This window comes from Phoenix dactylifera, chromosome 2 (genome assembly GCF_051530095.1).
Source record: "Phoenix dactylifera cultivar Ajwa chromosome 2, Ajwa_hap1_PhDact_Kaust_v1.1, whole genome shotgun sequence".
NCBI lineage: Eukaryota > Viridiplantae > Streptophyta > Magnoliopsida > Arecales > Arecaceae > Phoenix > Phoenix dactylifera.
The window spans coordinates 22,589,053-22,659,893 of record NC_143191.1 but is presented as its reverse complement, the minus strand read 5'-3'; the positions used below and the strand labels follow the sequence as shown (position 1 = coordinate 22,659,893).

Sequence of the window (70,841 nt, the reverse complement as noted above, 5' to 3'; positions counted from 1 at the left end):
GGCGTTCAGTCCGGGTCGTCCGAGGATAGCGTTGTAGGCCGAGGGAACACGGACGACCAAGAACCCGAGCCGCACCATGGCTTCTGCGGGTGCAACGCCCGCAGTCACAGGCAGCTCAACGACACCTTCGGCCGAGATAGCATCTCCAGTGAATCCTATGAGGGGGGTGGATGTTTTGTGCAACAATTGTCGGGACAAGCTCATCTTTTGGAAGGCCTCGTAAAACAAAATGTCAGCTGAGCTTCCACTATCCACAAGAACACGCCTTACATCATAGTTCGCCATAGTGAGGGAGATCACCATGGCGTCATCATGGGGGGTCTGAACCCCCTTTACATCTTCATCACAAAAAGTGATTACATTTTCGACCCTCTGCCTCTTCGCGTCGGCCACCCCTGATGCTTCCGCCGAGCCCCCTGCGTTCCTCACGGGCCGAGAGCAGCCCCCAGTGATGGTGTGGATCACGCCCGCGACGGGTCGATTCTGCTCCCGAGGCTCCTGAGGGGCCGGGTCGGCCGGACGCGGGTCTGCGGGGGGACGTCGGTCGTTAACATATCGACCGAGACGCCCTCGGCGAATAAGAGCCTCGATCTCGTCCCGAAGCTGGAAGCAGTCTTCGGTGTCGTGGCCGTGGTCTCGGTGGTACTCACAGTACGCCCGAGAGGGCCTCCTTCCAGGGATCTTCTTCATCTGTCTCGGGACCGGGAGGTCCTCCCGCCCTTTGATCTCCATAAGGATCTGGGCCCGGGGAGTCAGGAGTGGGGTGTACCGGTTGAAGCGTCGGGGCGGAGAACGAGGGCGTGGGGCGCCGTGGTTCCTCGCCGGTGACGGGCTTCTGCGCCGACGTTGAGGCGTCGGGCTCCTCCTCTGGCGTGCCTCTTTTCGCCTTTTCTTTCCGAGCTTTAGAGGGGTCTCGGCGGCCTCCTTGCTTCGATGGGCGGCCGCCTCCTCGGCGTCCGCATACTGGTTCGCCCGAGACAACAGCTCCGGGAAGCTCCGCGGCAGGCGCTTGTCCAGGGAGAAGGTGAGTCTGCCCTTCCGGAAGCCACGCTTCAGGGCTGAAAGAGCCACCTCCTGGCTCAGGTTCCGGACCTCCAGCGTAGCCTTGTTGAAGCGGGTAAGGTAATCCCGCAGGCTTTCTCCCTCGTTTTGCCGGACATCAAAGAGGGAGTCGGAGACCAGTCGTCGCCGGCTACTGACGGCGAAATGGCTGATGAAGAGGCGAGTGAACTGGTCGAAGGACTGGATGGAGTTAGCTTCCAGGCCGGCGAACCACGCCCTTGCCGGGCCTCGGAGGGTCGCCGGGAAGGCCTTGCAGAGGAGAGGATCCGATGCTCCATGGAGGAGCATAAGAGTCCTGAAACTCTCCACGTGATCCCGCGGGTCCGCCGCCCCGTCATAGGGCTCGATCGCCGGCATTTTGAATCCCGGCGGATTTGGGGTCCGCAAGATCCTCGAGGCAAGCGCCGGCTGGGAGGAGATCTCCAAGTCGGCGAAGGGATCTTTGGAGTGGCCCTTTAGGACCTGGAGTTGTCTGTGGAGATCGTCCACCCGCCGGTCCAGGGAGCGCGACCGGTGGGTGGGAGACAAGGAGCGGCGCGAGGGGGACCGACTGGAGTGCGGGCTCCTCGAGGACTGGGGGGTCTGGAAAAGCGCCCGGGTCCGCCTCTCGTACCCCGCGCAGCTCCGATGAGAAGGTCCCGGCAAAACGGACCGTGCTCGAGAATCTTCCTCGCGCCGGCGCTCCTCCCCATGGGAGAGGAAGGAGCGCGGGTTGATGAGGACAGGTGAGCGCTCAGGGAGCGGCGGCTCCTGGGCCCGCTGCGGCGCTCGAGACATCACGCCCTGCAGATTCTGCACTGCCTCCGCGAGGGTGCGAACCTGCTGGGCTAACTGGTCGAACTGAGCGGCTTCGACCATCTGAATGGGAGGTGGGGCGGTGGAATGTTGCTGAGAGTGTGTTGGAGATGCGGTTGCCTCCCGGCCGGAGGCGCGAGAGGCCCCGCGACCGGAAGCATTGGAAGCTCCACGACCACCTCGCCGTGCCATTACGATCGTTCTGAGATTCGGTGCCCTTCCTCTAGCGCCAACTGTTGCTGGTGGTCCAAACCGAGAACGATTGACACGACGGTGTGAACGGGGTTCCGTCTGAGTTGTCTTGGTTGGTGTTGGTTGCGCTCCACCTTCCACCGGGAGACCTGCAAACAAGCCTCGCACCACCACTGGGGTAGTGGGGGCCCTCCGACGATCAAGTCAGAGGAGATTGGAGGAGGAGGAGAGATGATAATCGCAAGTAAGAGAATGCTCTGGGAGATATTGCTTACCCCTCCCCCTTCTCCCCCCAGCCGCATATATACCTGGCTGGGGGGTCTCTCAGGGGGGTTTGCCATCGTGGGGCACGATGGAGTGGCCACTGACATGGCCGTTACAGGGCGTCGTGGAGCAGCGCTGGGTACGGCCATGACAGGGCGTAGTGGAGTTCCGCTTTGTACGGCTGATACAGGAGATCGTGGAGCAGCATCGGATACAGCCGTTGCAGGGAGTAGTGGAGCAGGAGGCCGCGGCGTGCCTCTGGGGAATAGCCTGTCGTTATCAAGAGATCTCCGACTCGGGGTCGGAGTGCTGGATCAAGGGGCGGCCGACTCGGGGTCGGGCTGCGGTGCCGAGGATATCCGACTCGGGGTCGGATTGCTGGATCAAAGGGTAGCCGACTCGGGGTCGGGCTGCAGAGCCGAGGATGTCCGACTCGGGGTTGGATTGCTGGATCAAAGGGCAGCCGACTCGGGGTCGGGCTGCGGAGCCGAGGATGTCCGACTCGGGGTCGGATTGCTGGATCGAAGGGCAGCCGACTCGGGGTCGGGCTGCGGAGCCGAGGATGTCCGACTCGGGGTCGGATTGCTGGATCAAAGGACCGCCGTAGTCTTCCTGGGCGCGCGTGCCGGTCACGTGGGGCATGGCGGCTTAGTTCCCCCGTAACAGTAGCCCCCCACTTCCGAGCCTGGAACCAGAAGGGGAACAGGTGAAGGGAGTGATGTTTCGAGATTGCCGCCATTCCTCGGAGAGGCGCGCGCGCTTCGAGCTCCCCGCCTTCTTTATGGCGTATGGCGGTTGTTGCTGACCTGGCAGTCTGAGGATTTCGGCGGACATCCTTCCTTAATGGTGTCGATTCGCCTTTGGGGCGCGAGCGACCCTTTGGCCGCCAGGCGTCCTCTGGCGTCATCGAGGCGTCACCCGCCTTTCCACCTATTTAACCGGGGGCCCTCCCCCGTCCGTCTTCCTCTTTACAGACATTTTCGAGTTTCTCCTTTGTGCTGCTGTTGTTGCCGTCGGACTGTTCGCTTGCTTCTCCTTTGACGCTCTCGGAGCCGTTCTTCCTTCTTTTCCGGTGAGTTTCCCCATTCTTCTACTTAGGGCTCTCCATGCTTTCTCCTTTTATACTAGTGTACTCCAGTCGTTCCGGTCTTGCCCCCCTTCTTGTCCCCGTCCTGACCGTAGGTTTATTGGCCATTAGGAATGGGCGAAGTGAGAGCAGACCACATTAAGTCGGAGCTGGTCGCCGAAGACTTAGACAAACTCGTGGCTCGGTACCACCTTCCCGAGGCCTGCAACGTCACGCTCCCGGGGCCTGAGGAGAGGATGTCCCATCCTCCTCCAGGGAAGATCGCCATCAATGAGGGCATTCTCCAGGCCGGGTTCCGCTTTCCCCCTTCGGACTTGGTCGTGCAGGTGCTCCGGGGTTTAAGAGTGGCGCCGACGCAACTGGTGCCGAACTCGTGGCGGGCCCTGACGGTCTTCCAGGTTCTCTGCCGCATGCACGAGATTCCCGCCACCCTGAATGTTTTTTGGGAGTTCTACAGCCTGAGCGGTCACCCCCAGGACAAAGGGTGGTGGTGCTTCGCGGCGCGGCGAGGGTGCGGCCTCGTCAAAGAGGCTCCTTCCTCCATTCATGGCTGGAAGGAGCGTTTCTTCTTCATCGATGTAGATCCCTCTTGGGAAATCAGGGCGACCTGGGAGACGCCAATGAAGTCTCCGATCGGCCTATCGAGACTGTCGAGGGAGGAATCCGATGGCTTGGCCGCCTTGAAGGGGTTGGTTGCCGAGGGCCAGCTCCCCCCGGTGGCCCGCCTTATTTCCGAGGATACCTTGGTGAATGTCGGTCTGAGCTCGGTCCCCACCGACCGTGAGCCCGCCACCGTTTCTTTTTTGACTTTTTTCCCTTCTTTCGTCTCGTTCTTTCCTTTGGTTTCTCCGCCTCCGACCATCTCGTTCTTGTTGCAGAGATTGACGACGTCATGCGGTCGGACAAGGGACCGGCTGTTGGTAGGTCGTCCCTACTGGAAGCGGTCCGAAGGAGGAAACGAGCTCTTCCGAGCGGGGCCCCACCGGCGAAGAAGTCCCGCAAGGAGGTGCCTCCGACGCCGACCGACGAGTCCGGGCCCACCGATCAGGGAGACGCCGTGGGCACGGACCGGCAGCTGACGCTGTATCAGCCCTCCGGTGGTGAGATTGCCGCTATTCCGGAGGTATCATCCGAGCCTGCTCGAGACGGACGGGTCGGACGTGATCGGTCCCCGGCCCGGCCTTCGACTCAGTCGGCTCCTGATGACTCGAGGAGGGACGCGCCGAGGCCCCGGCCGAGCGGGACCCTATCAATTCCTGGGGTGACCCCCGCCCCGAGCACAATCAGCAGGACTCTTCCCCAGGCGATGGATAAGGGTAAGGCTGCAGAACCACCATCTGGCTCCGGGGAGAAATCGGGGTCGGCCTTCACTACTGATGGCGCCCGAAATCTCATCGAAACAGTGCTGCTGGAGAAGGACCGTCGGCGGGTCCGGGAGTTGGGGGTCTCTGACGTCGGGGCTGCCAGCTGCGTCTGTCTCATGTCGGTGAGTGTTCTTCCGGCCGCTTTTCACCATTTATTGGCTCTGTTGTTCTCCGCCTGACGTCCTCATTTTTCCTATCTCTTAGCTCGCCCAGTACATGATCCGTCTGGAGGAGTGCTACAAGGAACAGGCAGGGCTTCTGGCGAAGGCCGAGGACCGACTGAAAGCAGTGGAAGAGGGAGGCCCGGCTGTGGCAGGCAGGACGACCGGGGACCTCGAGGCGAGGCTCCGGGAGGCCGAAGAGCGGGCACTCGGCTTCGCTGCCCTCGAGAAGCAACTGTTGGAAGCTCGGGAGCAACTCAAAGTCGCCTCGGGCCTCGAAAGCAGGGTTAAGAAGGCGGAGGAACGAGCTGAAAAGCAGTCCCGGAAGGTCGCAGACTATCGAGAGAGGTGGGAGAAGGCCCAGCGGTCTGCCGACAACGCCCGCAACCGGACCCGGTCTCTTGAAGCCAAACTGGGCGGATTGGAGTCGGCCTTGGAGAAGTCCCGCGCGAACGACCAAGAGCTCCGTTCGCGCCTGGAGGAAGCTGAGGCCGCTCGCACTGCTGCCGAGGCGAAGCATAAGGAGGCTCAGGCTAATCTGCTGAGGGTCTCCTCCGAGGCTGAAGACCGGATTGTGGCGAAGGTCTTGGAGGCTAAGGCTCAGATTATGGAGCGAGCAGAGGCGGCGCAGGCCGAGAAGAGTGCGGAGATCGGGCGTCAGGCGGTGCAGGCTTATCGTCAGTCCGCCGAGTTCGCCCGTGACATGTCGGAGGCGGTACGGGCCTATCGTCAGTCTGACGAGTTCGTCCGCGACGCGTCGGACGCGGGGTCCGAGTCCTTCATCTTAGGCTTCGAGGAAGGCTTGGCAAGGGTGTCGGCTATGTACCCCGAAGTTGACCTGAGTGGGATCTCCCTTCTCGACTCCTCTCCGGCGCCATTACCTGCTGATTCTCCAACCGCCTCCCTACCCCCTGCGGACGAGCCCGACGTTCCCGACCCGGGGGTTCCTCCAAGCTGACCTTCTGTACTTTTCGTTGTCCTTTTCTTTGTATGTCGGCGTTTTGCCAAGTTGTATGGGTTTCGGCCCTGAAACAATGAAAGTTAATGCAGGTTGAATGTTTCTTCATCTCGCTTTTGTCCTTTTTCTTTTTAACTCTTGGTAGCGTCTCGCCAACTCCTAACTCTTGAAGTTCTTCCGGCGCTAGGCCAGGCATCCGAGGGTTAGGCCTCAGGAAATTCTTCCGGCGCTAAGCCAGGCATCCGAGGGTTAGGCCTCAGGAAATTCTTCCGGCGCTAAGCCGGGCATCCGAGGGTTAGGCCTCAGGAAATTCTTGCGGCGCTAAGCCAGGCATCCGAGGATTAGGCCTCAGGAAATTCTTCCGGCGCTAAGCCAGGCATCCGAGGGTTAGGCCTCAGAAAATTCTTCCGGCGCTAGGCCAGGCATCCGAGGGTTAGGCCTCAGAAAATTCTTCCGGCGCTAGGCCAGGCATCCGAGGGTTAGGCCTCAGGAAATTCTTCCGGCGCTAAGCCAGGCATCCGAGGGCTATGCCTCAGGAGACTTTTCCGCTCGTTGGTCGGCCAAGGCTGGCGCAAGCCGAGGCGACCGGTCGGGGCTTCAGGCTAGTCTGCTCCCGGGATGATCATCGGGTTAGCCTGGCATCCGAGGGCCGAGCCTCGGAAAATTCCGCTCGTTGGTCGGCCAAGGCTGGCGCAAGCCGAGGCGACCGGTCGGGGCTTCAGGCTAGTCTGCTCCCGGGATGATCATCGGGTTAGCCTGGCATCTGAGGGTTGTCAAGCCTCAGGAAATTTCGCTCGTTGGTCGGCCAAGGCTGGCGCAAGCCGAGGCGACCGGTCGGAGCTTCAGGCTAGTCTGCTCCCGGGATGATCATCGGGTTAGTCTGGCATCCGAGGGCCGAGCCTCGGGAAATTCCGCTCGTTGGTCGACCAAGGCTGGCGCAAGCCGAGGTGACCGGTCGGGGCTTCAGGCTAGTCTGCTCCCGGGATGATCATCGGGTTAGCCTGGCATCCGAGGGCCGAGCCTCGGAAAATTCCGCTCGTTGGTCGGCCAAGGCTGGCGCAAGCCGAGGCGACCGGTCGGGGCTTCAGGCTAGTCTGCTCCCGGGATGATCATCGGGTTAGCCTGGCATCTGAGGGTTGTCAAGCCTCAGGAAATTCCGCTCGTTGGTCGGCCAAGGCTGGCGCAAGCCGAGGCGACCGGTCGGGGCTTCAGGCTAGTCTGCTCCCGGGATGATCATCGGGTTAGCCTGGCATCCGAGGGCCGAGCCTCGGAAAATTCCGCTCGTTGGTCGACCAAGGCTGGCGCAAGCCGAGGTGACCGGTCGGGGCTTCAGGCTAGTCTGCTCCCGGGATGATCATCGGGTTAGCCTGGCATCCGAGGGCCGAGCCTCGGGAAATTCCGCTCGTTGGTCGACCAAGGCTGGCGCAAGCCGAGGTGACCGGTCGGGGCTTCAGGCTAGTCTGCTCCCGGGATGATCATCGGGTTAGCCTGGCATCCGAGGGCCGAGCCTCGAGAAATTCCGCTCGCTGGTCGCGCGCCTGTCGCTTGCCGTCCGACGGGGTTTCCCCGTGGCCAGCTGCGATCGCGTTTCTCCTCTTCTCCGAGCGTCGCCTGGGGAACACCAGAAGGGCATTAAACGCTAATTAATGCGTTACCTGGAAAATCGGGTTACCAGTTGCTGCTTGCGAGGAGTGTCAGTTAAGCGGCCGCGATACGCGCGTTCTTCGAGGCGGATGCGGCCTGGGCGCGAGCGGAGATACGTGGACCTAGGGGTACCTGCCACCCGGAGTGTCCTGCACAAAGAATGCAATTAAGGAGAATGACGCTTAGGAAATCGCGGGAAGATACGCCTCGAGAGCCGGATCGGCTCCGGATTCAATGCGCCCGTATTTATTGGAGCCACCCGCATCGGAACGATCGGGGGGCCGCAGTTCGGCTATAAATATAGGTGCAGGTGCGATGGAGCCTGCCAAGCCGGAGCTGTTCAGGTTGCCATGGATCGTGGACCTCCTTTCCGGCGCATGGCAGAGAGGCCCCTACTGGAGGAACGGGAGGCGCGCCCCTCGCGACTTCAGCCAACTAGCCGTTTCATCTGGGATCAACAAGGAGGTTCTCTCCGGCGGAACTCCGCTCTAGGCGTTTCATCCGGGATCACATCTCCCCTCCTTGAAGTTCAGCCTCCCGACTGAGCTCTGCGCCAGACGCTTGATCCGGGACCGCGCCTCCATATGCTCTTCTCCCTTGTATTCCTTCTTTCCCCTAACACTGGGGAGGACCGGAATATCCCTTGGAGGTGGCGTTCCCCTGGGGGCAGCGGGAGCTTCTTCTGCGGCGGCTCCTCGTCTTTTTCGTGAGGCGTGGACGGCGCCTCTGGTTAGAAGCAGTGTGGACTTCTCCTTCGTCCACTTCTTCTTCATCCGCGCCGGCTCTTCGTCTTTTTCGTGAGACGTCGATGGCGCCTCCGGTTGGAAGCACCCACTTCCGGCGGAATTGCAGCTGCTTCGGATGGAGGTTTCGGGATCCCAGATCTTCAGTTCCTCGGAGTCTCCACCTCTTCTTTACTTTCTTTACTCCCTAATTCCCCTCTGGGAATTCCTTGTAATCACACGAGCACGCCATTGTAACCAGAAATTATTGAAATGAAAAGTGTTGTACATTTTTCGAACTGTCTTCCTGGTTTGTCGTTCTATTGGTAATACATCCGCAGGTTAGCGGAGTTCCAACTCCTTGGGATTTCTCGACCATCTAGGGCTTCCAACTGGTAGGAGCCAGGTCGGTTTACTCAGCGAACCCTATACGGGCCTTCCCAATTTGGCGCTAGCTTCCCGCCTTCCGCAGGTTGAGATGCTTTGGCTCGCCTTAGCACCAGATCTCCAATTCTGAAAAGCTTCGGTCGGACCTTGGAGTTGTAATATCGGGCCACCCTCCGCTGATACATCGCCATCCGAACCTGCACCGTTTCCCTCGCTTCTTCCAAGAGATCCAGGTTCCCTCGGAGTTGCTCCGAATTGGCCTCGGGTCGGTGCGCGGCCACCCGAGGTGAGGGGAGTCCGAGCTCCACGGGAATAACGGCTTCCGTGCCATAGGTTAGGCTGAAAGGCGTCTCCCCGGTAGGGGTCCGATGCGTGGTCCGATACGCCCAAAGGACATTCTCGAGTTCTTCGACCCAAGCTTGCCCCGTCCGACCGATTCGCGCTTTGATACCTTGGAGGATTGTCCGATTTGTGACCTCGGCCTCGCCGTTGGTTTGGGGATGCGACACGGATGTGAACCGATGCTCGATCCCGAACTCCTCGCAGAAGTCACGGAAATGCTTGTTGTCGAACTGTCGACCATTATCCGAGATGAGGACCCGAGGTACCCCAAATCGGACAATGATGTTCTTCTTCACGAACTTCCGAACTTGTGCCTCCGTGATAGTGGCCAGTGGCTCTGCCTCCACCCACTTGGTGAAGTAGTCGATGGCGACAATCAAAAATTTCCGCTGGGCCGAAGTGACGGAGAATGGTCCGAGGATATCCATTCCCCACTGTGCGAAGGGCCAGGGTGCGGTGATTGGTGCCAAGGGGACAGAGGGGACTCTCTGGACGTTGGCGTGGCGCTGGCAGGCATCGCATTTCCGTACGTGATCCTTTGAGTCCTCCAACAAGGTCGGCCAATAGTAGCCTTGCCTCATGATCTTATGCGCCAAGGACCTAGCCCCCAAGTGCGATCCGCAGATGCCTTCGTGGACTTCGCTGAAGGCGTAGGCCGCTTCTGAGGGGCGGAGGCACCTTAAGAGGGGGGCGGTAAACGAGGTCCGATACAGCCTCCCTTCATAGAGTACGTAGTGGGCGGACTTCATGACAAGTCGCCGAGCTTGATCTTCGTCCTCCGGGAGGATCCCTTCGGCGAGGTAGGCGACGAGCGGGTCCATCCAAGATGGCTCCGGATCAATCGCCATCACCGCTCCGGCCTCGCCGATGCTCGGGGCATCCAGGGTCTCCAGGTAGATCGCCCTCGACAAGTTGTGCGCGTCTGCGCCCACCAAGCGGGACAACCTGTCGGCCCTGGCATTTTCACTTCTTGGGACCTGCTGAATGTTGACACTGCCGAGGTCGGGAATGAGTGCTTGCACCTTCCGGACGTAATTCTGCATGGTCGGGCTCCGAGCCTCAAACTCCCCACGGACCTGCCCGACCACCAGCTGGGAGTCGGTGAAGACCTTCAGGCGCCGGATGCCGAGCTCCTTGGTGAGTTTGAGTCTCGTGACTAGGGCCTCGTACTCCGCTTCGTTGTTGGTCACTGGAAATCCGAACCTCAAGGCATACTCGGCTATCACTCCCTCGGGACTGGTAAGGACCAGCCCGGCCCCTCCACCTTCGGGGTTCGACGACCCGTCGATGTGAAGCGTCCAGATCGGGAGGTCGAGGCTGGGTGTTTCCGGCGGCCTAGGTTCCGCCTCCTACACCGTGCACTCAGCGAGGAAGTCCGCGAGCACCTGGGCCTTGATGGCAGGTCGGGGCTGGTAGCGGATGTCGAACTCACCAAGTTCTACTGCCCACTTCACCAGCCGTCCCGCATTCTCAGGATTGCTGAGGATCTGCCGCAGTGGTTGATCGGTCAAGAGGGTGACAGAATGAGCCTGGAAATAGGGGCGAAGCCTCCTAGTCGCGGTCAGCAGCGCGAAGGCGATCTTTTCAGCCTTCGTATACCGCGTCTCGGCATCCCGCAGGACTCGGCTGATGTAGTACACAGGCTTCTGAAGTTTTGCCTCTTCCCGAACCAGTACCGCACTGACAGCGGTTGAGGAGACCGCCAGATAAAGATAGAGCATCTCCCCTTCTTGCGGCTTGGACAGCAGGGGAGGAGACGCCAAATATTCCTTGAGCTGGTCGAATGCTGCTTGACATTCGGCCGTCCAGAGGAAGTCTTTTGGGCGTTTCAGCACCTTGAAGAACGGTTGGCGATTCTGCTCCCAGTGATGGTGTGGATCACGCCCGCGACGGGTCGATTCTGCTCTCGAGGCTCCTGAGGGGCCGGGTCGGCCGGACGCGGGTCTGCGGGGGGACGTCGGTCGTTAACATATCGACCGAGACGCCCTCGGCGAATAAGAGCCTCGATCTCGTCCCGAAGCTGGAAGCAGTCTTCGGTGTCGTGGCCGTGGTCTCGGTGGTACTCACAGTACGCCCGAGAGGGCCTCCTCCCAGGGATCTTCTTCATCTATCTCGGGACCGGGAGGTCCTCCCGCCCTTTGATCTCCATAAGGATCTGGGCCCGAGGAGTCAGGAGTGGGGTGTACCGGTTGAAGCGTCGGGGCGGAGAACGAGGGCGTGGGGCGCCGTGGTTCCTCGCCGGTGACGGGCTTCTGCGCCGACGTTGAGGCGTCGGGCTCCTCCTCTGGCGTGCCTCTTTTCGCCTTTTCTTTCCGAGCTTTAGAGGGGTCTCGGCGGCCTCCTTGCTTCGATGGGCGGCCGCCTCCTCGGCGTCCGCATACTGGTTCGCCCGAGACAACAGCTCCGGGAAGCTCCGCGGCAGGCGCTTGTCCAGGGAGAAGGTGAGTCTGCCCTTCCGGAAGCCACGCTTCAGGGCTGAAAGAGCCACCTCCTGGCTCAGGTTCCGGACCTCCAGCGTAGCCTTGTTGAAGCGGGTAAGGTAATCCCGCAGGCTTTCTCCCTCGTTTTGCCGGACATCAAAGAGGGAGTCGGAGACCAGTCGTCGCCGGCTACTGACGGCGAAATGGCTGATGAAGAGGCGAGTGAACTGGTCGAAGGACTGGATGGAGTTAGCTTCCAGGCCGGCGAACCACGCCCTTGCCGGGCCTCGGAGGGTCGCCGGGAAGGCCTTGCAGAGGAGAGGATCCGATGCTCCATGGAGGAGCATAAGAGTCCTGAAACTCTCCACGTGATCCCGCAGGTCCGCCGCCCTGTCATAGGGCTCGATCGCCGGCATTTTGAATCCCGGCGGATTTGGGGTCCGCAAGATCCTCGAGGCAAGCGCCGGCTGGGAGGAGATCTCCAAGTCGGCGAAGGGATCTTTGGAGTGGCCCTTTAGGACCTGGAGTTGTCTGTGGAGATCGTCCACCCGCCGGTCCAGGGAGCGCGACCGGTGGGTGGGAGACAAGGAGCGGCGCGAGGGGGACCGACTGGAGTGCGGGCTCCTCGAGGACTGGGGGGTCTGGGAACGCGCCCGGGTCCGCCTCTCGTACCCCGCGCAGCTCCGATGAGAAGGTCCCGGCAAAACGGACCGTGCTCGAGAATCTTCCTCGCGCCGGCGCTCCTCCCCATGGGAGAGGAAGGAGCGCGGGTTGATGAGGACAGGTGAGCGCTCAGGGAGCGGCGGCTCCTGGGCCCGCTGCGGCGCTCGAGACATCACGCCCTGCAGATTCTGCACTGCCTCTGCGAGGGTGCGAACCTGCTGGGCTAACTGGTCGAACTGAGCGGCTTCGACCATCTGAATGGGAGGTGGGGCGGTGGAATGTTGCTGAGAGTGTGTTGGAGATGCGGCTGCCTCCCGGCCGGAGGCGCGAGAGGCCCCGCGACCGGAAGCATTGGAAGCTCCACGACCACCTCGCCGTGCCATTACGATCGTTCTGAGATTCGGTGCCCTTCCTCTAGCGCCAACTGTTGCTGGTGGTCCAAACCGAGAACGATTGACACGACGATGTGAACGGGGTTCCGTCTGAGTTGTCTTGGTTGGTGTTGGTTGCGCTCCACCTTCCACCGGGAGACCTGCAAACAAGCCTCGCACCACCACTGGGGTAGTGGGGGCCCTCCGACGATCAAGTCAGAGGAGATTGGAGGAGGAGGAGAGATGATAATCGCAAGTAAGAGAATGCTCTGGGAGATATTGCTTACCCCTCCCCCTTCTCCCCCCAGCCGCATATATACCTGGCTGGGGGGTCTCTCAGGGGGGTTTGCCATCGTGGGGCACGATGGAGTGGCCACTGACATGGCCGTTACAGGGCGTCGTGGAGCAGCGCTGGGTACGGCCATGACAGGGCGTAGTGGAGTTCCGCTTTGTACGGCTGATACAGGAGATCGTGGAGCAGCATCGGATACAGCCGTTGCAGGGAGTAGTGGAGCAGGAGGCCGCGGCGTGCCTCTGGGGAATAGCCTGTCGTTATCAAGAGATCTCCGACTCGGAGTCGGAGTGCTGGATCAAGGGGCGGCCGACTCGGGGTCGGGCTGCGGTGCCGAGGATATCCGACTCGGGGTCGGATTGCTGGATCAAAGGGTAGCCGACTCGGGGTCGGGCTGCGGAGCCGAGGATGTCCGACTCGGGGTCGGATTGCTGGATCAAAGGGCAGCCGACTCGGGGTCGGGCTGCGGAGCCGAGGATGTCCGACTCGGGGTCGGATTGCTGGATCGAAGGGCAGCCGACTCGGGGTCGGGCTGCGGAGCCGAGGATGTCCGACTCGGGGTCGGATTGCTGGATCAAAGGACCGCCGTAGTCTTCCTGGGCGCGCGTGCCGGTCACGTGGGGCATGGCGGCTTAGTTCCCCCGTAACAGGTATTTTCCCCTACGGACCGACGCAGGATCACGCCTTAGGTGGCTTACGCCACAGTTAATACGCCCGACCTGGCGCCCCACCAAGCATCTAACTTCAGGGCTCTTGACCTCGGAAGTCCGACCTCGCCGCCCACCTACCGCGGTTGCACCCTTCTGAAGTCCGGTCAGGGGCCATACCCTGCCACCGCCTCCAGCATTTAATGCGCATGATCTCTGCAAACCCCCGACTCCCTCAACAATTAATGTATATCTCCGGCTCACTCAACAATTAATGTATGTCTCCGGCTCACTCGACAATTAATGCGCGTGGCTCCTAGTATCTACGGATCTTCAGTCCTCCACGGCAAATCAGCTCGGCAGCGTTCGGTCAGCCGTGACAACTCTCTGATCCCAGCCTCGCCTCCGACATCAAGGCATTAATTCACCTGGTTGCGCACCAACTCAAGCGACGTGCTAAGTCGTACGGCAACCTCGCCCCATCACATCGCAGGTAATCCAACCCCCCTATAAAAAGGAACCCCTCCTTCTCAGTGGAGGTTGGACTCAGAAAAAGCCCAGCAGAATATATCTTCCTCCTCTCTCCTTCTCCGAAATTAAGCCCCCCTTCTGACTTAAGCATCGGAGGGCCGGCGCCGGAAACCCTGGCCACCGGCTTTTTGCAGGCCCTCCCCACGGAGGACACTGCCCGCCAGTGTTCGCCGGAGCTCCTCCTCCTCAGCCGACGGCCGCCCCCGGGACCATTTTCCAGTAACAAAAATTGTGCTCATTTTACACTTTAAAAAAAAGCAGCTTGCTTTAATAACCGATAGTGATGATCAGAATTGATATGTGATCTAAAGGTTCTTGACCTATGCATAGTACAGGAATCTGTGTACATTACTGTTAAAATGTGAAATTATTTCATGTATAAATTTCTTTGATTTTTGATGAATTCTGATAATTTTGTTCAAAAATTTCCTAGTTTTCTTGGCTTATGGGATTGATGGATTGTAGTTCAACATAAGCGGTCATGGGTGAGGACTTAGAGTCGCTAGCTATAATATATAATATATCATTCCTACATTTTGAGGAATTGGAGTCCCAAAACAACACATGAAGTGAGTCTTGGAGGATGTTTAAAGGCATATTAAGATTATAAAATTTACAAGGAGTTGTTTTAAGAATATGAAAGCTTTCAATTGGGTTATTGGCATAAAAGTATAATTTTTAGGATTTTCAGATAACATAATATCATGTAAATTTTCAGTATTTTCACTTGATTTATTGGTCCATTTGCACAGAGATATAACTTTTAGAGTTTGAGGATAACGGACTGTTATAACAATAAATAACACATTCTAACTGTCGTTATTTATTCCGTCCGGGCACGTGTGAACTTCTATTATAACATAACGGCGGAGGGCTGAAACTGTAATTACAGTCCCCTGTTGATTAAGCCACGTGCACCGCACGCACGGGCAATGCGGCACTATTATTATGAGTAAATTACGGAGGTCAAGATTTACGTTTATTCAGTAAAACTTGCACTTGCACCCATCAAATTAACACTTAATGAATTCATTTATCGTATATAAAAAAATCAAAATTTCTGCTGCATAATGAATAAATTACAAAAAGTTTCTAAGATTAGAATTAAATTATACTTATATTCAATAGTTTAAAAAATCTATATCTATCCTCATAAGATTTATTTTTATTCAATACTTTAACCCATAACTTAAGAGGTTATTAGCCATACCATTAATTTAAATGGAACTTAATGTCACGCCATAAAAAATTAAAAAATGACCAAAATAGCTTTAAATGATATAACATCCACTCAAGTAGGAGAACAGATATGAGGTGCCTTGGGTCTGAGCTTGATCTTGATGAATTATTAGAAAAGAGCCATGTACCAAGAAAAAAGCAATCCAAATCTCTCAAATGAGTGGATGGCTCTAAAATTTTTTGCTGCAAGGAACATTGATTAAGAGTTTTGTCGGTTGAGTCAGCCTATCCATGGTCAAAGCTAAACTATGGAATCATAACCGATGCACCCTTCCAAAAGAAGATGATGGGGACATGAGAGCCCTTCATCCAGATGATCCTGAGCCCCCGGATTGAGTCAGACCCATTTATTTGCATATTTATTTTATTTTTATTTCTAGGCTTGTTTGCATTTTAGGGCTTATTTGTGTTATTTGTGGGCTTATTAGGAGTTATTTTTGTGTTAATTTGACCCTATATATAGGGGACTATTTTCATGATTAGAATTTTAATGAAGTGATTTGGAATTTTCTTCCCCCTATGTTCTTTCTTCTCTTTTTCTCCTCTCCTCCTCTATTCTTCCTGCGTCTCTACAACCTCTTCTTCCTTCTTCTTCTCTTGTTCTTCCTTCTTCTCCTCTTTCCCCGCACTGGTGCTGCATCAACTTGGTATCAGAGCCTCGAGTTTTGCCTCTGTGCCAAAACCCTGGTCCCTAAACAGCGTCTTTCTCCCTTGCTGCCACTTGAATCCACCGCCACCCCGCTGCGCAGCCTCACCCCACCGCCTCCGCCTCCCCGACACTGCTTCTCTATCGGCTTCCCACGGCCCACCACCCCTTTCCTCTCTCTCTCGATGCTCATCAAAAAAAAAAAAAAGAAATCCTTTCTTCCCCTCTCAGTTTTCACTTAAAAAAAAAGAAGAAAGGGGAAACCTTGCGGCTGCTCTTCCCCTTCCACCCGTCACCGCGCCCGAGGCCACCACTGCCACCACCAGGTGCCGCCAACAACATCGAACCCCCGTCGGTCGCCCACGCCGCTGGTATCAGGCCCCACGATAGCGCCGCCGCCCCGAGTGTATTGCGTCCGCTACCAACCGTCGGCGTCAAGTCCACAGAGGGGACCGCCGCCGACCTTCACTGCAGGCCACAAAGCCGTGGCCGTGATCTCGCCGCCGCGAAGATCGGCGTCCTCCCGAACCGTCGGGAGGTTGAAGAAAGCCCTAACGGGTAAGTACCGAGCCCGTTAACCCACAACCCATTAGCCCGGTTCAAAAAAAAAAAATCACGTGCCTTGCACGTGAGGACTAACGGGTTATCGGAGCGGGTCACGCCCGACAACCCGAATCCGACAGGATCGAAGGTTTTTTAAAAAAAACGCACGTGACCCCACGTGTTAAAAAAAAACAAAAACAAAAACAAAACCCTTACCTGTTCTTCTTCCCCGATCATCTGCCCGCCGACGCCGTCTTCGCCGAGCAGCCGAGGTGCCGCCGTTTCGTCCACGGTGCCTCCCCGCCGCCTGAGTCCAACCGTCGCCGCCCCGTCGCCGAGCGCCGCCTCCTCCGAGCGCCCCCTCCGGCTCCGCCGCCTCTTCCGAGCACCTCGAGCCGTCACCGCTCGACCTCCGGTGACCGAACCGTCATCGCCCTCCCCGACGGGCAACGTCGCCGCGCCGGCCAGCCTTCCCCACCGTTGCCGAGCCCTGTGCGCCTCCTTCTCCGCGGCTGACCGCAGCGCCGCTCCACCGCCTTTGCGCCGCACCGCCGCCGCACCACGCTGCCGCTGCACCGCACCGCCTCTCACCACCGCTCGCGCCTCACGCCGCCCGAGCTTCTCCCTCCCCCTCCCCACAGCAACTGGCATCGGTCAACAACCCCAAATCGAACCACCCTTTTCCCACCTCCCTTATCGAGCCAGCAGGGCCTCACCCGAGTCCCATCAGCCCCCTGTGAGCTGCTGTCCACCAAGGCCTTCAGGCCCAATTTCCCCAGCCCTTCTCTAAAGGTACATCGATCCATTGTTTTACAGGCCCATAGCCGCAGGCCCATAGGCCAGTCAAGTTCCGTGCGGCTGATTGTCTCCCCGCCAAGTTGCTATGATCAGATCCAAGTTGAAGCCCATTGAAAGTGTCCATAAGCTGCAACCGCACACCGATCGTCGCCCCAGCCCACGAGCACACATTCTGGTCATCTACTTCACGACGGGTAATGAGGTTTCCACTTTTCTTGGGCTTGTTCATTTAATTATGTTCTAGTTCTCTTGCATGATAACCATATTCTTGAAACTTACTTTTGTTGTCAAAATTTAGAACATAGAACCCCTACTTTCAAACCCATTCTATTCGCCTTTTAAAATCTAGATATTAAATTAGCACACCTTAGTAACATGACGTTTCTCGATATTATTCGATCAGATTACTTTAGGATCAGAACAACTGTACTACTTGATTACAATCTAACTTCTTAAATTGAATAATCTTAATCCTTAATTCTAAATAACCGAAGTAAAAATCAGCAACATTTAAATTTTAAGTTATTATTGTGAAGACTTGCTGATTTCTGAAATCATAATAGATTGCATTAGTAGGTTGTCCTGCATCAAATTTGGTCCTACATTATAGTTATTAGGGTTTCATTAGTGACACTGCATTTCACATCATCACCCAGTGTCATCATTGCATGCCAACCTGTAGTGATATGGAGTACTATCTCAATCAACCTAAAACCCCTGTAGCTACTATGAATTCCGACATTTTGAGATCTATCATAGAACAGATCGTTGCCATGCGGGCTGGATACAAGGAATTCACACTTGAGATCCGTGAGCTCATGCAAAATTCTAGGACCTCTACACCGCCAACCCCACATGTAATCCTTCCCCATTTTCTTGGGCACCAAACCCAATGCTCAAGGTGTCAACAATTCGACCACATAGCATCCCAATGTTCCATTAGAACCTACCTAATTACTAAACCAGAAGTTAGGAACCAAGAGGTTGAATATGTCGAAGAAATCTATGAACTAAATATAGAAGGCTTTGAAGACGAACCTACAGAATTAGACTTTGTCCAAAATGATTCCCAAAGGAAGACTATTTATCTAAGTACAACCAAGCCACTTCACATCACTACTATCGAAGAGGTAGTGACAGATATTGAGAGACAGTCACCTGAATTGGCACTTGTAGCTAAAGATACCCATGTGGCGTCCAATCTTGAACATTCCCCTATAGTAGTTTTTCTTCTAAAGGAGTTTCATAATGTAGTCCCTGATGATCTTTCGGATGCACTTTCTCCAATGCGTGATATCCAACGTGCAATTGATCTAGTTTCCGGAGCATCTCTGCCCAACCTTCCACATCATAGGCTCAGACCGAATGCATATGCTAGGATCTGGAATTTAATGTTACCGACAATTGAGTTTGCATGTAATAGTTCGGTTAACAAGTCCATAGGTATGAGTCCATTCGAAGTGGTGCATGGTTACAAACCTAGGCAACCCATAGACCTGTTTTTCATGTCTTATCAGTATAGAGTCTTTGAGTCTGCACAATCAATTGCATCACATCACATTCATTGCATCAAGAAATCAGCAATTGTAGTCACTTTAATAACTTAAAATATAAATTCCTTGCTGATTTACATAGACGCTATAAAGAGTTAAGTGAAAAAGATTACGTCATGATAAGAATTAGGCTTGAACGATTTTCTTCAGATACGTTTAAGAATTTGTAAACTTGTAGTGCAGAACCGTTCAAAATCTTAAAGAAAATCAGTTCGAATGCATATGTTGTGGATCTTCCTGATGATTATGGGATTAGTGCGACATTTAATATTGAAGATTTAGTCACATACAAAAAGATAATATTCATGCCTTCTGATCCCTTTATTGATATACCTACCCATGTTGGACACCCTGACCTATTACCTACTGTGGAGCCACCACCTCCCAAATTTCATGCACGGAGAGAACAAATAGAACATATATTGGATGAGTAGGTTATTTCAACCAGGAACGGTGGTTACCAACGTTACCTTGTTCGGTGGAAAGGTCGACCAAAGTCTGATGTGACGTGGATTTTCAGAGCACAGTTGCAGTACCTTGACCCCGATCTTCTGGAGCAGTACGACAGCCGGCCAGACCTGTACTCGACGGGGTCGAGTTTTTCTCACCCGGGAGGAGTTGATGGGGACATCAGAGCCCTTCATCCAGATGATCCTGAGCCCCCGGATTGAGTCAGACCCGTTTATTTGCATATTTATTTTATTTTTATTTCTGGGCTTGTTTGCATTTTAGGGCTTATTTGTGTTATTTGTGGACTTATTAGGAGTTATTTTTGTGTAAGGGGATTTTATGTTAATCGTGTTTATTTGGCTCTATATATAGGGAACTATTTTTTTTTTTTGGTTAAAACGGCAATTCATATAGCTCTAACGTGAGTACATCCTGCCAAATCAGAAGAAAGTAAAAGATGCAAATGTGGCGGTAGCTCCACTGTGGATGTCCAGTGGAACTCCCCGGAGTGTCGTGCAACATAGGAGGCGACCCACTCTGCAGCCCTGTTCGCCTTCCGGAAAATATGTACGGCCTGAAACTCGTCCATCTCCATCGCCAATCTGCGAGTCTCCCGAATGAGCGGATGCCCATCTCCATACCTATCAGCACCCCGGATCCAGTCTATGACTATGGAGGAATCCCCCTCAAGGTACACCCGGCCGGCCCCGAGCACCCGCCTCGCATAGGATATGCCCGCCCAAGCTGCCCACAGCTCTGCCCCAGCAACCGTGAGACCAGTCGAGCCCCAGCCTCCCGCTGCCACCAAACTCCCAAAATGGTCTCGGATAACAAATCCAACCCCTCCCAACCTCCTGTCCGTCACCACACTACCATCAAAATTCACTTTAAGATAACCAAGGGGTGGGGGTATCCAAGAAACAACGGCAAACCTGGGCGCTAAAACAGCACTGCGGGTACCCCAGATGTCCCTAGTCATCCCAAGTGAAGACACGACAGTACAAGAAAAGACCTCCTCGGCCTGAAGCACAGCTCTCTCTACCACCATCCTCGTCGAGAGCCTCCTGCCCTCGAACAGTCGAGCATTCCGGTCCAACCAGATGTGGTAAGCCAAGTATGCCCTAAGAATCCCCTCCTCCGCAAGCCTAGGGCTCCGCACCGTGGCCCGCAGTAAGTGTATCAGATCCTGGGTCGTCTCTACGGAGTGGGGGATAGGAGCAGGAGACGACCTCCATATCTCTCTAGCCCTAGGGCACTGCAGAAGCACATACTGAATGGTCTCCTCGGTATCCGGACACACCTCACACCCCTGAGGGACCCTCATGCCCCGCCTAACTAGCACACTCCTGGTAGGAAGGCAGCCCCAAGCCACCTTCCAGATGAAGAGCGCCACCCGTGGATGAATCCGCATCCTCCAAATCCAACCTCCCTCAATCCGTCTAGCTGGCTCCCTACTGAAAAGGGCATATAGATCCCTAGCTCGCACCTGTGATCGGCCCGACGGCGCCCAGACCAGCCTGTCAGACTCCCCCTGAAGTGGCACCGGAAGACCCAAAATCATCTCTGCCAGCTGCGCCCCAAACACCTCTCGTAACAGCCCCTCCCTCCATCCGCCCTCATCTGGATCCAACAAGTCACTGACCCTCTGGCCCGCTAGTCGCACCGAGTCCACCATGGTCGGCATACGGCTGATCGGCACAGCGGTCACCCAACAATCCTCCAAGACATCGATGGAGCGACCATCACCAATAGCCCATCTAATCTCCGATAGTACCCTCCCTGCTCTGGCACACATCTCCCGCCACACCAGAGAATGGTGACGGGCTGCTCTCACACCAGAAACCAAAGCCCCATACTTGGCCCTCATCAGCGAGGACCACATACTATTAGGCTCCATGACATACCTAGCAGCGTGGCGAGCCACTAATGCCTCCCTCCGTACCAGCAAAGACTGCACCCCCAAACCTCCATATCTAGTGGGCTGGCACACCACCTCCCATGCCAGCAAATGAATACCACCTCTACCGCCTTGCCTCCCCCAGATGAAATTTCTGACTAGCTGCTCAATGGACCTCAGAACTGACACTGGAATGAATGCATGGGAAAGCAAATAAATGGGAATCGAAGAGAGTACTGACCGAGCCAAAGTGACCCTCCCCATCATAGATAGTGAGTGCATCTGCCGACCCTCCATCCTCTGCTTGATGCTAGCCTCCAAGTAGGAACAATCTCTCCCGCGCAATCGCCGGCCAGAGAGCGGGACCCCCAAGTATCTCATCGTACCATCATGCTCGCCCACCCCCAATATCTCGCTAATGGAGTGTCTCACCTCCTGTCTGGTTGACGGGCTAAAACAAACTGCGGATTTCGAGAAATTAACCCGTTGACCAGACATGGCACAATAGTCCTGTAGAATCCTACCCAAAGCCCGAGCATCCCGGCGTGTCGCACGAGCTAGCAACAGGCAGTCATCCGCGAAAAGCAGGTGGGAGATCGAAGGGGCATCCACCACTGGCCTATAAGCCTCCAACTCCTGAGTAAGCACAGTCTGATGCAGCACTCTGGATAGTGCATCCGTGCAGATGATAAATAGTAGAGGGGATAGGAGACATCCCTGTCGTAGCCCACCCACAGACACAAAGTAGCAAGAAGGCGTACCATTCACCAGAATGGCAAAGGATGGAGACCTAACACAACCCATGATCCACCGAATCCACGCCTCAGGAAACCCAAACCCCTGCAGGGACTGATGAACAAACTCCCATCGCATCCTGTCGTAGGCCCGCTCCATATCAAGCTTGACTCCCATCAAGCTTCTCCTCATCGGGGCCCTCTCCAAGTCAAACATGAACTCCTGGGCAATCATGATATTATCGGATATGCTCCGGCCTCCTATGAAAGCTCCCTGCTCCGGACTAATCAACCTCGGTAGAATGTCCCGCACCCTAACGGCAAGGATCTTCGCCGTAGCCTTGTACATAGTGGTGCACAGGCTAATCGGTCGAAAGTGACCCGGCTCAGAAGCATCCCGCCGTTTCGGTATAAGGGTAATGAAAGTGCGCTGCCAGTCCGATGACATTACTGCTGTAGTGAAAAACTGCTGTATGGCCACCGTCACGTCCTGTCCCACTATCAACTAGTACCTCCGAAAGAACAATGGTGGAAATCCATCCGGCCCTGGCGCCTTGTCCCCCTCAAGGGACCAGATCGCCTCCCGAATCTCCTCCACCGAAACCGGCCTGATCAATGCTGCAGTCTCCTCCTCCGACACCCTCGTCGCCGGCATCGCCATCTCCACACGGCCCCCCTCTCCTGACTGCTCTGTCCACCTCGCTCTGAAAAAACACTCCACAATCCTCCGGATCATAGCAGGGTCATCTAACATCTGGCCGTCCTCACTCCTAATAGCTCTAATCTTGTTCTGGTTTCCCTGATCAGCGTTGCCTGATGAAAGAATTTGGTGTTTCGATCCCCCTCTAAAATCCACTATACCCTGGACTTCTGTCTCCATAGTGTCTCCTGCTGTCTTAGAAGGGAATCATGTAAAGCCAGGTGTGATCTCAGTTCCCCCACCTCCTCCTCTGATAGCCCCCCCCTCTGTGCTTCCTGGGCCTGTAAACTAGAAATGGCCTCCTCCTCCTCTGTCCTCCTGAAGATGTTCCCCACTTCTTCCCGATTCCACCTTCTCAGCCTCCTCCTGGTCAACTCTAGCCTGCGAGACACCCGGTACATGGCGTCACCCCTAACCGGGGATCTCCATGCCTCCCTCACCATCTCCCAGGACCGAGGGTAGCTGAGCCAAATCTTCTCAAACCTGAAAGGGGAACAAACTGGAATGTGTGCCTCACTACTCACCAAGAGTGGACAATGGTCCGATGCGATCCTCGGCAAATGTCTGACATGATAATCTGGAAAGCACTGAACCCACCCAGCTGTGGCACAAGCTCTATCTAATCTCTCCCAGACACGGGCCCGTCCCTGCTGATTATTGCACCATGTATACCTAGGTCCCGAGAAACCCAAGTCAATCAGTCCATTGATTGAGATGAAATCCTGGAATTCTTTGATCTTCCTATTGAGGGAGAATGGATTCCCCCCCATCTTCTCCTGAGAGTCAACAATGCAGTTGAAGTCACCAGCTACCAACATGGGATGACCATGACTAATCATCTGAGAGGCCTCCTCCCACAGGGCCCTCCTAACTCTGTAGTCAGTGCTAGCATATACAGCTGAAAGAACCCAAGGTCTCCTATCACCCTCCGAAATCACCATGATCACCTCTTGATTACTAACATTGAAACAAGCCAAAGCACAGCACCCCAAACCCCACATAACTATTATACCTCCCGACAATCCTTGAGAGTCCACAGCATAGAACCCCCACGATCTCGGTATCGCCCTTCTAGCCTTCTGTACTCTGCCACCACAAAGCCGGGTCTCAAGAAGAATGCAAACATCCGGGTTGTGTTGTTGCACCAACCTGCGAAGAGCCGGGGCAAATGAGGGTTTCCCCGCGCCGCGGCAATTCCACAATAAGATCTTCATAAATTACCCATCGGTCCCGCAGAGCCCACACCTCCGGAGCTGTTACTTTCCCCTGCATCCACTTCCATGCATCCTGCACCTCCAAGAGAATTACGGCTCACTCCCTTTGCCGAGGCCATTAATTGAAGCAAAACTTGAAGGTGCTGTCCTCCACTGTTGATTTGTGCCATATGGCACGCACTATCCGTTGTGCCCGTGCCATACTCACCCTGCTTCCCTCCACAACTAGAGAACTCCTCCCCATTCCCTATGACACCCGAATTCCATTTCCCTGGGGCTATTTCAGACTTAGTGCTCACCTGTGCCATTTGGCACGGCAGAGACTCCTTCGAAGCTGAACCGTCTCCCTGTTTTGAGCCTCCGCCGATGCCATCCTCTCCACTAGCCTGCCCCGCCAGCGCCTCCCCCGAGTGCTTCTCCGGCGACATCGCCCGGCCTAGCTCCGGCAAACCCACCTCCATCGAGAGCGAACGGAGCAACCGGCTTCCCGTGCTCACGGCTGGCTCGTTCTGATGATCGGCATTAGCCCCCGTGAGCTGCTGATCCGTCCGGGGAGGACGGCCTCGCACTGGTGCAAGAGGCGGAGGTGAGCTCCGGCTCCTCCAACGGACGCCAGCCGCCGGCCGCCACACCTTCGCACGGACTGGCACCTTCCCCCCATCTGGAGTCGCTGAAGCTCCCACGAAAGGGTCCACGACCGGTTCAGCCCTGGGCGGACTCCTGAAACGCTTCAGCGGGCTCAGGCCCGGTCCACTCGGTCGAATGCCCCCACTGGAACTGGGCCGCACCTCTATCCGGCCCAGACTCGGCAGAGCCCGGCCCAAGCACTGAGTCGCCTCGGCACCTGACCCGGAGCCCGCTCCGAGTTTACTCGTTTCACCCGTCAGCAGACTCGCTCCCGCTTCCGATACATCCTTCTCCGGCGTCCTCCGGCGGGCCACCTTAGTCGGCTTCTGCCACCCTTCAAGATCGATCGGTGAGACCGTTGATGCCGACCCTTCCTCCGTCCGGCTCGGACCGGGACCGGGCGACGAGGGCCCCATCCTCTTCCTTGCACCGGGGCCGGATTTCTCCTTCTTCCAGGACGCCGACGAGGTCGACCCAATCCGATTAGTCACAAGCCATGGGCCAAATACACCTTCCTCCCGGGGCCGATCTCCCCCTCTCACGGCTTGCGTAGGAACCTCCGTCGCAGCATCCCCATTGCCAGCCTTCTCAGATCTAGTTTCAGACTCCGCCAGTTTCGTCCCCTCCGCCACCGGAGACACAAACTCACAAACCGCCGCCGAATGACCAACCCGCCCACACTTGGAACATGGGGCTGGCAGGTTTTCATAGACGAAACCCTGCCAGAACTTCGTGTCTCCACCCGCCGATCTCCCCAACACCCATGTTCCCGGCACAAGTGGAGCGGAGACGTTCAGTTCCACCTTCACCCTCGCAAACCCGTACCTCCGTCTATCCTCCGTGTAACCATCCAAAGCCAGGGGAATGCCATCCCTCGCCGCAACCTTGAATATCGTTTCCTTCTTCTAGAAATCCATCGGCAGTCCGGGGAGGCGGAGCCAAACAACCACCCGCCCTATGCCGCCGGCCCCCGGTGTCACACCCCTGGCTTTGGCGCGCGCGGGGCGTGCGCGGGCTCTGCCATGCGCAGGCCGTGGCACTGGGCGCACGGCCGGGCAGAGCGAGGAAGTGTGCGGCGGAGCACACGCGAGTGGCCAAAGGCCGGCGCTGGCCTGTGCACAGGCTGGGCGTTGGAGGCGCACAGCCAGGCCAGGCGCCGGGGCGTGCGCGGGTCTACGCACGCAGGATGGCCACGGGCGCGCAGAAGGCGTGCCGAGCACTTGGCCGTGGCCAGGCCTTGTGCGCACTGCACAGTGCGCAGGTTACAGCGCAAATGGCAGTGGCCCTGTGCAGCGGAGACAGGCCGGATCCAGCCTGTGCACAGGGGCGCACGCAGCGGAGACGAGCGCGGATGCTGGCCCATGCGCAAAGGCGAGCGTAGATGGATCAAGCGTGGAGGCCAAGAGAGCGCGCGGGGCGCGTAGGCGTCGGCCCACCTGCAGGCCGTGCGCGGGGCACGGAAGGGCGGACGCTGCGGCGTGCGAAGGAGGCGCACGCACCAGGCCTCGGGACGGCATGCGCAGAAGACGCGTGCCTAGTCTTGGCCGTGAGCAGGCCGGGCGCAGGAGCGCGCGGCCAGGCCGAGCGGAGAAGTGCGTGCGCGGCGTGCGCACACAGTCGGCGGACCGTGCGCGGGCGTGCGCACGGCAGAGCGGCATTGACGCGCGCAGAGGAGCTGGACCGCGCGCAGGTGCGCGCGCGGCCAGGTGAGCCAGGGCCGGGCCTTGCGCCAGGGCAGTGCGCGGGGCGCAGGGCAGGAAGGACGCGAGGGCCGCGCAAAGGGTTGCGTGGCCGAGGCCAGACCCTGATCAGCGTGCGCGCGGGGCGCGCGCGCACAGAGACGGCGAGCCGGGCGTTCCCGCGCGCACGCACAGAGACGGCGAGCCGGGCGTGGACGCTCGGTGGATCAGCAGGGCCACGCGCATGTGCGCGCGCGGCCGAGCGACCAAGGTTTGAGCAGTGGCCGGGCGGGCCACTGCTGCGCGCAGGCAGGCGCGCGCAAGAAGCCGCGGGCGCAGGAGCGCGCCCGCCCAGTCTGGCGCAGGGCAATGGCCGCGCGCAGGCGCGCGCGCGGCCGGGCCGGGCGCGCGCGCGGGCGAACCAGGGCGCCGGGCGGCTCTGGGCGGCGGGGCAGACAGCCGCACATGGGCTGTTCCCTCAGCAGACCGCAAGCGGGCAGTCACATGGACTGTCCATGGACACTTGGCGGGCTGCTGTGCATTGGGCGGTGGCTGGGCAGGCTGCGGGGCAGCTGGGCAGGAGGAAGCACATTCCTCAACCGCCAAGGAAGCACAAATCCGGGTGAAAGACCTATTGGCCAATGGGAGGCCGTGGAGGGCTTGCACACGGATTGGTTCAGCTTGAGGGAGGCTGTAACCAGATGGCTAAGGGCTGGCTATAAAAGGGCCCTAGCCTGATGCGAGAGAAGGATTTTGGCTGAGGTCTTGTGGTAGGATTCTAGCCAAAGGAAGAGAGCTTGGAGGCTTGGGCGGGGCTACTTTTGGGGCTGTTTTGAGGGTCGCCAAAGGAGCGCCGGGCCACCAGACCCTTGGCCAAAAGGGGCTTGGCCAAGGCATTGAGGCATTCTGAAGGTCCTTGGCCGGGCACTTGCGGAGGCATCCAGGAGGCTGCTGTGGGCACTTCGGGCTGAGGCTTTTGGCCACTTGGGAGGGTTCCAAGTGCTGGCCGAAAGGAGCAACAGAGGTGAGTGCAGTCCTTGTGTGGATTTCTTTTGGGTGGCTTGGTGAGGATTTCGTGTGCCAAAAGAGGGAGGGCATTCGGTCCTAGGAGGAGGCGGGTGCATCCCACGGCCAAAGAGGGTCTTTGGCCGGGCTAAGTGTTAGCCGAAAGGGGGTTTTCAGGGCAAAGATAGGCTGAATACGTGAGTTTTGTATTGAGCTAGCCTCTCGGCTTGTGAGGGCACATTCTTGTATTCTTGGGAAGAAATACACGACCCTTTTCCCTTATCCTCGTGTGCAATATGTTGTGCGTTCATGGGAAACAAAGGTAGCCTAGCCATGCGTTTGGAGTCCACCAAGAGCCTTGTTGGGAGCATCTCGGGCTGAAGGGTTTGGGACATTTGGGAAGGTCCTAAGTGTAGCCAAAAGAGGCCGAAAAGAGGTGAGATAAGAGGTCTTGTGTGGGGGTCCAAAGAAGGAGGCAAGGTGAAGGTTTCCCACGGCCAAAGGGTTCTTGGCCGGGGCAAAAGGAGTTGTCCACAAGGTTTAGAAGGGCTGAGGTGAGCAAAATCAGCAAAGGGGCCTTCTAACCTAGTTATCTACCTAGTCTTGGGGGAGTTGTCTAAGGTGTGGGACTTAGGCAAGACCTTAAGAAGTGGGGGACTTGGTGGCTGTTCTAGAGCCAAACCAAGGTGTGCTTAGGGGTCGATCCTGCCCCGGTTTGCACAAGGAGGCTGACCAAGGGCTTGGGCAAGGCCAAGACTTGGTGCCGCACACCGAAAAGAGGGAGAACTCAAGAAAAATTTGGTTACTCCATCCCGACCTTTTCAAGGGTGTGACACCCGGGGCGAAGTTGGGGCGCCACCGATCCATAGCGAGGAGCTGTCCCGCCACTGTCCACGGACCATTCCGCATAGCAGCCTCCCGGTCCTCTTCGTTAGCAAATCTGATGGCGATGACGCCGTCCACCAGAGAGAAACATTCGACATCATACTTCAACTTCCCGACTCGCCGGATTTCCTTCGCCACCCAATCTGCCGGAATGTTCCTCCCCAAGCTCCTCACAAGGACTGTAGTGCTCCTCCACTCCGACCGCACGTCTTCCAGTTCCTCTTCCGATACTTCGACTACCTCAGTGAATCTCTTCTGCAACTCTTCCAGGTCACGGGAGGGAGTCCGATGGCAGATCCACGCCGGCTGCCTCGGCGCGCCTTTCGCCACCTCCGCCCACGAAGGACGCTTAGCCGCATTCCTAGGAGTGGTTTTACTCTGCTCCCCAGCCTTCGCCGACACCGCCGGCGCCGGCGTTCCTCCCCCAGCCTCGGCCATTTCACCCCACCAGCACTGTTTGACTAAATTCCCCAAAGATCACCCCATGTAGCACGGATCTCAAAGCAGCCGCCCGCTCACCCCCCTAGTAAAAAAAAAAAAACGAAAGACTTTCAAATTAGGATTTTAATGAAGTTATTTGGAATTTTCTTCCCCCTACGTTCTTTCTTCTCTTTTTCTCCTCTCCTCCTCTATTCTTCATGCGTCTCTACAACCTCTTCTTCCTTCTCCTTCTCTTGTTCTTCCTTCTTCTCCTCTTTCCCCGCACTGGTGCTGCATCAGAAGAGTTCTCACGCACATACTGATTTATATCTTTTTTATGATAGGCCGTCAAAACTATTATAGCTCCATATGTGGATAGAGAAATCTACAATGACAATGTTAAAAAATCATGTCTACAATATTACATAAATAGAACTCAAAATTAGCAAGTAATACATTGATATCCCTGACCTCTATGATGTGGTGGGCAGAAAAGCGAGAATAAAACTTGATCAAGAAGGACGAAGAGTGGTCGGGAAGGATGCTTGTTATTGGATATCGATTGAGAAGGAAGTTTGTTGTTAATCGCTCATCGAAAAGTAATGTTCGTTGAGAAGGGATACTCGTGGTGGGGTGGTAAAGCGGAAAATAACCCCTACCCTGTTAATCTTAAAAAAAAAACAAACTCTTAAAGATACAATACTTTGAAGAGTTTCGAGAATGAGGAAAGTGAAAGAAAAGCCCTATTTTTTTATAGAAATAATTTTGATTTTTTATAATAGATAAATTATTTTACTAATGTTGTCAATTTAAATCGATGGGAGTGTAAGTTTTACAAAATATTAAATGCAAGAATAATAAATCTAAACCTTAAGAACATTTTTGAAAGGTTATTTTGGTTTTTTTTTTTTCATATGATATTTGGGTCTTGTTAAAAATTAATGATTTAATTAATATTTTGTTAAGTTATGCGTTGAATTATTGGGCAAAAGTAAACCTCGGCTAAATTTATTAAAATTTACCCTGATCTCCGGTTCCGTTGGAAATCATAAAGGTTAAGAGGGTTTGTTCGTCTCTTTCCCCCAAGCCCCCTTCGCTGTTGCTCTCTTCTTCGCCCGCTCCTCTTTGCTACCAAATGCCGATGGCGAAGCCTCCGAATCCCAATTCCCAGAAGAACGAGAAGAGACCGCAGGGGAAGGTCGATGAGGAGGAGGAGGAAGACGGCAGCCAAGTGTCCGACCTCGACGACGAGCAATCTCGATCGGACGTCTCCTCCGATGGGGATCCCTTCACCGATGACTTCCTTGGAGGCAGCGATGGTTCCATCTCTCTCTCTCTCTCTCACACACACATACATACTCATTCTTGTGTTCTTTTGGGGAGTAGAGTTCGGGGACGGGACTTATTGTTATTGTTTATTGGGTTATTGCAGAGGAAGGAGAGGAATTGAGGTCAGAGTCGGACGAGTCTGATTTAGAGGCGAAGTCAAGAGCGATTGATGAGGCGAGAGCGAGGGCAGAGTTGGAGGCAGATGAGGAATTGAGGCTCAATATAAAGGAAGAGTCGGATGAGTTCAGATTGCCGACAAAAGAGGTTATCTTTAGTAAATTTGCTTCTTCTTTTGCCTATTTCTGGCTTAATTTTGGATTTATTAGCTCGTTTTTGTGGGAAATATTGCTTTCAGGAGCTCGAAGAAGAAGCTCGTCTGCCACCAAACCTTTCAAATCTCCAGCGGAGGATAAAAGAGAGTGCGTAGGATTGATCTCCAATACTCTGAGCTTTCAAAATTGCTTTTTTCCAGATAATTCTCAAACGGTTCATTTGCTTTTGGTTGATTGAATTCTGCTGGGTTTATTGTCTGTCCAGTTGTCCGTGTGCTCACAAATTTCAAGACTCTGAGGCAGGAGGGTGCCTCGCGGAAGGATTACATTGATCAGCTTAAGGCGGACATAATGGCTTATTATGGCTATAATGAGTTTCTAGCTGATACTTTCATTGAGGTATCTAGAAGTTCTGCCTTTTCTCGGTCTTTGTGCCTACAATTACCGATTTTCTTGCCTTTTCCATTGTTTTACTTTTTGTAATTTATTCTCTCTTAGATGTTCCCAGCTGTTGAGCTCATTGAACTACTGGAGGCTTTTGAGAAGAACAGACCTGAATGCTTGCGTACAAACACTTTGAAGGTACTCATTGCATATTTGTTTTGGTTTAATGAAAATGTAATTATTGAGTTGGCATTATGCCCATTTGTGCTGCCTTTAAATAGATAATTTTCATCTAGCAAGTTCCATGTAGATTTTAACACTGTTCTTTTTTAGTTTTGTGTAAGTTGCTTATTTAGTTGTATGTGCTTAATCACTCCATATTTTGTTTTTGGTATAGACTCGGAGGCGGGATCTTGCTGGTGTTCTAATAAATAGAGGGGTGAATCTAGACCCAGTAGGGAAGTGGTCTAAGGTACAAATGATTGTTTAGTTGTTTAATTTGCACATATAAATTTGTTACTGAGAGTACAAAGAGCCATTCATGATGTAAAAATGACAGGTTGGGCTCGTTGTGTATGAGTCACAAGTGCCAACTGGTGCAACACCTGAATATTTGGCTGGGCACTACATGGTAATGTTGCAACTCTATAATGATCTTATTATTTTTCTCCATCAGTGTTTCTGAATTTTCTTGAGCAAGATGATTAATATTTTAAGGCTAATATTTGTGCAGAGACAAGCTGCAAATTCTTTTTTACCTGTTATGGCTCTTGCTCCCCAAGAAAAGGAACGAATTGTTGATATGGCGTAAGATGTCCTGGGCCTATGCTTGAAGAAAGTTGTTTATTCTCGTATCAGAGAACTTCATTCCTTCTTCATTCAGTTAACTGTTATTCATCACAAATGAAAACTCTTATTACATAATTGCATAAAGCATGGCCACTTTAGATTTTATCATAATCGAATAAGTTAGAAATATCGTTGAGTCATTTATGATGACTCAGACTTGTGGGTACTGTCTAGAATCAAACTGCCCTGTTTGAAAAAACGATAAATTCTCTTGTGTTTCTCACCATAAGAAAAATATGTTAATTAGGAAAAGGCAACATAGGTGCCCGGTTTCCCTGACTAGACTTCAAATTCAATCCAAACTTGACTACATGTGGATTTAAATATAGTTGGTACGCAACCCAATCCGATTCCTCTGCCGGGTGTTGAAGTTAAACTGCAAATCAGTTGTGAGCCAATATTCTTTGTAGGTGGTGATGTTGTAACTAAATGCTGGCCCCAAAATATAATTTTTTGCTTCTAGGCCATGTGAGTTTCATACCATCTTTATCATTCGCACTCTAACATTGTTTGGTAGAAAAGGTGGAACTTGTTACAGTACGTAACTCGAGAAAAATGGGGACCTTGAATCTAATTCTGGCAGAAGTAGGTGTTTGGTCACTTTAATAAGAATCAGAGTCGGCGGAACCGATATTGGGCACCGTACCGGTTTTCAGGCGACACAAGTAGGTACGGGTCGGGCCGTGTCATGCCGTGCTAGGCCTTTACCGACAGAGGAGCAGACGACATAGATTGTGGGAGAGAAAAAGAGAGAGAGAGAGAAGGGGGAGAGGGGGATGGAGAGAGAAGGAGGCCGACGGATGGTGGCCGAGGCCGGCGCCTGGGTAGGACCAGTTCCCCTGTTTCGTTCGAAACAGGAAAAACGGCCACGGCCTTACCTCCCCCCCCCCCCCCCCCCCCCGGCGCCGGCCTCCGCCACCCTTCGCCGGCATCCGCCACCCTTCGCCGGCGTCCGCCACCTTCCGCCGGCTTCCCTTCCTCTCTTTTCCTCCCTTCCCGCTCGTTTTTTCTTTCCTCTCTTTCCTTTTTCTTCTCGGCCTCCGGCAATAGTTTTCGTTTCCGTTGCCGGAACCGTACCGGTGAGCTGCCGGTACGGCTCAGAATGGCCGGAACCGCCCAGTTCAGGATGGTTCCACCGACCCTAATCTAAACCTTACAGGTTGCACTTTGTTTAATTAAGCAAGGGGGGTTAGGCTCTTTCTCTCAAGCTTATTGCTTCCAAGCTTCAAGCTCCAATACACCTTTATAGGCAAAGAATAATCTTAATGCTGATTTGTAGTGATAAACAAAAGATGTTCCCAAGTAACAAAATGATGATGTGCTTCTGAGCTTCCCCAAACTAGTCAATTCTATGAAACAAAGAAACTAAACCCTGAAACATTGACTTAAAGAAAGAAATGAAACCTTTGAGACGCAATCTGTTTGATGATAATCTGAAATGGTTTGTGCTTGCAATAGTATCCATCAAGATACGGTTGCAGCATTGGTTCCTCTTATGCACTTGGCAGGCATCTTCATGTGCCCTGAAGTTGTCTTTGTTCAAGTGGTTGTTGCAGTGGGAATGTCTTAGTAATGAGGCACTGTTTAAATGTTTTTAAATCTATAAGTTGATAATTAAAGGGGTTGAGTATTATCAAAGAAGATTGGTTGCTTTATTATCCTGTTTTCCAAAAAAAAAAAAATCAATTTTAAATGTTACATGTTAGTTTTGTTCCACATTTTTGTGCTTGATAATATTATTATATGCTCCTTCAGGGCTGCTCCAGGTGGTAAGACAACATACATTGCAGCTCTTATGAAGAACACTGGTAAGTGCAACTTATATTCTACTTAAGTGGTTGCTTCCCTAACTGATATACTTCTTTAAATTAGTTTTACCAATCTTGTTTACATTATTTCGGATGGCTTCAAGTGGGTTGGCAGGCCCAGGTCTGAAATTGCCACCCTAGTTGTAGCCATGCACACAATATATCTTTCCATACTAATATTTAAAAGAATTTAGTATCAATGATATAGAAGTACTTGTGATCTTCTAATCTGAGTTGCCTTTTTGTAAACAACACTATGGTGGCCAAATTTCCTTAAAAAAATTCTGTATTTTATGAAATGTATAAGCGGAGCTGATGCTAATCTTGATAATTCAAAAAAGTATTTGTTATTTGTAATTCACAACTTAAAGATATCTCATACAAACCTTCATTATGTGTACCTTATCTCATCTTTCCTATCTGAGATGCAGCTGCAGATAAGGATCTGCCTTTTCTATTTTTTGCATATTAATTGATTAGTAGATGGTCCCATAACCTAAAACTGAAAACTCTAATGATTGATTAGATAGGCATGTTATCAAATCAATGTTTTTCTGAGCTAACATTGGCCTTTTTATTTCCAAGCTGTTAATCTTCTTTGTCATTGTTTATTTCATTGTGCATTATCTCTATTTTTTAAATGTTTTCTTGAAAGTTGCTTCAATATTTCAGGAGTAATTTATGCAAATGAGTACAAGGAACCAAGGCTGAAGTCACTACTAGCCAACATACATCGTATGGGTGTGACAAACACTGTAGTGTGCAACTATGATGGGAAGGAGGTTAGTTTTTAGACAAATTTACCTTTTATGTGGTGCTGAATATCAGCTGTATGCTGTTGTTTCTTAACATGAATAGCTGGCTGATCTTCTCTGTTTAGTGGCTTTTATGCTTTGTGCCTTTTCTTAAAACTAAATGAATTGAAATTTTTAATCTCTGTTTTTCTAAGGGTGTTCTTGATTCGTGTATTTTGTTAAATCTCATGCTGCACGAACCATATTCTTATTTTCATTTAATCAATATGTATATATTTTTTTTCAAAGAAATGTCTCTGCTCATTTTCTAAGTATCTCGAGTGAATTTGTGTTCTTCGATTTTTTGTGTCGGCATAGATCATTCATCGACCTGGTATCTTTTTTAGTGTTCTTGATTGATGTGTTTTGTTACATCTCATGCTGTACAGACCATATTCTTATTTTCATTTGATTAATATATTTTTTTTCAAAGAAATGTCTCTGCTCATTTTTCTAAATATCTATCTCGAGTGAATTTGGGTTCGTCGATTTGTTGTGTCGGCATAGATCATTCATTGACCTGGTGTCTTTTTGGGTGCTTTGCGTTTGCATGCTTTCATCTGTTTTATAATGATGAAAATGATTTTTTGGATATAATTGCTTGTTTAGTAGAACAAAGTATTGCAATAATTACTGAGGATTGTTTTTGCTGAATACAAGAGATAGAGCATTGGTTAACTAGAGAATTGAAGTATTATTTATGATGTGGTATCTTTTGAGTTCAGCTACCGAAGATTCTCGGATTAAATTCTGTTGATAGAGTATTACTGGATGCCCCCTGCACCGGCACTGGGGTGAGTTTAGCAAGTTACCTTTTATCACAGCATGAAGTTCCTTGTTTTTTGTATGAACTGTTCAACTAATAAGTGCATTACCTTTTTATTCTTTGAAGACTGTATGCCCAGATCAACAATCTATTAAAACATCCAAGTCCATTGAAGATGTACAAAATTGTGCTTTTCTTCAAAAGGTAAATTTGCATTTTCTTTAGTAGGTGATGTTTCTTTGACACTAATGAAAATATCAGATCATGCCTTTCTCCAATTTTTAGGATTGAGACTTGATTGACATTTCTTTTTTCTGTTATCATGTCCTCTGAAGCACTTAGCAATGGTGATATCCCTAAAAAGGCTTGTCGTTTGTTGCTGGGTTGAGCTTAGGGCTGCTCTTATTCTAGTTTTACTTGATTAAATGTTTTTAATGTTTCTCTAGATGAAGTATGAACATTAATCTAGATTCTAGAGAACCTATTAGTACTTAAGGTTCATAATATTGAAACATGTCATGCAAATTAAATTATGTTTTCTTGTGTAAACTACTACCGCGCACACACAATGAGAGACAAAAGAGTTGTCAAAGAAACAATAATACATGCTAACATTTGCAAAAGTGACCGAAGTTCTTATTTTCTAGATTCTTTTAATGTTATATCTTTTAATTAAAAGAACAATTGATTTATCTAAACAAATCACACATTCCTTATCATGTTTAACATTACTGCTGATACCGAAAAACATATCATGTACACCATGCTGACAAATGGTCTCTGTTACTGGACTAGGACTAATCCATTCTGTAGTGGCAAAAATGATATTATTTCTCTTGGGCTACTCCATGACTTTCTGAAAAAAGTATCAGCTGTTTATATTTGTGAACAGTCTCTCTTGATTTGTTTATCAGGTGAGGGACTTATTTGGGACCTATTACCACCTCACCTATCAAAACCATCTGCTTGATATCCAATTATCTATTTATTTTTTCATGTATATTTTCTGATTTATGCTCTCCAAATATTCAAATTCAGATGGGCTATTATATAATGGTCTCCTGATTGTGTATTAATATTTCTTGCAGCAACTGATTTTAGCAGCAATTGATTTAGTGGATGCTAATTCAAAATCAGGGGGATATGTTGTCTACTCAACTTGCTCTGTGATGATTCCAGAGGTTTGTATAAAGAACATGAATGCCTCGTCACTTAATCAAAATTCAAGATTAATGTGTTATCTTTTTAAGGCATTCCTTTATATTGTGCAGAATGAAGCTATTATAGACTATGCACTTAGAAAGAGAGATGTAAAGATTGTGCCATGTGGATTGGACTTTGGTCGCTCAGGGTATGTTAATTTATAGGAATTTAGTAAAATTTTATGTTCATTATATTCTTATAATAGTTTGAACTTCATTGCAAGTTTCTTTTTGTCCAGATTCATCCGCTTTAGGGAGCATAGGTTTCATCCCTCTTTGGAAAAAACAAGGCGGTTTTATCCCCATGTAAACAACATGGAAGGATTTTTTGTGGCGAAGGTAAATGATTTTCTAAAATATATCAAATGGAAAAGGTTCAACTCATTTTTTGGTAAATTATATTCAAAAGATAGTATCTTGTGTTATTTCATGCTTACAGCGTACAAAGTTGACTGCTTGGCTATGAACTAGTGCTGTGCTTTGCCTTGCACTCATGCACCTGTAATAATATCATTTATTGTTGATATGTATCTTGGATTCCATAGGGAGCATGACTAATTAAGCTAATATAGGACCATGAATCACATCCTGTGAGACTGATAAAATTAGAATTTATCTAGAGCATCTTAAAATGAATTAAACACCAAACTATTCTCTTATCGTATGCACTAATAAAGCACATATCATGCCATTTTAACGAATAAAAAGTTGGCAGTACATTAATTCTTTGAAGATTCATAGATGTTGTATGAGCATTGGTTAAATACAATAACTTTGAGAGACATAGATAGATTAAAATAGGTCAAATATAAATTATAAAATAAGGGAGTACAATTTTTCTTATATAATTGCACACACTATACACCAAGATTGGATGTGATTGAAGAAGCACTGAAGATATTTTAATTGCTCGTCTCTTCAGACCTGTTGCAAATTAGTTTTGGAGAAGAGGTTGAATGGTGCATGTTGTTTGTGAACAATGCTGCTAATGGAGAAGATGAACATGTGCTGTAGCTAAAATTAATGTGATGGACGAAAGATCAGGGAAGGTTTTAAATAACAATGAAATGGAAACTGGAAGTACATAGAAAGCCACAGAGCATAATTGATGTCTGAAAATCTACCTTAAAATTTGATTTATTATCTAGGATCAGTTAAACCAAAAGACTGCAAGGACAGAAGAGTGCTAATAAAAATTTGAAGTCTTACATGGGATCTGCAAGCCATATGAGTTTGGAAGCTGCAAAATGAGAAGGTTGATATATCATTGTGGTTAGAATTTTCCATGATAAAAATGGTGCATATGTTTAAGGTGATCCATATGAAAATGAAATTGCTTTCTCAGATACGTGTTATGATTTAGAAGGATATGTTGTGAATAATTATATTAGAGAAAACTTTACAATTTGGTATAAGACGAGGTCATGGAAATCTGTTGGGTTTCCTAAACACGTTAAACTAGTATCTCAAGAGGCCTTGGTTGTAGTTGCATGAATTTGTGTAGAATGGCTGAACAAGAAGGTTTGATGGAAGACATCTTGGATGGAAATTGTGGGGAACAATTTGGAAATGCTTGATTTGACAAAAGGTGTACATTGGTGGGAAGGAATGAAAGAGCTGTAACTAATATTAAAAAAATGGTGGTTTATGATTTATAATTTGTTTTACCATATTGAATTACTTGGATTGAAGTTTGAATGGCATAAAAAAGGGTTAATTTGTATAAGTTCGGACAGAGCTGATATGTTGGCTTATGGTTAGGAGTAGCTTTCAAATCATTTGCAAATTACTAATGGTGGCCTAAGTTCCTGATAATTAGACAATCATCCCTTTCTGATGCCAGCAAATTTCAGTGATTTTCTTGCTAGCATGGGCCTTCTTTGCATCGTTTTAATTTAAGTGTGGGGGAGTTACATAAACAAGTCTCTGATAGTTAGTAAAAGTTGGTTATGCTACATGTAATAGTTGGGATCATGCATTTTAAATTGAATGATCTATATTACTTTTAGGGAATCTTCAATTGTAAGCGCACATTTTTATCCCTTTTCTGATATTTTGAACCACGAGGCTTGTGCAGCATAGGTATCCTGGAAACCTGCAAAGACTTTAGGCGATTCTTCCCAGATGACCGAAAGAATTCAATCTTGTCCTTCCACCATATTTGCCGCTTATACATCCTGCCTCACATTGAACCTTTGTTAATTCTATTCCCTTGGCTAAAGTTTGATATGAGCATCATTCCAGCAAGTTTTCCACCTCAAATTAAGGTAATCTTGCCCACATTGACGCCATCCCACCCAACAAACAAATGAAAAAAAAAGCAGTAAATCACCACACAGAAGGGGGGAATTCGAGCCTGCAATTTCAGTCCACATTCCGATGTATCAGTAAATCACACAAACAAAAAGGGGAAATCAGGCCTGCAATTTCAGTCCACATTCCGATGTATCATTCTATATACATGAATTTCTTTTTCTTTCTACTTTTAACATTTAGTAGTTCCTGGTCCCCGGCACCCAAAAAACAAGAAGAAAAACCTTAATTCCTTGAGGGTAACTTAATCCTAATTTTGCCCACTTGAGTGTCCTGGTCCGTATTGCATTTTCCCTTTGCATAGTGCCACCCTTACTGTTGTATAACTTTCCCTTAACTTTCAGTTTATGGTCTATCACACAACACTCTGGTCATGCCTTTCACCTCTTTCCTTTCCCCTTGATCCCTTTGGGAAACTCTCCATTTATCTACTCATTTCTTGCATAACAGATCCAAGTTATCATGGAGTACTTGTCCATGACTTGTGATCGACGCCTTATTTCAATCAATCTTCCATTGAAGCTACTCTGTCATCAGTTTTAAACTTCCAAATAAACTGTACTTTAATAACTTAATAGAACTTATGAGTTGCTCTATCATTATGTGAAATAATGTATAACTGCAAATATAAAATATCAATCAAAAGGAGAAGAAACATATTGAAGTCTTTTGAATGCATCAATATGAAGCTCTAGTATCTCCAAATTTCCATGCTTTTCCATATGTCAAAACAACTTCATTCCTCAGATTACTGACATCTGAGCAAATTATCTGTTTTTGGGTTGCATACTTAAAGGCCTCATTTTTCAGTAGTTTATCCTGCTCGGCTTTCTTTGCCCATCAATTCGAGTCTGTGCAGACAGAGTTGCACATGTGTCCGAATTATGCTCCTCTGCAAGGCTTGCATATATCTCTGTTTCCATGTAGAACAATTGGTAATATTGCCACCAAGTGTTTATTTGATATAGTATCTAACTTTCTTGATTAATGCCATAATGCTTCCTACAGTTGAAGAAGCTAAGCAATTCCAAACCAGCAGCTCCAGGAGCTCCTAACACATCAGAAAAAACAGAAGAGGCAGCAGCTATCGATGACGATAAGAAGCTACGGAAGGATGCCCCAAATGGAAAGCCTGAGCAGCTCAAAAATTCAAGGAACGGTAAAGGAAAGAAAAAGATTGGTTTTAAAAGCGGAACCCACAGCGAAGGAAAGGTATCACCATCCAAACCCAAGCTGAGGAAAAAATGGAAGTTCGCTTCTAGAGAAGAAATTTCGCAAGCCAGGTAAGGGCTTCAGGGATCTGCATCCTCCTATCTCCCTGTCATTTATGGACATGATATTAGCTTTTCCATCAGATTCCCATTTACATTAGAGTTTTAAATTATGAATTGAAGAGCAGATTATCCTCTGTCCTGAATGAATATTTTCTTTTTGTAACCTTACAAATGGATCACAAACAGAGAGGAGAAAAGGAAATCCTTGAAGAAGAGAAAGGTCTGAGGAGCATGGTATTGGAAGAGCAAGGGAGAACAAGCTGTTGAATTGATGTGGGGAGGAGGAAAAAACCCTCGGCTGCTCGATCGACCGATTGGGACCTATCAACTGGATTCAGGTCGGGGCAAAGCAAATTTTGACTCTGAAAATTTGTATCTCGAAATAGTTAAGTCTTATTTGCAGGCTTATAATATATCCTGAGCCTTTGTGCTATTATTTCACTTTTTTTTAAAAAAATAATTCTACTCGTCATGATATATATCTAATTATTTAGCGTTTTCTTGTGCTATTGATATTATGATTCTTGTTGTCTTCTTATTCTTCGGAGGCTGAAGCAATGCGGCTAGAAAGATATAAATCCAACGCCTCCAGACTCCACTCTTTGGTTTTCTAGTTGCCACTACGAGGTGTTGGAACCGTCGGTCAATTACAGTATTGTCTTTTGGAGTTGGGTGAGGTCTACTCGGGGATGTGGCTGAAATTTTTGTGGACTCCTTGACTCTCGAAGTTTTGTTAAAATTTTGGGGCTGAGCTGGTTTGAGTATGTGTTTAGTTTTACATTGGTTATTCGCCGAAAGAATTTTGGATACTTATAGGATTAAAAAATCTAAAACAATATTTTTCGGCTAGTTTTTTTAGGTGAGGTTCTTAAATTATGATTTACCATTCTCCATCAAAGGGCAACGGCTAATGCTTGGTTCAAAATCAAGTGCTTGGGTTGGGCATCCTATCCTGGTATGTGTCATAGGCGGCTCGTCATAGCATATAAGCTTCATGGCGTCTCTACAGCCCGGGATTCCTTTGCCCACCAATCCCTAGTACTGTTAAGTTGGTAAGTTGGTATGAGCAATGAGAATGAGAGATGTTCCTCTCTGGAAAATGCCAAAACTTAAATGAAGACACACATCAAAGTAGGACTCTCCCTTTGTCATGGCCACGTGTCCTCCACCATAAAACTCCAATTAAATAGTAAAAAAAGAGAAAATACTAGCTTAGTCCTTAATTATTATATTGAAAAAATTGAGAAGGAGATATTTTGCCTATCTCACCCAAACTATCACAATCATATGGTCTAACCTAAGGGGAGAGCCACTAATAACATCCAAGAGTGTTTTTATTTGTTTTTATTTTTTCTTGGTGCAACAAGCCTAGTCGATGAGGATTGTGATCTCCGGATCTATTAAATTCAACCATTTGAAGGTTTAGAGCTTCTAAAGCAATACTTTTGCTTGTCGTTTCTTCCCGCCAACTCTTCATATCAGGATCTGTGCAAATGTGTATTTAGTCCCACTTAGTTATATACTCGGTAGATTTTAAGTATTTATATAAGACTAAAGAATTTAAATAAGATTTTCTGCTAGTTGTTTTAGATGAAATCTTGTGTTCTTACATATGGTATTCAATCCATAGTCTATATGGACTAGGAGATACTGTAGCATAAGACTATTTGAGGCTGATCATGATCCAATGGTGTTCTTTGTATAGACACTTAAATATAGCTCAATGAAGATAAATAACATCTTCCAACTAGTCTTGTTGATGAGGACAGAGATGATACGGGAGAGGATGATGGAAAGGTTGGCTGCTATGTTGGCCTTCCGATCTGTGAGCCTGAAGATTCCAGCATCGATGACGAACTAGATGAGAATCATGAGATCACACCATGAGAGCTTTTTCTTTCATCTGGTGCCCGCTCTTTGCTCACACCTAATGAAGCCCTCTCTCTAGTTCAGTGACCGGGGCATGCCAATCCCCTGGAGCCTGCCTATAGTTAGGTTCTCATCTTCTCCATGGAAAATATTTTTGGGAGCAAGAGGAGAAAGGTTTTTTAAAGACAATAGGACTGTCATAATAGGATCGTTACAAGGTGGAAGGAGGAACAGAAATAGATAAAGAATCGGGCACCGCTTGAAGGCCTCGTAATTTGTGCAAGCAAGTTTGACCATGAATGGTGCAGACATGTATTTGGAAAAAGAAACAAAGTTTCTGTTCAACAAATACAAATCCCAGCGATTACAAAGCAAACACATAAATCAAAGCAATTATTTTTGCCACTAAACTCAAACATCAAATTTGGAACAACACAGAAATAAACAAATATTGCATCCAGGAACAAAAATGAGATACACCAGAAATAAAGAATAACGTAAAATGATGTGGAAGAAGAACTCTAGAAATAACAAATCAGAGAAGCCAATGTTTCAGAAATCTATAAGATGCCTCTTTTCTCTTCAACCATATATTTATAAAATCCTATTCAAGATTGATCGCCAAAATAATATTAATGCAACTATCATGGGTGATGGATTGGAAGCCTACACATCAATTCCCTTTGTCGAAAGAATTCATCGAGGGAGAATTAGGATGGCGGTGAGGATTTTAATGATGCCCGAAGAGGCCCAAGCCAGCTTTGCTGTAGAGATCACGTCTCTACAAAATATTGAAAAGTTCAGACATTTTGAAATTTATGAGGTAGCATGCTCAATTTTTCATATAATGATGTAGATTTTTTTGAATTTCCATTTAATAGATATAATGAATTAAATAACTATCACTATTTACTGGTTATCTTTATTAAATTATTGCATCACATGTTTCATTTTTAAATAAATAAATAATTTATATTTTTAAAATGACTTTTATTATTGCCCTTGCATAACAACTATTGTAACAAGAACATATCAAAACTATAATAGCTATCATAAGCCTCACTCTGCATTATTATAGATTTTAGAGTTTTGATAGTAGAGCTAATAAAAAGCTGTTTGCTATTATTAAACTTTAACATCTATTTGCTAACTAAACTGAGAAAGTACTTTGAGTAACAAAAAATGACAATAAAAGATATTGCATATTGCTTTCAATTATCTAACTATTTGCACTATCAAAATCTTTTAATTTTAATATTATAATAAACTAATATAATAATATTAATTATTATTATATTATTATACTATCAAAAAATATTAATGCAAAAATATTATTAATTTATAATTTATTTTTTATATTTTAATCTAAATAATATAAAAATCATGTAATTATTTTTTATTGGTAATTACGAAGTAACAACAAAAAAAAACGTAATAACAAGTACATGCCCCTCATTCTAATAGCAATATAAATGCTTCATTTATCTAGATACAAAATGACAATAAAATCGTTCATATATCCACAGTCAACAATAACATAAATATTCATTAATATTTTTTAATATCCATATTACAGGCATTAAAAACACCAACTTAAGCAATTGTGAACAAAAAGAATTTTAAATTATTTTATTAAATTTTATTATTCTTGAATAAGCTTTTGTCTTTCTTTTTTTTGGTACATCCCAAGTAGAATTTTGCCTAAAAGTAGAATTTTTTCGAATCCTCTCCCACTCCTTTGCCCCACAGTAACATTAACAGGAGGAAACAACCCAAAGACGATGAGAAGAAGATGGACGTCCCTCCTCCCCAAACCCGCAGTCTCCTCCCCCTCTCCCCTCCACCTCCTCGTCCGCCCCTCTTCTTCCTCCCCCTCCCCTCTCCCTCCATCGCCACCCCTCCACCCCGACCCCTGCACCGAGTTCTCCGCCCTCCTCTCTCGCCCAGGCTGGCCCCAGAGCCCCGCCCTCCAAGCCCTGGCCCCCTCGCTCACCCCGCGCCTCGTCTCCGACCTCCTCCTGACCCTCCCCCTCGACCCCCCCACCGCCCTCGCCTTCTTCCGCTGGGCCTCCCGCCGCCCCGGCTACCGCCACTCCGCCTGCTGCTACGCCTCCCTCCTCGCCCTCCTCCTCCGATCCAATTCCTTCCGCCTCGTCACCACCACCATCACGTCCATGATCAGATCATCCGGTTCCGTGGACGAGATGCGCTCCGCCCTCGACGTCTTCCGCTCCATCAGTCGGGAAGCCGGCGCCGGCGGTGGTGGCACGGCATTCAGGCTCGGTCTCCGATGCTACAACACGCTGTTGCTGGCGCTGGCGAGGTTCGGGATGGTTGATGACATGAAATATTTGTATATGGAGATGCGGAAAGCTGGTGTCTTGCCGAACCTTCCGACTTACAATGCGATGATCAGTGGCTGCTGCCGGTTGGGGGACGTTGCCGCGGCAAAGCTGTACCTAAGCTCTTTGGTGCATGCGGGGCTGAGACCGGATAAGTTTACGTATGATTCATTGATGCTGGGGCACTGCAGGAGTAAGGATGTGGACGGTGCCGTCAAGGTGTTTGAGGTTATGCGGCAGAAGGGGTGTCAGAGGGATGAGGTCTCATACACCATTCTTATCCATGGGCTCTGTGAGGCTGGGAGAATGGATGAGGCTTTGGCGCTGTTCTCAGAGATAGAGGAAGATGGGTGCCGTCGGGATGCACATACGTATACGGTCTTGATAAAGGCATTATGTGGGTTGGGGAGGAGGGAAGAGGGGTTCAGTTTGTTTCAGGAGATGGAGGAGAAGGGCTGCAAGCCAAATATTTACACTTACACGGTGGTGATCGGTTGCCTGTGTAAGGAGAAGAGGCTTGAGGATGCAGAGGTTATGTTGAACAAGATGTTCGAGAAGGGTTTGGCTCCCAATGTCGTGACTTACGCTGTTCTGATTGATGGGTATTGCAAGAGTGGGAAGATTGATGCTGCTTTTGGAGTTTTAGAATTGGAGTCGAATGGGTGTAAGCCGAATGCATGGACTTACAATGAACTAATATATGGGTTTTGTCGGGAGAGAAAAGTTCACAAGGCAATGATTTTGTTTAGTAAAATGCTTGAGAATGGCTTGTCTCCAGATGTTGTTACGTACAACACGTTGATTCAAGGGCAATGCATGGAGGGTCATATAGATAGCGCCTTTAGGTTGCTTGATCTGATGGAAAGGAATGATGTGGTCCCTGACCAACATACATACACTATTTTAATTGGTGCCCTTTGCAACGAGGGGAAAGTTGAAGAAGCTCACTCTCTCTTTGAGTCTCTCGAAGATAAAGGTGTAAAGGTGGATGATGTGATGTACAATGCACTAATAGATGGGCAATGTAAGGTGGGAAGGATTGATAATGCTCGTGTGCTTCTAGAGAAAATGGTCTCCAGGAACTGCTTGCCAAACTCTTACAGTTACAGTCCGCTGATGGATTGTTTATGTAGAGAAAAACGATGGCAGGATGCCTTGTTATTGCTAGATGAAATGTTGGAAAAGGGTGTACAACCCACAACCGTTACTTATACAAGTATTATTGACAACATGTTGAAAGAAGGAGAATATGAGCTGGCTAAGATGATTTTGGATCGTATGGCTTTGTCAGGGTATGGGCCTGATGCATTCACTTATACTGCAATTCTTCATGCCTATTGCAGCGAAGGAAGGCTAGTAGAGGCACAAAATGTGATGGTAGAGATGAATAAACAAGGGGTTGTTCCTGATTTGGTGACTTATAATACTTTGATTGATGGGTGTGGTAGTATGGGACAGATGGATCATGCTTTCTCGGCTCTCAAGCACATGATTGATTCTGGATGTATGCCCAATAACCGGACTTACTCTAATTTACTCAAACATATGTTCAGAAGGAAGCAGGAAAGTACTATCTCTTCTGACAATGGTGATCTGTGGAAGATTGTAGGGATTGATACTGTCTTTGAGCTTTTGGAGGGGATGGCAAGACATGGTGTCACTCCTAGTATCAACACGTACACAGCCCTCATGTCAGGATTCTGTGAAGAGAAGCGGTTCGAAGAAGCAAATCTGTTGCTCTCTAATATGAAAGAGAGATGTATATCTCCCAATGAAGATATTTATACCTCTCTTGTCAATTGTTTCTGCAAGTTACAAAAATACTCAGAAGCATTGGAACTTATTGATTCCATGAAAGAATATGGTTATCTACCAGAATTGGAGTCATACCAGCTTTTTCTTTCCGGGCTCTGTGATGAAGGGAAATTCGATAAAGCTAAATTTATTTTTTGCAAAACTCTTTGCGGGGGTTACAATTGTGATGAAATTGCCTGGAAAATTCTTATTGATGGCCTGCTAAGAAAGGGCCATGTGGATGCCTGTTCCGAGATGTTATCGATCATGGAGGAAAGGAATCGCTCTCCAAGTCTTCAAACATATGCTATGCTGATCAAAGAATTTCCTGATAGAGCAAATTGGCAACAAAAGCAAAGTCAAGTTTGATCTTTGCTAGCTGACTATCTCCTTCATTAAGATTCTCATGCCATCTTGAAAAGGTGAATATATTATTTTTGGTTTCAAACATCTGGTTTTCTGGGAAAAGAGGGACTCAGCATTTTTGCAAAGATCATGATGAAGGTAAGAATGAGTCATAATTTGATTCATTTTCTTTGTACAAGATTATAACTTGTGCTTTTTCTAAACCTTAGCCGGAGCTTCTTACACCAAAACCTGGTGCAACTGTTCCTAGTTGGTGGATTAACTGGACTGCATTCCTGTATGTTCTGCCTCAATCATTTTAAATCTTAGACCTCGACTCATTGCAAAGCCTTGTAATCTCATTTTGCTTAATACTAATGAACAATTTAAACTTTTTTATTTGTAGGATCCAATACTCATATTGGCTGAACGCGCACTAGCAATTTAGTTAGGAATTTACTTTATGGTCTACTTTCAAGTACAGTGACAGTGGTAAGAATTATTCCTTTCTACAGTTTTTGACATGTCATATAAGATTTAAGGGTTGTTCTTTATTGTGTAATTTACTTTAGACAACACAGCTGATTACTTTTATGCAATGAAATTTTCTTATGCTCCGTGTAAATTCATTTCAAAGCCAAGCTCACTGAGGATTAAACTCCACTAAGTTAATATTTCAAAAGTGTCTTTCTGGACTCCGTGGCTCAATTTGGTAAACTGGTTTGTATAGCAGAAGGCAAGGTTCTGTTGTCTTGGCGGATCAAGCTGTGAAAAGAATACTTCTAGTCTTTGCATGATTAAGGAAATGGATGAAAAGTACTTGTTTAAACAGTATAATGGCAACAACTTGAATTTCAGAGAAGTTTGTCACTAAACAGGAACATTGAAAATAATGGCCAGTTGCTCATGCTTGAAATGGAGTTCATGCTTAACACTTCTTCATTTAATGCAGCCATTAGGTTTATAACATATCAAGTTTTCATTTTATTAATCTAGATGAGAGTAATATGCTGGCAACAGCTTGAATTTCAGAGACGGCCCAGTTTTCACTAAACAAGAACATTGAAGATAAGGGTCAGTTGCTTATACTCGAAAAGGAGTTCATGCCATATAAATCTTACATTTGACACAGATCATTAAGTTTCTAAAGTACCAGTTTTGGTTATCTCAATCAGAATAGAATATACTTCAGTTACGATAGAAAGATATTAATTCTGAAATGTCAAATGATGCTACTTCTTGGCACATTTTTTTATCTGATTTAATTACTTGTGCGTGTGACCTATTGACGGTAAACTTGTGTTCATGATTTCCACTTCTTACTATTTATTCTGCTATTTGTAATGTTCTGTTATTATGTATGTGTGGTGTAACTCATAAATGGATCTCTTATCATATATACGAGTCAAACTCATCATAAGATTTTTGGCATTAAGCTTAAGTTCCTTGTAGATATTGTTAACCTTTGATTAGTTTTTTTTCCGAGCATATACACTGGGAGGAGCAGTGTAATTTAAAATATCTGGTACAAGAGAATAGTCAATAGTGGAAATGAATTTGATATAAGATGCCTTGTTAATTTTAAATGAAACATAATTTAAAAAGGGGCCTAAAAGATACATGGATAACCTATAACTTTCTTCTTGTATAGCAGGTTTGGATCCTCTAACAAGTTGATACAAATCTTCAAGTTGTAAAATGTTCCCCAATGGTGTTCAAGATGCAACAAGTTTTACAGCCATTTCATTCAATTAAGGATTGAATTTGTTTATGAATATCAAGATTTCAAAGACCAAGGTATTTCAAATGGCTAACCTTGATGCATGAAATAAATACAAATGAATCTTCAAGTGGCAGCGCTAGCTGTATCAGCAGTGAAGGATGTTTTTGTTAGAATGGTTTAGCGGGAAACACTGCAAATCAACTATCCATTTGCTGTGCACCATTGCTGGAGGACTTGGATTAACAATATTTGCAGGTGTGTGAAGTTTGCACTGCTGGTCTTCAGGCATGTCTGCGGAGAAATTAATATAGGAGCAGATTCAGATACTCATCTTGCCGTGACTGCAATAAGAGTAATATCATTTGATATGCATGCCAACATGCTTTTGGCTGTTGATCGATCTAATTATATAGATGCCTGATTATGCTTCTTTTAGCAAAAGTAAACAAATTATGTGAAATAACTATTGTAAAGTAATTTTGCTCAGGGGAAACCTACTTTGAGGTAATTGTTGAATGCAATAAAGATCATCGGTGTTTCTACAAAAGGATTGCATTTCAGTTAGATTCTGGCCTCATGTATGAACACTATTCTTCATCATACCTTGTCCTCTTTCTTCTTCGGCTGTATTTCTAAGCCTATGGATTTTTTTTTTTTTTGTGTGTGTGTGTGTGTCTCTTTTCAGAACTCTTAGGTGATGGGCTGCACCAAGTGCGAGGGCCTTTCCTCATATGCCCCTAACCTTCTAATCATAGTGAAGGTGGGATTTGAAACAGGTCCTCTAGCTACAACTACCAGAATTCTACAAGCTTAGCAAGCTAGCACTTTTCCATCGAATTCTGAGTGATATCTCAAGCTCTTGATTTTATGAAACTTAAATAGTAACATGAAAGGAAAATATATATACATACACGACGGTCTTATAATTTTCATGGCAGGCCTCTCTTTTTACTTAGTCTCTCTTAACAAATAATTCGATAGCAATTTTTGGAGGGTAGACATCAATTTCAGATTCACTTTCAAATTCGCTTGGTCCTTCTATAGGACCCCACTAACTAAACATTTTACTTCATAGGTACCTATTTTTAGAAAGAAGTCATAGATGGTAATAATTAGGGCAGAATATAAGTAAGGCTTAGTGCATGAATCATTTATTAAACCCAGGAATTAAAACAGATTTTTAGAAAGTTTTTAAATTATACAAAATTTTAAAGCTCATTTCAGTTAACACGAGGATTTATAAGTAGTTTAAGCTCAAAATAGGGACTGGGATAAATTTCTCCTAACAAAACTCCCTATGAAATAAAGTCGGGAAATTTATGACGGTTTATACGAACCCGGTTTGTAACCTGGAGACTAATACATAATTTTTGATTTAACCAGGGGCTTATAAGGAATCTTTCCACCAATCTAAAACCAAAATTTCTTCGGCGCTCCTCCAGCAAAGGACAATGGGAGATGGGATTGCTCCACGACCGTATCATTCTTGAGGGAAACTCTGCGATAGTGATCGAGAGAATCCAGAGTCTTAGGAGTGCTATTAGGAGGAAGAGATTGCTCCATGACATTTGTCGTCTCTTAGACGAATGTGGTGCTTCTCGGACAACCTATGTGTTTAGAGAGACCAACGGTATGGTGGATTGAGTGGCGTCCTATGTAGCTCATCACTTCGGAGATTTTATTTGGAAGAACTATTACTCTATTTTAGCTCTGCTGTATGTCTTTTATTGTTTCATTCTTTGAGCTGTACTCACATTCGTTATATGTTTGCCGCTTGTAAAAATAAAATAAAAAAAAGAAAAGAAAAAGGAAAGGGAAGGAAAGGAAAGGAAAGGAAAGAGGGAAGAATGAGAGAGAGAAAAAAAAAAGAAAAAAAAAAAAGAAAAAGGGGGACGATGGGGTTCCATCCCTTCTTCCCGTCCCCCGTCCTCGTCTGCTTCCCCCTTGATCTTCCTCCATGTCCTCGAATCCACAGTATCCTGTCAAGCTGGGAGGCAGCTCGAGGAGCCATTCCCTTCTCTAGTTTCGACTACATCACCGATGGGGAGCCTACTTCACAAGCCTCTCAAACCATTGGAGGAGAAAAAGCACTCGCCGATGAGCACGGCCACAGCTATCGTTCAATTCTAATGAGGAGATCTCAGAAGCACCCAAACTCGGCGATGGGGGAGCAGGCACCATCGTCCGAGGTGGAGCGGTGGCGCCGGCAGACGTCCTGCCGCCGCCTACGGCGGAGGAGAAGGCCACCAAGCCCAGTCTCGTCATAGGTCCCGTTGAGCCATCGCCTTGCGATGCACAAGCGAGATTGGACTTGGTGTGGGCCAAACGTTATAGTATAATTATGATATAATTCTTTTCTTCCCACAACCAAAATCAATTTTAGTTCAATGAACCTAAAACTTTATAGTATATTAGAGAAATTTTAACTTGATAGAAAGTAATCACTATATATTGCTATGTTTTTTTTAAAGCTATCTTGTTTGGTCTTTCAATTGGTTAAATCATGTTTACTGTTACTTCTATAATGATATTGTTCACCAAATATTTATAATCCATCTCATTTAATTTTTAAATATTAATTATTCATTTTTATTGAAATAATTTAATAAAGCATAATGAACATTATAAAGCAAAATATTTTAAATTAAATGCCTTTGATGATTTTAAGAAATAATTTTAAACATAAATTATTTCAAGTAAAACACTTAATGTGTTGAATTATTTTACTCATTTTTTGATAACATGTATTGGTCTAGCTATTGGATTAATGTCCATTAAGGATTTAAATTGCAATACCGGGAGATGAAAAAATAAGTTATCATTGTAAAATGCTGGTCATTTTGTCAAATTTGCAATAACTGTTCAATATAGGTTATATCATCACCACTTCCCATCCCTCTTGTCATAAGAGACAAATCGGCCATGTATTTGTGATTTTAAATAGAAAAATTATACGGCACAATATAGAAATCTAAAACCAACAAAGGATAAAAGATGATGTTAAGGATGAAATATAACAAACAATTAAGATGCATTTGAAGCCCTGCATGCCAAAATCATTAGATAGTCTCTATGGTTGAGGTTTTCCTCATTACTGGGGATTTTCTCAAGTAAACTTGCTAATGGCTTTGTACACAATTTAGAATTTGGCAATAGATCTAAACTTGTAAAGGAGAAGTATTGTGTGGGGAGGCTTATTACAATAACTATCATGAGAAAACAAGTTGGCCTACATGGTTTGCTACTTCGCTTACATTTTGGTGTCAAAAGAATGCCTATAAATAAAATGATCTGTAGTGATAATATTTATTACAATACCTTTAATGTTAATTACATCATAAAACAAGATTTAGTTGTTGAGTGTACTCTTAAGAAATAGCAGGAACTCAGAACTTTAAATTTAAAAAGTAGATAGATTTTTGATTTGTGGAATAAGTTTATATTGAATCTTAAGCTTAAATAAGTGCTGCATGATATTGCTAATATAATCATAATAAATATCATATTTTCGCTAAATCTTTGATAATTGACCAAATATATTAAGATACATGTGACTATTGTTATTGATTGAATGAAAAGGCCAAAAACATGGTTAACAGCTAGATCAGTAATTCATAGTCATTTGCTTTGTTTCTTATTCTATTGACTTGGATCCTAATGTTTAAAAATAAAATTTGTTCTTGTAAGGAGACCTCTCATTATAATGGTCATGATTCTTATCATCAATTTCTTTTGCATCCCTTATTCTATGCATTTATTGAAGCTGGTAATTGATGTTAGAAAATATTACTTTTTGTTAAATGTATAAATCCCAAGTTCCAATGTATGATAAAAAAAATTATTATGGATTATAAATACGTTAAGAGGAGCTCTAATTTCCACCAGTTCAGTGCCATGAGTCTCGCATTATATCATTCTAATAGAGAATTAGCAATTGAGCTCCAACAATCCCAACCAATAGAACTTCTATAGTTGGCACCACTTTGCACTCTTATCATCTTTGTTATACAATTTCCAAGCCATCACTTGCAACTAGTATTGTGGATTTTCTAATTTGAATGTTCTAGATGCTTATTGAGATCAAGGATGGTATGGCAGTTGGTTTTGGTGGAGGTATAAGAGGGCTGGAGACTTTGAGTTGGAAGGGTAGGAAGTACTAATTTTGGTTTCATATATTAATATTGGCTAAGTTGATGCATGCTCTTTTATGAATAACTTTTGAAGACAATCAATTTATTAATGGCAACAAGGAACATCTTATTAGATAAAAAAATATTATTTTTACCACAAATCATTTATTTGGTTATTAAAGGATAGACTGATCACCTTATTGACTTCATTTGTCTCTAAATTATTATAAAATCTATCTAGACATGCGGTTGAAGGAGGAATTTAAAGCCCTATATAGGGTAGCTTTAGAATTAAGAGATCCCTAGACCTAATGCTAAATGAGCCTTAATTTTTCTTAAATTCTAACATGATAGAGCTTATCTATATTCTTTAACCATGGCTTCTTCAGATGACAAGGTGTTAAGCTAAAAGGAAGGAAGAAGGTTCTTACAAAAAAGGTGGAAAACCTAAAGGTTTGCATTTAAAGACATTTAAAAGAGTGAAGATTAGGAGAGAAGAGAGAGAATCGAGTTCCTAGCACTTGAGTGGATTACATGGATTGTAAGGTTTGGTTTCTTTTCATGAATAAAGAGTTCTATATAGAGAGATTCATGGGTTAAGCCGAATACTTTTATAAGTAGTAAGCTAAGGAAAAAAATTCATAAGTATGGACATGATTTGGTTTTCTAGAAAAAATAGAAGGTCTAATAATAAAAAAAGTTTTATAAGATAAAAGTGCATAAGTAAAAAGATAATAAGATGGTAGAATGTATAGATGGATGAAAGAATGATCATAGTAGCCATGCACACAAGGAGGAGGTTGTATGGCTACTGTTGACTCATGTGAATTGAAACATGGATACGAGGGGTTGATATCTTGGCTACGTTGACCCTAGAGGTAAGACTATATAGCTTCTAGAAGGATGAAGGGACCAAGGAGTAAAAGGATGTATGAATTATATGGGAACAACTGATCAAAAGAATAAGCAGGAGCAAATAGAAGAAGGGACAAAATGCATATATGGAATAAGGTGAGAATGAATAATGGTACTGTGATAGCAATGGGTAGAGACTAGTGTAGAAAATGGGTATAGGGTTGCTGGGATTGTTAGAAAATTTTATTATTTTCTCGTGGAAAAGGTTCAAATCTTTAAATCCATTATTTTAATCATCCCGCTTTGGATGTTTAAATGTAAATACACTTGCATCTGTTGACATCTATGAGTTCTAGGCTCAGTTTAGCCTTATGGGTGTTTGAGCACATGCTCGCTCGCTCCAAATTTTTCTTACTCCTTTTTCAAAATTTTTCTTTAATATTTTTTTCCTACTTCCTTTTTTTAAGCAATTGAAGGAGTACGTTGGGTCAGATTTTGATGCGATCATATTCTTGATAGAAGGATGTGGGCTGAGCCAGGTTTCTTATATATTAAGGATGATCTTGCCATATAGTTGCATGAGAGGACTAAATTTATTCTTAGGATAGTGTTTCATATGCCTTATTCCATGCATGCCTCTCTCATTCTTATATTACTTAAATTTTGAAATTATTCGACATGCTTTGATTTTTTTTTTTTGTTGAATGAAATTATTAGCGATTTGAATGTAATCTTTGAAAATAGTTCCAACAAAATGTAGGTTAGAATATGAAAATAATCAAGTTGTGTGCTAGCATATGAAAATAGGATCCCTAATTCAGTTTCTTATGGACCAATGAGCTTTCTAACTCTGAAATGATTTGGACCAATAATTGTTGGGGGAATACAATTTTCCCCGATAAATATAGTAACTCCGTCACTGGAAGGCCGCATGGCCGCCGACCTCGGACGACTGAGGTCGGCGTCCGACTTCAGAACCTCCGACCTGGAGAATTTCCGACCTCAAAGGTCTGTCCTCGTCGACCACCTACAACGGCCGTACCCCTCCGAGGTCCGGCCAAGGGTCATATCCTGCCACTGTCCCAGCATTTATTACGCATGACCTCTGCAAACCCCCGGTTCACTCAACAATTAATGCGCACCTCCGGCTTACTCAACAATTAATGCGCACCTCCGGCTTACTCAACAATTAATGCGCACCTCCGGCTTACTCAACAATTAATGCGCATGGCTCCTATTGTCTACGGACCCGTGGCTCTCCACGGCAAATCAGCTCGGTGGAGTCCAATCAACCGTGATAAGTCTCCGATCTCGGCCTCACCTCCGACACCAATGCAATAATTCATCCGATCGCGTGCCGGCTCGGGTCGTACGACGGCCTCATTTTCGACATTAATGCAATGATTCGTCTGATCGTTTGCCAGTCCAAGCAACATGCCGAGCCGTACGACGGCCTCGCCCCATCACATCACAGGTACACCGACCCCCCTATAAGAGGGAACCCTCGCTTCTCAGATGGGGGGTTGGACACAGAAAACTCAAAATATACTGCTTTCTCTCTCCTTTATACACTGATTGCCTCCCTCTGACTTAAGCATTGGAGGGCCGGCGCCGGAAGACCCGGCCACCGGCTTTTCTGCAGGCACCCCGACGGAGGACGCCGCCCGCCGACGGACCGCCGCTCTCCTGCACCCATCGCTGCTCCCTCTCCTCGACGGATGACCGCCCCCGGGTCCAATTTCCAGCAACAGTTGGCGCTAGAGGAAGGGACCGAGTCGCGATCATGAAGTTGAGAAGTAAGGGAGCCTCCAACATCTCCCGGCGTCCCCCACAGAGTCCTGTCCAGAATTCGCCTACTCCGGCTGACCCGATTCCTCAGGTCCAGCCGGAGCAATTCAATGTCCTGGTGCAGCAAGTCCAGGCCTTGGCCGCCGCCGTTCAAGGCCTGTGGCGTGAGGAGGCCTTACCAACGCTCCCCCCGCAGGCCCAGGTCCTGCCGGAGTTTCCCCCTAATGGCCCAGTTCTTCCAGGCCAGAACTTTCATGGCTCCTCCAGAGCCAACAATAAGGGGCAGACCTCCCCCCAGAGAGAGTTACCGGGGGAAGGTCTCAACAGAAGACCCCAACCCTCTGAAGCTGAATCCGCCCTAGACCACCGTGAGCCGGAGCAAACCACGGTGACGATTCCACGGGTTGGGGAGCTCGACAGAAAAGTTGAGCACTTGGAGCGCCAGATTGAAGCGCTTCACAGTAAGAAAGCAAGGCAGGAGGGAGATTTTGAGTTCACCACCAAATCCCCTTTTTCCCGCCAGATCGAGGATGAGCCGGTCCCCACGAGGTTCAAGATGCCTCAAGTGGAGCCCCACAGCGGAACCACCGACCCCCTCGACCACTTGGAGAGCTACCGAGCTCTCATGGCCCTACAAGGATCCTCAGAGGCCGTACTTTGTAAGGCCTTCCCGGCGACTCTTCGAGGGACAGCCCGGCTTTGGTTTTCTGGGCTAAAGCCGAGCACTGTATCTTCCTTCGAGCAACTCGGCAGGCAATTTGCTACCAATTTCGCTGCCAGCCGACGCCAACGGCGGACGTCAGATTCCCTCCTGGACATCAAGCAGAAGGAGGGGGAATCCCTCAAGGAGTATTTGGACTGTTTTACTGCCGCCACGTGGGAAGTTCGCGAGCTAGACCAGTCAATAGCCATGTCGGCTCTGAAGACTGGAGTCGCTCCTATCGATTTCTCTTCTCTATTGAGAAGAGCTTCCCAGCCGACTTCACCGAAATGCTGGCCCGAGCCCGGAAGTATGCCAAGGCCGAGGAGGCAGTTGCCTCCACGCGGGGTACGATTGAGCCCGCCTCAAGGAAGCAGAAGAAATGCCGCGAGGAGCGCGGCCGACAGAGAAGCCGATCCCCCCGTCGAGAGAAAAACCTCCCACGGCTGAGGAGCCCCCCTCGGCAGCAGGGACGAGCTCAGCAGAGGACCCCACCTCGACCAAGGTCTCCACCACGGCCTCGGACGTACCCAAGGAGGTACGAGAACTACACACCTGTCAATGCCCCCCGGGCCGAGATCTTGATGGAAATCGAGGGTCAGGATTTCTTTCGACCCTCGCCTCCTATGCGGGATACGGGAGTTCCCCGCAATCCCAGGAAGTACTGCCGCTTCCACCGAGACCGTGGGTACGACACGGAGGATTGCTTCCAGCTCCGGGATGAGATAGAGGCGCTCATCCGCCGCGGAGTACTCAACCGGTTCGTGAGGAACCGACGTGAGGAAAGGAGGCCGACGGAAAACGCTACGCCGCCCGAAAACCCGGACGACAACAGGCCTATCGCTGGCACCATCAATATGATCGGAGGAGCCTCGACAGGAGGAACAGCCTAGGGAGTCTCCCCAAAGCGCCCGCGTACTGATGAAGTCATCTCGTTCTCGGACGAGGACTTGGAAGGGGTTGAGACCCCCCACGATGACGCTGTGGTCATCTCCATGATTGTAAATAAGTTTGATGTAAAACGTGTCCTAGTTGACAATGGAAGTTCAGCTAACGTTTTGTACTACCATGCCTACCAAAAAATGGGGTTGCCAGAAGGACGTCTCCGGAAAATTAATACCCCACTGGTTGGGTTCACCGGAGACTCGGTCCCAGTTGAAGGTGAGGCCAGCTTCCTTGTCACAGTTGGCCTCGCTCCCCGGGAGAGCACTGTGAGGACGGACTTTCTTGTGGTCCGTCTGCCCTCAGTCTACAACGCCATCCTCGGGCGGCCAGGGCTAAATGCCCTCCGAGCCGTGGTCTCAATCCGCCATCTGCTCATGCGGTTTCCCACCGGCCAAGGAGTAGGCGAGATCCGTGGAGACCAGTTGGTTGCCAAGCAGTGCTACATGGCGGCCCACAGAGTAAGGCAACCGACCAAGACGCCGATTCAGCCAACGGGCCCCTCGCTACCCATAGAAACCATGGATGCGAGGGACAACTTTGGAAGAAGCAAGTAGAGCCTGGTGAGCTTCTTGTTCAAGTTCCACTACGAGAAAATTTTTTCGGGCTAACTGTGCAGGTCGGCTCCGGCCTTGGTGCCCGCGAGAGGGATCACCTCATCAGCTTCCTGCGGGACAATGCCGATATCTTCGCCTGGTCGCCCGCAGACGTACCGGGAATTGACCCTGAGGTCATGGTCCATCGACTCCAGGTGAAGCCAACCAGCAGACCTGTAAAACAGAAGAAAAGGGGCTCCGCCCCGGAACGGCAACGAGCTGCGGCCGAGGAAGTGGATAAACTCCTTGAAGCTGGCTTCATCCGGGAGGTCTCTTACCCAGACTGGCTCGCCAACATAGTCCTCGTGAAGAAGGCCAATGGAAAATAGCGCATGTGCGTGGACTACACCGACCTGAACAAGGCTTGCCCGAAAGATAGTTTCCCCCTTCCAAGCATCGACCAGCTCGTCGATTCTACCTTAGGACACCAACTGCTGACTTTCATGGACGCCTTCTCAGGGTACAATCAAATCTGAATGGCGCCAGAAGATGAGGAGAAGACGGCCTTCATCACCGACAAAGGCACCTATTGCTACAAGGTGATGCCCTTCGGCCTGAAGAACGCTGGAGCCACCTATCAGAGGCTGGTCAGCCAAATCTTTAAAGACCAGATCTGCCGAAATATGGAAGTTTACGTGGACGACATGCTGGTGAAGAGCCGAGCGGCGGAGCACCATGTAGCTGACCTCAACGAAACGTTCTCCAAGGTCAGGAGATACCGAATGAAGCTCTGATAGTCAACTTTAAAGACCACGCAATAGCACGTATCTGGTAGGATAGTGATTACGGATATCGATCCATAGGGATTGGGGTATAGTTGTTTTCTTTAAAAAAAATATTTAGAAGGAAAAGTTTGTGAAGAAAATTAAACTCAGAAATTTAATAAGAAATGCAATTAAAAGGATATCAGTTTGGGGGAACCTAGGGCAAGGAATTCACCACTAACATCGGAACAAGGGTTATTTATATTTTATTTCATTCTTGGATTAACATGCAAATTGGCTACAAGCCTAATAAGCATTTAAATAAAAATTCACAAAAGTAATTTGGACATAATCCATCTTCGGTTGGCATGAAATGTCTACCCTAATCTAAGGTGGCAGCACATCGCATCTTCCCTAAGTATGGACTATCTTATATTTACCTAGTGATCATGAAGAACAGTTGTACGAACATCATACTTAAAATCACAGAAATTAAATATGATTCAAAAGAATATATCCATTAAAAACAATAAGTTCATACAACCCCAAGAATATAAAATAAAATATAAAACCCGTGTTCCTTTTGTTAGGGCTGCATCTAGCCCTAGTGAGAAGATCAGCTTTTCATGGTACGGGGGGTAGCAGCAGCGATGTAGAGGACTCCCATCACGGCTATCTCCTTCCTTTCTCTGTCTTCTTCCTTCACTGGACTCGGTAGGAACTCCCTTAGCATTTCTTTTTCCGTGGGAAGTCCTTCCCACAATGCCTCAAACTATTCTCTCTCTTTTTTACTTCGGTGGGAACTCCTGAGAAGAGATGAGAAGAACGAGTGCCCCCCCCCCCCCCCCGTGGGGGAAGAGGGAATGCCCCCTCTGCTCACGCCTGACCCCTTTTATAGGCTCTCCATTTCCGGTTGAGAGGAGATGACGATGAATCACGGAAAAGACGCAGGAGGTTGTTGGGACTGGAGCTTATCCGGGAGTTGAAGTCGGCTTGATCCTTGGCTGCAGGGGATGACGAGGACATGGAGAAGATCTTGGACGCGGCTGGCAGCTGGGATGCGAATGGATCACAGAGGAAGCAGATGTTTGAGAGGATTTCGGAGGGATGATATGGCTGGGAGCGAGCTAAGAGCTGGGGATGAGCTTGGATGTTGGGATTTGAAGAAGGGATAAGGATGCAAGCGGCTGGATTGGTTTGAGAGGATCTCGGAGGAAGGGGATCACGGAGAAGATGGGAGGAAGTTGGGACTCGTTGGATTTATCAGGCTCTGTTCCTTGGGATAAGGTTGCAAACTGGAACAGGGGAAGAATGAATCACGGACGCGGGGAAGATGAGCTGGGATTTGTTGGCCGCGGGAGATTCGGACGCGGGAGCGGTTGGAGCTGGATCTCGGAGGCTCTGGGAGGTACTCACGGATGCTGGGATGAACTGGAAGGGAGTGATCCGTGAAGCTCTCTTCCTTGATCTTTGGGCACGCTGCTGGCTCTGATCCGAAGAGCTGGAAAGTTTGGATGAAGTTGGATCACGGAGCATACGGAGCAGAGGATTCAGGTTTATCCGTGGATAGGATGGGATTAATCCAGACGATGGCTAGCTTGATGGATCCGTGGAGCTCGGGATGAAGTTTGGACATGGTTGGGAACAGGGGAGGTGATCCGGAACGTTGGAATGATGCGAAGAAGTCTTGGATAGCTCTTGGATGAAATCTGGGATGATACGGATGACGTGGGAGCGTAGGTCGATGGGAAGATGAACACAGTTGAGAGAAGATGAGGATAAATCGCTAAGAATGGGGAGGATTTGAACTGATCTTGAAGCAGGGAAGCAGCGTGGACGTTGGGAAATTCTGTGTAAAAAGGGGAACTTTGTTCTTGGATTCGGTTTGTGGGATTCGTCAACTGGGAAGGTCGTGGAGGAGTTTGGATGTTGATAAAGAATGCGTGAGGTGCATCGTGGAAGGTAAGAAATGCTGGGAAAAATTTGGATTCGGTGATGTGTGACCTCATCCGTATGTAGGCTGGGATTAAGAGGGGTTTAGACTTGGACACGGGGAGAAAATGGGAAGGGCTTTTATTTTGCTAAGTTAGAAAGCTTGGTGCACATGGAGAAGATGACGTGGACATCGGAAGGCCGTATGCTTAATTTCTAAGCACTTAAAAGGTGACGTGGACATGGGTTCAGCTGCAAACGTGACCTGCACAAATTAGTTCAGACATCATTCCAGTTAGTTCGACTCGATCTGCACATATTAGAATTGACCAATGAAATCAAGCAAACTCGAATTATTTTTAATAATGCCATGATGAAGGGGAACACATTTTCTTATGTTAAATTCACTAAATATATGAATTAAAATAATGATAAGTGCTATGAATAAGATATTAATTTATGTATTATTTAGCACTTATCACACCCCCCAACCTACATTTTGCTAGTCCTCAAGCAAATAAAATAAAAACTAACTCACTTTCGCAGGAATCGCGATTGCATTTACCGTATGCAATAAGGCTTTAAACCCCTAGGTGGCCCTAGTGGACGAGTTTTGTCTCGTGAGGGTTTCCGGCTCAGATACCCACAAACTGCGGTCTCTACCCAGTTTATTTTATTGTTTTATAAAATCTAATTTCAAATGCATAAGTGCCAAGAATTTCAAAAACACACAAAGTTTTATTACTAAGTCAGCCCAAATCCTAGGTCAAGATGCAACTTAAGTTGAGGTTATTAAGCTTCCGTTAGAGAGTTGTAAGACTTCTTTATACTTGGGTGCTCGGTGATATCTGGACCATACACAAGCTAAGGCTTTAGATCCCCAAAATACTGCTAAAGCTAGTAGTTTCCAAGAATTGGTCAGATAAGACCTAATCACTGATTCAAAATCATCCTACCTTGCAGGATTTCGAGAGTTGTGGATATTTACTTTAATACCTCATGGGCTTTATCTGTAATATTCCAGTTTACTCGAATTTTTACAACGACGGCTTTCACACTATCGTTTTTTCAAGGTCAATATTATTTTCTCTTTTTGCTTTTCTTTTTTTTTTCTTTTTTTTTATTTTGTATTTATAAATAAATTATGCACTTTTACTCTTGTAATGCTTCCTCCGTGTAGCGAGCATTCAGTCAACAACTCCCATGCCAGATGGCATAAGGTGTTAGGCATCAAGACTCCCCTACGGACCTATGCTCAGGTTCCTCATACAAGTCCGCTGACCTTTGACAATAGGTAGCCCTTTTCGATGTACCTGACTAAATTCACTTTTTTTTTCTTTTTTTTTGAATTATGGGATATTAGTGAATTAGATAGGAATGATTCATCAGGACTCAAGGTTGCTACCAGACTTAACAACATAATGTTGAACCTAACCCTTAGAAGTGTAGGCCATGTGTGTTGTGAAATTCCAAAGTAAAAATTATCTTACAACTCGCTAAAAGAACTTTTAATGAAATAACTCAAATTGTCTTACTTTTGACTAATCATTGGGCTTTTAGATTTTATATACTTTGTGTATTTATCATTTCAGCACTAAGGCATAGAAATTAGGTTTTTTTTTTTTTTTAAGATTTGAACAATGTCTTCAAAAATGCGAAAATACGAAGAATTTCTTCAAAAATTCGAATCCTATACCCCCCCAACCTAGATCAGACATTGTCCTCAATGGTTTTTTTTATTTTCAATTTTTTTGAATATTATATTATTATTTTATTTTATTTTATTTTTGTCGAAAATATGATGCATATGGAGGATAGAAGTATTTTACTGTAGTTGCATCAGTAATATGAGGGATCCTGTTAATGCAATAATAAAAAAAATGCAAAAATAACCTACAAAAATTGGGTTGCCTCCCAACAAGCGCTAAGTTTAACGTCTTCAGCCAGACACAGCGCATCCTTATCAAATCATACCGGGTTCATGCCGAGTTCTCCAAGGAAGAAAATTTATGGGAGACTGATTATCAGGTAAAAAGTTGACTGCTTCTATGGCCTTGTCTATATCAAAGTCAAAATGGGCCAAGCATGCATTAAAAGAAAAACACATCAATTCCTTATGTTTGCCCTAAAATCACTAGACAGCTCCTAACTGGTTTGAAGAGGGCACCTAAGCCTCCAATCCGGTCTAATGACTGAGTTGACCAGGTAAGCTCCCAGGTAAGTGGAGGGGTCACGATGCGTTCGCAAAAGTCCCACTTAAAAACCACTTGCCTCGAACAGATGAACTGTCTCCCTTGGGACAAAGCTTGCCTAGACATCAACTGAGCCACAGAGCGAAATTGGTGCAACTTTCGGTGATCTTCGTCCTACTGAGCTCGAATGTCCCTAGGGGCCAACGTCTAATTGATTTTAATTAAAGTGGTAACTATGTGAGAATTGATTTACCTAATTTGGGCAAGAATCTGGTGATGAAATCTAGTTCTTATCTTGTTGGGGTGATTGCCCTTACTATGTGCGGATTAATTGGTGTATATGTATCAGGCATGCATTCACACTTTTTGTTGAATTTAAAATCAAACAATCACCACAAAAGGGAATTTAAATAAGAAAGGTTTAGAGGTTACCAAAAGAAATTTCTCCAGTAATTTTGAAAAAAATTTAGGCAAACCTCGACAGCATTCCTTTTCCGGCAGTTCCCTTTTTGATCGTCCCAGATTTTCTTTTCGATTCCTGATAAAAAAAAATCAAAAATTAGTAAGAGAGATGAACGAGATAGGAAAAGTAACAAAAATAGAAAATATTTTTATTTTATTTTAGATATATATATATTATTATTTTATTTTATTATTTTTTTTTGAAAGTTTTTTTTTTAAATTTTTATGAAAAGAAAACAACTATGCTAGCAATCCCCGGCAACGGCGCCAAAAATTGATAGTCAACTTTAAAGACCACGCAATAGCACGTATCTGGTAGGATAGTGATTACGGGTATCGATCCACAGGGATTGGGGTATAGTTGTTTCCTTTAAAAAAAATATTTAAAAGGAAAAGTTTGTGAAGAAAATTAAACTCAGAAATTTAATAAGAAATACAATTAAAAGGATATCAGTTTGGGGGAACCTAGGGCAAGGAATTCACCACTAACATCGGAACAAGGGTTATTTATATTTTATTTCATTCTTGGATTAACATGCAAATTGGCTACAAGCCTAATAAGCATTTAAATAAAAATTCACAAAAGTAATTTGGGCATAATCTATCTTCGGTTGGCATGAAATGTCTACCCTAATCTAAGGTGGCAGCACATCGCATCTTCCCTAAGCATGGACTATCTTATATTTACCTAGTGATCATGAAGAACAGTTGTACGAACATCATACTTAAAATCACAGAAATTAAATATGATTCAAAAAAATATATCCATTAAAAACAATAAGTTCATACAACCCCAAGAATATAAAATAAAATATAAAACCCGTGTCCCTTTTGTTAGGGCTGCATCTAGCCCTAGTGAGAAGATCAGCTTTTCATGGTACGGGGGGTAGCAGCAGCGATGTAGAGGACTCCCATCACGGCTATCTCCTTCCTTTCTCTGTCTTCTTCCTTCACTGGACTCGGTAGGAACTCCCTTAGCATTTCTTTTTCCGTGGGAAGTCCTTCCCACAATGCCTCAAACTATTCTCTCTCTTTTTTACTTCGGTGGGAACTCCTGAGAAGAGATGAGAAGAACGAGTGCCCCCCCCCCCCGGTGGGGGAAGAGGGAATGCCCCCTCTGCTCACGCCTGACCCCTTTTATAGGCTCTCCATTCCCGGTTGAGAGGAGATGACGATGAATCACGGAAAAGACGCAGGAGGTTGTTGGGACTGGAGCTTATCCGGGAGTTGAAGTCGGCTTGATCCTTGGCTGCAGGGGATGACGAGGACATGGAGAAGATCTTGGACGCGGCTGGCAGCTGGGATGCGAATGGATCACAGAGGAAGCGGATGTTTGAGAGGATTTCGGAGGGATGATATGGCTGGGAGCGAGCTAAGAGCAGGGGATGAGCTTGGATGTTGGGATTTGAAGAAGGGATAAGGATGCAAGCGGCTGGATTGGTTTGAGAGGATCTCGGAGGAAGGGGATCACGGAGAAGATGGGAGGAAGTTGGGACTCGTTGGATTTATCAGGCTCTGTTCCTTGGGATAAGGTTGCAAACTGGAACAGGGGAAGAATGAATCACGGACGCAGGGAAGATGAGCTGGGATTTGTTGGCCGCGGGAGATTCGGACGCGGGAGCGGTTGGAGCTGGATCTTGGAGGCTCTGGGAGGTACTCACGGATGCTGGGATGAACTGGAAGGGAGTGATCCGTGAAGCTCTCTTCCTTGATCTTTGGGCACGCTGCTGGCTCTGATCCGAAGAGCTGGAAAGTTTGGATGAAGTTGGATCACGGAGCATACGGAGCAGAGGATTCAGGTTTATCCGTGGATAGGATGGGATTAATCCAGACGATGGCTAGCTTGATGGATCCGTGGAGCTCGGGATGAAGTTTGGACACGGTTGGGAACAGGGGAGGTGATCCGGAATGTTGGAATGATGCGAAGAAGTCTTGGATAGCTCTTGGATGAAATCTGGGATGATACGGATGACGTGGGAGCGTAGGTCGATGGGAAGATGAACACAGTTGAGAGAAGATGAGGATAAATCGCTAAGAATGGGGAGGATTTGAACTGATCTTGAAGCAGGGAAGCAGCGTGGACGTTGGGAAATTCTGTGTAAAAAGGGGAGCTTTGTTCTTGGATTCGGTTTGTGGGATTCGTCAACTGGGAAGGTCGTGGAGGAGTTTGGATGTTGATAAAGAATGCGTGAGGTGCATCGCGGAAGGTAAGAAATGCTGGGAAAAATTTGGATTCGGTGATGTGTGACCTCATCCGTGTGTAGGCTGGGATTAAGAGGGGTTTAGACTTGGACACGGGGAGAAAATGGGAAGGGCTTTTATTTTGCTAAGTTAGAAAGCTTGGTGCACATGGAGAAGATGACGTGGACATCGGAAGGCCGTATGCTTAATTTCTAAGCACTTAAAAGGTGACGTGGACATGGGTTCAGCTGCAAACGCGACCTGCACAAATTAGTTCAGACATCATCCCAGTTAGTTCGACTCGATCTGCACATATTAGAATTGACCAATGAAATCAAGCAAACTCGAATTATTTTTAATAATGCCATGATGAAGGGGAACACATTTTCTTATGTTAAATTCACTAAATATATGAATTAAAATAATGATAAGTGCTATGAATAAGATATTAATTTATGTATTATTTAGCACTTATCACACCCCCCAACCTACATTTTGCTAGTCCTCAAGCAAATAAAATAAAAACTAACTCACTTTCGCAGGAATCGCGATTGCATTTACCGTATGCAATAAGGCTTTAAACCCCTAGGTGGCCCTAGTGGACGAGTTTTGTCTCGTGAGGGTTTCCGGCTCAGATACCCACAAACTGCGGACTCTACCCAGTTTATTTTATTGTTTTATAAAATCTAATTTCAAATGCATAAGTGCCAAGAATTTCAAAAACACACAAAGTTTTATTACTAAGTCAGCCCAAATCCTAGGTCAAGATGCAACTTAAGTTGAGGTTATTAAGCTTCCGTTAGAGAGTTGTAAGACTTCTTTATACTTGGGTGCTCGGTGATATCTGGACCCATCGACCTGACGAACGACTCTTCGACTAAGGTCGGGATGCCCCGAGGGTCGACCGTAGAGTCCCAAACTCCCTCGACCTCGGGAAGCGTCGCAGGTCGATAGAGCGTGCCCAGACCCATCGACCTGACGAACGACTCCTCGACTAAGGTCGGGATGCCCCGAGGGTCGACCGTAGAGTTCCAAACTCCCTCGACCTCGGAAAGCGTCGCAGGTCGATAGAGCGTGCCCAGACCCATCGACATGATGAACGATTCCTCGACTAAGGTCGGGATGCCCCGAGGGTCGACCGTAGAGTCCCAAACTCCCTCGACCTCGGGAAGCGACGCAGGTCGATAGAGCGTGCCCAGACCCATCGACCTGACGAACGATACCTCGACTAAGGTCGGGATGCCCCGAGGGTCGACCGTAGAGTCCCAAACTCCCTCGACCTCGGGAAGCGTCGCAGGTCGATAGAGCGTGCCCAGACCCATCGACCTGACGAACGATTCCTCGACTAAGGTCGGGATGCCCCGAGGGTCGACCATAGAGTCCCAAACTCCCTCGACCTCGGGATGTATCGCAGGTCAGCAGAGCGTCCCCCGACCCACCGACCTGACGCAAGATTCCTCGACCAAGGTCGGAATGCCCCGAGGTTCGACCGTAGAGTCCCAAACTCCCTCGACCTCGGGAAGAGCCGCAGATCAATGAAGCCTTCCCAGATTCTCTCAACTTCGGCGGGCGTCATCGGGTCTGTAAGAAGCTCGAGCCCCCCAACAAGTCAAAGAATGACTCCGAAAGTCGACGAGGAAATGGAACAACCCACTCCGCTATGTGGGGCACAACTCTGGGAATGCAAAAGGTACATCCCGCTCGACGCCCGCCTTGTTATATTTATCTACATATTGCTAGCGAAATCCCGATTGAGGTCGGGAATTTACCCCGGCCAAGGCCGGGTCGCCCCCACAAGTCGATCTAGGACCAAGGTCCCATCGACCTCATGCACGCTCCCCCTACCGATAACCCCCATGACAACTCATGCAAACCTTTTCGAGCAAGGGTCCGATTCGGCCCCCATACACCGAGGCATCAATCGAAGATAACCTCAACCGCGGGCGTGCTAATCGAACTCAAGAAGGCCGAAGTACCCTCTACAGTTTCCAACTCTGCTTGCCGGAACCTCGGCAAAGCCCGAGGGCAACGACCGTGAAAGCCCCGACGGCGGTTTGGCTATTGGCTCATGCCTCCGTCGGGGAACAGCCCTGACATTCTCGTGAATCTACGTCCCAAAAAAGCCAAACTCAAAAGCTTGGCCAAGTGCCCCAATAATGACTTATACAAGTCTGATAAGGCCCCTTCCGGGGGTCTGAGGCCCGAACTTGGTGCCTCGGGAATCCGAAAACCGAGCCCAACAACCCCTGTGAGCTCTGAAATCCGAGCTCCAACACTTGGTGAAATTTCCTAAAAATCTAAGCTCGGGGCCCCCCTAGTTAGCGTAATCGGAGTTCGGACGCTCAAACAAGTTGGAGAAAAGAACGGCAAAACATGGCCAAAAAACATGTCTTTATCAACGAGCAGCCCGAAGGCTCGGACGCAAAGTCGAAAGTCGGCAGAAGTACCGACCCCATTTACAAGCAAAAAAGACAAAAGGGAAGAAAGATAAACGCAGAGAAGTGAAAGAAAGAGCTTTCATTAATAAAATGCCCAGAGGCTAAGTACAAAGTTCGAGGTCGACCATTTACAGAGTTGAAGGCCGACCTCGTTTACAATAAAAAGGAAAATATGAACCTAAGTCCTAAGGGGCGGCGGTCCCATCGGCACCACCCTCGGGGCCGTCTACGACAACAACCGGAGGGTCTCCAGCGGGCGCAGACTCGGGGTCCGCGGCAGGGGCCTCGGCAGGTGCCTCGAAAACGCCCTTGTTGGTTTCACGAGGGACAGGCTCCGCCGCCGCCTGCTCGGCTGCATCCGACCCGGCCGACTCCCCCTCGGAGGCCAGGGCCACAAGAACGTCGTCAGAGCCGGAGCCGTAACCCAGCCTCATCCTTGGACGGATCGTCGAAAGATCAAACTGGGGGTAGATCCGGGCCATCTGCCTTCGGAAGTTATTGAAGCTCCGGAGGAACCCGTCCACGGTCTCCTCCTCTAGCATATCGCGGAACTCCTCCGACTCCTTGAAGAGCTCCACGGCATTCTCGACTCGATCGAGCGCCTTCTTCTCCCGAGCCTCAAGCTGCCCGATCTTGAGGCGGGAGACCCCGGCCTCGTACTTGAGGCCCGCGATCTCGGACTGGGCCTCCCCCAGTCGCGTCTCCGAGGCGCGCAAGGCCGACTTGGCCAGCGAATGGGCGGCCCTTTCCTCCTCAAGCACCTCGACCATGGCTAGTCGCCCGGCCTCAGTGGCCTCCCTCCGCGTCTTGGACTCGGCCAGCGCCGCCTCCAACTCGGCAATTCTTTTCTTAGCCGGCTCCAATTGCCGGCTGACCCGCCGAGTTTCTGCTTGACACCCTTGGGCAATGAACACCAGGGTGTCAACTTCGTGAATATGCTGCAAGAGAAAAAGGGGAAAGCAATTATGAGTTGAAAAACGTACAACGTGTTCGCCAATAGCCTAAGGAAAATTAGGGAAGTAGCTTACCCGAGCGGTATTGCGGTAGGTACTGTCGACGATCTCTTCCAGCGGCAAGTTCGCGAACTCGGCCCGATCCGCTGGAAGCATCGCACGCCGAAACACGGCTCGTGCGACATCGGCGTCGTGTATAGCCGAGCTCCCCTCGAGGAGAGGGGACCCTGGCTCGGCCGATTCCTCCCTTGGCCCCCTTGAAGAGCTCGGCTCTCCCGAACTGGGGACCTCGGAGCCTCTCCTCGGCTCAGGCCCCGATCGTTGCAGGTGGATCATGGTCGGCCCCCGCTGGGCGACGGGGGCAGGACAAGGCGGGGCCGCCGAGCCCGCATCACCGGCGGCCGACGTCCGCCCCTGGTCGGCTGCGGAGGCCCCCGCCTCTGGGCCTCTTGTCCCGGCCGATGAAGAAACACCGGCCGATCTCGACTTTTTCCGAGGCTGGGGAATAGCCCCCCCGACCTCGGCCTCCCGCCTCTTCAGTTGGGAGAAGAGGGACGTGCTGCTGGTCGGCATGTGGGGGATGTCTGAAACGAAAAATTCTCCCAAGTGTCAAACCAATGTCAGTAAGAAGAGAAAACAGATAGAAACAAAGCAATGCGATTACTCTTACCCTCGGGGCGCGCCGAACTCAAGCCCACGCTCGCCAAGGCGCCCTCCAGTAGGAGCTCGGTTAGGTTGAATCCCTTCCCGAGGGCCCGTAGAGAGTCCAAGACCCTCAGCTCCCTCCCCGAGGGCTCGGAGAGCCTATTGAGAGTCTTCAACCGGGGGTACCCCCACCTCGGGTTAAACCCCCACGGCACCTCGGATGCAAGAAAGAAAAATTTTCCCTTCCACTCATGAATAGAGGAAGGGGCGCCCTGAAAGAGCGACATACCACCCCGAAAGGCGAAGTACAGCCACCCTGCGTCCGCCGGATTTTTCTTTAATAAAAAACACCAACGGAAAATACTTACCGAGATCGGGATCCCGTGCTCAAGACACAAGGACAAGAACCCGATTATGGTCCTCCACGAGTTCGGAGCAAGCTGTGCTGGAACGAGCTGATACTCTACCAGCAAGTTGTTCACGAACTCGTGAACAGGGAACCGAAGACCGGCCCAGAGCGTCTCGCGATGAATCGCGATCCGACCTGGGGGCGGCCGCGTCACCCTGTCCTCCGGCCCCGTAGTTTCGAGATGAAACTCGGGCTGGAAGAAGAACCGGGAGCGGATTAACTCCAGCTCCTCCCCCGATAAACTCGACCCTACATCCTCTGGACCAGAAGCCATTTTACAGAAAAATGAAATAAACTAGAGGTAAAGGGAGTAAAGAGGAGAAGGAAGTGGAACCCTAGCTAGTACAGGGTGGGAACCTACGGAAAAGTCGCCGAAAATCGCTCCGGGCACCGTCGGCAAGACTTGGTTGAGAGGGGGAGCGAAGGAGAAAATGGCGAAAACGAAAGACAACCAAATAAAACTCTTAGGGCAGATTCGTGGGGTTTATATAAAACCCCCCCCGACGGCTCAGATCGGCGGGTCCGGTTCCCACCCCCCGCCTGGATTGCGCCACGTGTCGGCCTCGGAAGCCGAAGCACCGTATTCACTCCAGGTCAATAAATTCGGTACAAAATCGAAGCGCCGTCCCATCGGATCTCTCGGCCTCATCATGGGTCTGCAAAACCGGACCACCTTGAAAGACGAGCCGACACCACCCCCGCTCCCCCCATTTAATTGACCTCAGGGACACGTGGAGCGTCGATCTAACCTTCGCCTACCCAGATCGTTATCCTACCAATACGAGATCAGGAACATCCGACCTCGGATCGTGCCACGTATTCATTTTGAGGCACGAAACGACGTACCTACTTAAGAGGAGAGCCTCGACCACGAGATCGAGGCGCCGCCTCATTGGGCCCAGGGACCCTCATCATAAGTTCGCCGTACGAAGCGATCTCGGAGATCCAAAGGGCGCTATCCCCGTCGTAGCTGCTTCGGGATGCGTAAGGACGCAGGCCCCATTATAAGTTCGCCATCTAAAAGCGACCTCGAAGTGCCAAAGGGCGCAGACTTCGTTATAAAAGCTCCAAGACGCGTAAGGGTGCGGATGCGATCCCCTCCGACCTCAATAACCACAATGACAATTTCTACTTCCCGCGTCCGAGCTTGCAAGCTGCTCGGACTCGGAAGTCGGGGGGTAGTGTTGGGGGAATACAATTTTCCCCGATAAATATAGTAACTCCATCACTGGAAGGCCGCATGGCCGCCGACCTCGGACGACTGAGGTCGGCGTCCGACTTCAGAACCTCCGACCTGGAGAATTCCCGACCTCAAAGGTCTGTCCTCGTCGACCACCTACTACGGCCGTACCCCTCCGAGGTCCGGCCAAGGGCCATATCCTGCCACTGCCCCAGCATTTATTACGCATGACCTCTGCAAACCCCCGGTTCACTCAACAATTAATGCGCACCTCCGGCTTACTCAACAATTAATGCGCACCTCCGGCTTACTCAACAATTAATGCGCACCTCCGGCTTACTCAACAATTAATGCGCATGGCTCCTATTGTCTACGGACCCGTGGCTCTCCACGGCAAATCAGCTCGGTGGAGTCCAATCAACCGTGATAAGTCTCCGATCTCGGCCTCACCTCCGACACCAATGCAATAATTCACCCGATCGCGTGCCGGCTCGGGTCGTACGACGGCCTCATTTTCGACATTAATGCAATGATTCGCCCGATCGTTTGCCAGTCCAAGCAACATGCCGAGCCGTACGACGGCCTCGCCTCATCACATCACAGGTACACCGACTCCCTATAAGAGGGAACCCTCGCTTCTCAGATGGGGGGTTGGACACAGAAAACTCAAAATATACTGCTTTCTCTCTCCTTTATACACTGATTGCCCCCCTCTGACTTAAGCATCGGAGGGCCGGCGCCGGAAGACCCGGCCACCGGCTTTTCTGCAGGCACCCCGACGGAGGACGCCGCCCGCCGACGGACCGCCGCTCTCCTGCACCCATCGCTGCTCCCTCTCCTCGACGGACGACCGCCCCCGGGTCCAATTTCCAGCAACAATAATAATACTAGAAAGTTAATTATTATAATATTATGATAAATTACTATTTACTTGAAAAATAAAACTATTATCAACGATATGTTGTTATTGTATTGTAATAAAATTATTAATCGCTAATTAACAAAAAATATTGGACCATTATCAAATACCAACATTTTTGATCAAACATTATTTTGTTGGCCAAATAAATCCTTTTTCTTTTCCAATCTGCTACTATTTGGATCTAAAAGCCTAATTTAATTAATAGCATGATTAAAATTCAATCATTATCATTGTTACTTAATCTTGTATAAACAGCATAATGTACATAAACCATCATCATTAGTTCAATTGCAACATATGGCCACTATTGCATAAATCAAGGTGCCCTAGAGCTACTATAGTGAACATTATGTTCCTTACCATAGCTGCAATTTAGAGCTATTTATTTTCTCCTTACCTTTTTTTAAATTAATATTTGGTCAGAGCGGGTTAAAATTTGGAATAGAAATGGGATTG

General features: G+C 48.2%; 3 protein-coding genes across 7 annotated transcripts; 2 read left to right on the top strand and 1 right to left on the bottom strand.

Annotated features, from left to right (window-relative positions):
- Window positions 1-22,267: 22,267 nt before the first annotated feature.
- LOC149768246 (uncharacterized) lies at window positions 22,268-23,676 on the bottom strand. Its single transcript, XM_089927858.1, has 2 exons — window positions 22,705-23,676; window positions 22,268-22,657 (listed from the first exon to the last, which is right to left on the bottom strand). Exons 1-2 carry the CDS (start codon window positions 23,674-23,676, stop codon window positions 22,268-22,270), a joined length of 1,362 nt encoding a protein of 453 aa, XP_089783984.1.
- A 5,663-nt stretch (window positions 23,677-29,339) lies between these two features.
- Window positions 29,340-39,792, top strand: LOC120103790 (26S rRNA (cytosine-C(5))-methyltransferase NOP2B-like). Of its 2 annotated transcripts, XM_088715597.2 has the most exons (17): window positions 29,340-29,611; window positions 29,725-29,885; window positions 29,977-30,040; window positions 30,159-30,292; window positions 30,392-30,475; window positions 30,675-30,749; window positions 30,837-30,908; window positions 31,011-31,084; window positions 32,882-32,934; window positions 33,607-33,716; window positions 34,454-34,522; window positions 34,621-34,698; window positions 35,583-35,675; window positions 35,766-35,845; window positions 35,936-36,035; window positions 39,018-39,292; window positions 39,470-39,792. In XM_088715597.2, exons 1-17 carry the CDS (start codon window positions 29,428-29,430, stop codon window positions 39,507-39,509), a joined length of 1,746 nt encoding a protein of 581 aa, XP_088571723.2. In that variant the 5' UTR covers window positions 29,340-29,427; the 3' UTR covers window positions 39,510-39,792. The 2 variants fall into 2 exon arrangements, with proteins under 2 accessions (XP_088571723.2, XP_088571722.2); XM_088715596.2 differs by having other exon boundaries at window positions 29,349-29,611; window positions 35,583-35,845.
- Window positions 39,793-42,873: 3,081 nt separating this feature from the next.
- Window positions 42,874-47,903, top strand: LOC120106922 (uncharacterized). Of its 4 annotated transcripts, none has more exons than XM_039120012.3 (4): window positions 42,874-45,710; window positions 45,864-45,931; window positions 46,040-46,125; window positions 47,288-47,903. In XM_039120012.3, the coding sequence occupies exon 1, from the start codon at window positions 42,934-42,936 to the stop codon at window positions 45,655-45,657; it is 2,724 nt and encodes a 907-aa protein (XP_038975940.3). In that variant the 5' UTR covers window positions 42,874-42,933; the 3' UTR covers window positions 45,658-45,710; window positions 45,864-45,931; window positions 46,040-46,125; window positions 47,288-47,903. The 4 variants fall into 4 exon arrangements, with proteins under 4 accessions (XP_038975940.3, XP_038975939.3, XP_088571721.2 ...); XM_039120011.3 differs by having other exon boundaries at window positions 42,874-45,792; XM_088715595.2 differs by having other exon boundaries at window positions 42,874-45,792; window positions 47,285-47,903.
- The last annotated feature ends 22,938 nt before the right edge of the window (window positions 47,904-70,841 follow it).

Coding starts and splice junctions, on each gene's coding strand:
- LOC149768246 (XM_089927858.1), bottom strand. CDS start 23,676: ATGAAGATCTTATTGTGGAATTGCCGCGGCGCGGGGAAACCCTCATTT. Junction 22,658..22,704: donor GGGGGCTATCAGAGGAGGAG/GTGGGGGAACTG, acceptor TTCCCTTCTAAG/ACAGCAGGAGACACTATGGA.
- LOC120103790 (XM_088715596.2), top strand. CDS start 29,428: ATGCCGATGGCGAAGCCTCCGAATCCCAATTCCCAGAAGAACGAGAAG. Junction 30,909..31,010: donor ATTTGGCTGGGCACTACATG/GTAATGTTGCAA, acceptor ATATTTGTGCAG/AGACAAGCTGCAAATTCTTT. Junction 36,036..39,017: donor AAGGATTTTTTGTGGCGAAG/GTAAATGATTTT, acceptor TGCTTCCTACAG/TTGAAGAAGCTAAGCAATTC.
- LOC120106922 (XM_039120012.3), top strand. CDS start 42,934: ATGAGAAGAAGATGGACGTCCCTCCTCCCCAAACCCGCAGTCTCCTCC.